Genomic DNA, 72,089 nt, shown 5'->3' on the forward strand with positions numbered 1-72,089 from the left:
AACAGACACTGAACTAAACCCACATTTAGGTTGTAACACCACATGCTGGGCAGAAACTGACCAAGTGAAGCAAAAGTGATATTCTGGGTTATTTGCATTAACAATAAGTAGGGTTTAATATGACATGAATACCTAAATGAATGCAAAGCCTGTCATATACGTACTGCAGAAAGTATTCAAACACTGTTAATCCTTTATGCAAAGATAAAGTAAACGTGCCAAGGTCAGGGTCAGCATGGGTGGTCTGGGATGTAATTGCCCCTTGCACAAGCTACCAGCAGTATGTCTTTATGAACAGTGTCTAGTGGTGCTTCCCCCCGATTTTTTTTCTCTCCATCTTTTCGGGAGCGTGGTGTTTCACTACCGATCAGAGGCGAACACAGAAACGCCAGCCCAGCTCCTCATCCGAGCTGCACCGAACCCAGGAGGTCCGAAATGCAGCATGTTGCGGGCTGTGCCGTGAGGGAGCTCCGGGGAGGCAATGTCAGCCCCTTGCACTCACAGGCAATGGCTTCATTTCATTCCAGCTAAGGATGGGCGACTGTTGCATTAAATGAGGCAGGAGAAACGCGCTCTCCTTCCCTTCGTGCACCAAAGGGCGCCACGGCCCCCTCCCTAGCGTTAGGCAGGGGCAAAAACCCGGGGGCCGCCCAGAAGGGCCGCTCCATCCCGGTGGGACCGTGGGCGGGTGGCGCAGAGCCGCCCCGGGGAACCGGGCGGGACGGCAGCGCCGCGGGGGCGGGGAGGGGAGGGGAAATCCCCAGGATCCCCCGGCCCCCGTGCCGGGAGACACCGCGTTAGTCACCGGGTCCCTCCCCCTGGTGCCGGCGCTCGGCTCCGCCGTGTCAGCCTGGTGGCAGCGCCGCTGCTCGCTCCCGCACAGCGCGGCCGCGCCGCCGACGGGACGCGGTGCCTCCGTGAGGGGATGGAGGGGTACGGGCTGGCCCTGGCGGGGCTCTGCGCCGCCGCCGCCCTCCCCCGGGCCGGCGGGGCGGGCTGCCCGCGGGCGGCGTGAGGCTGCCGAGTCGCCCCGGGTGCCCCCCGCCCCGCGCGGGGAATGAGAGGCGGCGCCGCGGGGCTGCCGGAGCCCTCCGGGACCCACCATGCGGGAGCTGGCGATCGAGATCGGCATACGAGTCGTGCTCTTCGGGGTCTTCGTGTGAGTACCCGCCGGGCAGCGGGAGGGCGAGGGCGGCGGTGGAGACAACTCCTGCCGGAACGGCACCAGCGGGTACCTCGGTACCTCCGGGACTGCCTCAACTTTCCTCCTTCGCCCGGGGCCGCTCTTGCGCCTGAGTCCTTCCCGTCCACCCGGGCGCGGTGCCGGATCTCCAAGCCAGGGGAGTGCGGGGTGGGGATGCGGGGCTGGGATGCGGGGCTGTCCGCCCCTCGGCGCGGGCTGACGGCCGTCAGCCGCCCCGCAGCCCCTGCGGGAGAGGCGCCCAGCGTTGACAAGCCGGACCCCTCTGCGGGGGAACCCCCCAGGCTGCCGCTGGCCCCATCGGGAGCCCTGAGCGAGGGGTCGCTGCCGCCGTTCCGGGGTGCGGGGAAGAATTTTTCCCCGGGGTGAGTGGTTACGGGAGCAGCGGGGAGCCCTCTCTGCCTTGGGATTTTGCAGAAGACCTGCGGGATTTTTGTTTTGTTGGAGAAACTACTGTTTGTGAGAGAAGTGTGCAAAACCCAGCTAAACAACAACAACAAAAACCCCCTGTTATTTTCTTGTGGACGATTATAGTTTTTGCTGCGAGGTCTCATCTGCCAGGGCTGTAAATACACATCAGGAGGTGGTGGCAGCAGCGGGAGCCCGCAGTGGGCGAGCTCGGGGCAGGGAGAGCGGCAGCGCTGCTGCTCCCAGCTGAGGGGGAACCTGGGGCTGAACGGGAGCGCTGATGGAGCTGGGGATGCACATCCACACACTGGCATGTAGGAAGGAAAGTCACGAAAATCTGGTTGCTGAAAGATGCGCAGCCATCACTGTGGGAGCACTCTTTGCCTTCTTTAGGAGAAAACAGTTACATATACCATATACTTTAGGCAGGCTTACCCCTTTCTTAGGGCTTTACCTGTTTCTTTTTTCTGGCAGATTGTGTTCTCCATTCGTTTGAACAGTCAAAAGTTATGCTCTTAATGGAAGTTTGCGTTTCAGTTGCCTAATGTTTAAAGATGAGTATTAACATCTTTGTGATCTCAAAAGTATCACAGAAACTAGATCAGGTTCTGCTACTGTTCACTTGTTTGTGTGCTTAACGATGGATTCTGTTCACAGGTGCAGGCAGGAATAGTTCAGGGCATCTGCCAACTGGTGATACTGACTTACAGCTGGTGATTCCAGAATGCTTCGATGTGATTTTGTTCTGAACCTCTCATGGTTAATGAATAACATGCCTAATTTACTAGGATTTGAGTTTTTCCTTTGTGCTCATTTCTCTTGAATATTGATGCAAATCTTTTGATTTGCAACATGCTTTGTAAGTGTCATCCTCTTCCTTTTAGGATAAACTTTGATGCCTTCAAAAACCTGTAAGGCACCTGTGATATATTTCAGTGCAGTTACACCTTACTTTGAAAACAGACCCGTTCCTTTCAATAGAACTCTTTTCTAGAATACATGGAATTACAGGCTGAGCAGAAACAATTCCAGGTGTAATACATTACTTAAACCGTCCAGTAAGACATCTCTTCATGCAACTTATTACCATGATATGTAGATCATACTCCATTATAAGTTGTAATCTCTAGGTTATCCTTCTGTGCTCATTTCCTCTCTAAAACATTCTGTCATTTTCACTATTCTTGATGCTGTGGGTCTAAAATCAGCTGAGGGGTGGCTGCAGGTAGAGCCACTGTAGTGCCAAATGGCTACACAAGCACTTTCCACATTTTCACATAGCTCAGCTTTTTTCTTCTTGGAATTCTGGGGAATAATTCTGATATTGTAAGAGGTCACTTGGAACATTCATTGACATCTAAAAGTACCAAATACGGAGTATTCAGAATTCACATCCAGGTTGGTGTTTTTGGAAGAACTGCACTTTGTATTGGCTGCAAAAATGTAATCTCCAGCTTTTATATTCAGATAGTCTTAACACCAAAGTAATAATTTGTTATTGAAATATTATTCAGTATTTCTCTGTCCTTCCAGAGAGGCAGTTACTCATATTCTGGAACTTTTGTGATATAGAAGTTTAAATACTGTATTTTCTATGGTTTTGTAAAAAGCCAGGGCAAGGATTTTTATGGAGTGTTGAGTTCATTGAAATATCTCTTCAAGTATGACCAATTACTGGTGAATTTGGAAGCCCTGGGACTGAGGCAGCAGGAATGTGAGCTCCACTGCAGAAGCTGTTTCTAGGAATGAAAAGGCTTGTAATGCTCCCACCTTGCTTGGAAAGGAATGTCATTAACATCAATGAGTTGAAGCAAAGTCTGGGATCATCTCTGTTGTGAATGCCAGATGTGACATAGATATTTGTACACCAGGACCTGGGTCTAAGAGAATTAGTTCATTCTGAAAAGGTTTTGATGACTTTGGGCCACAACCAACCTTTGTAGTGTTAGAAATCTCACCTTGAAGATAATAGTTTCATAGTTATTTGCCAATTGTGAACCATCTGTGCCTCCCAGATGTCTTCTTAGCTTCAACCTACTGATTAGTATAACTCAGAGTAATATACTGGCATATTTTGTACCATAAAATGCAAAACAAAAAAGATTCATATTCCATGTTGTAGTTTTGCTTGGTGATAAATGTCATTTCATAAAAATGAAGGTGTGAAAACTTATGTTGATTGCTAAAATTGAATTTATTGTCAATTTGAATGTATTTTACAGCAACAACAACCATATTCTCTATACTTAGGACTGGCAGCTTTTTTTCCCCCACGTGCCATAATTATCAACTTTAGTCATTTCACCGAAGGCAAAAGTCTATACTTGTTTTAAGTTCTCTGCTGTCATGAAAACATGCACCATTCAAGTAATACACGTTTTTGCTGGTTGTATATTGGTTTGGGTGAATTTGGCAGACAGTCAGTGAAGATAATGGTAAGAGCTGACTCAGTTCTCCATGTTGTGTTCTTAGCAATTGCTAGGTGTTCACTTAGCAATTAAAGACGGGTTTAGGGATTGAAATTAAGCAACTCAAGCTTCTGTGTGTTTATGAAGATCTCTGCTGCAGGGCAGTTTAACCCCTGGGATTTACTCCAATTGAAAGAAGGATTAATTAGGAGAGATTTATTAGAAGAACTTCAGCTGCCGGAAATTCAGAAGCAGGAGTTGAAAACAAACAAACAAAAAACCCAAACAAAACTCACCCGAAACCAAACAACCAAACCAAAACCCACACGCAGCTGATTGCAGTCAAACCCATGCTTGGTGCACACTCTACTTGGAAGGTAAATAGAAGTTCTTTGAGTACCTTCAGCAATAGCTCTCAAACCACAACTTACAAACTGTAGGGATAATAGTGATATTTCTTTTCTGCCCTACAGTTTTCCCCAGTTCCTTAACATTGGCAAACTGATTTTTAGTTTTTACAGCTTTTGATTGAGCTGAACTGATCCTAATGGGCATAGATCATTTCCTACAGCAGGCAGGAAAAGAAAATTCTCGCACTATAATTTGTCCATTACATTTTTAATATGTTATGCAGTTTCAAATATTTTTCAATTAAAGTTGACTTAAATAAACTCTCACTATATTTTTTTGTTTGTGTAGTTTGTTGTTTTTTATTTATTTATTTATTTATTAAGAAATATCTGTGAGCACAGAACTGGATTTTTTTCATGAGAGGTCTCAGAAGTAGAAACCATCTGTTGTTTAATATCACAACTTTGATTTGAGTACGTACTTAGTTTATAGAAAAAAATCAGACACTAATTTGATGATTGATTGAAGGAGGGACTCACATCTTACTTTTCTTCATTTTGTACTGATTTCTGTGACCTGGAGCATCTTAAGATGCCTGATTAATGCTAAACCAGGTTAAATATGGCTGGTCTTTCATCTGCTCCGTGTAGACAATGGCATTTGTGACTGACTGAATGCTTGATGAAAGTGAACTGTTTTGAGTGACTTGGTTTTATGCAGGTTGGGAAACTGTAAAAGGATTTGTGAGCAAGTCTGATATTTTACACAGGAATGATGCCTTCAAAACAATGTTCTTCATCTGTCCTAAAAAGAATTCACAGAGTTGCGGCTCAGGGTGAGCCTGTAATTGCCAACAGGGACGTCCTAGTTTCTTAGCAAAATAAATGTTGTTCTATTTCAGATATCTCCTACAAGGAGAACTTTTTCATCAATTTCAGAAGTTTTAGAAGATCACATCATTGTATCGGTAGGAAGATAGAAGAATTCGCATGTGTTGTAGTATATTTAGCCCAATGACTTGTCAACAGCATATCGCTGATGTTTCTAGAGCTGTCTAACTGATTACAAAGACAGTCTTTCAAGGATTGCTTCATCAAACCTCGAGCTCTTCAGTGAGTGTGATGTGATTAAAATATAAATGTCATTCAGAGTAAACGGGTATCTTCCCTACAGCACAGTCTCATTAGCAGCCTCCCTTGGGTATAAATGTTTGTCTGCAGACTAACATATGTATATACAACATACACGTGAGTGTGCAGTATTCACTAGTGCTTACATCTGTATGTGTGTGTGTGTGCCATGTTCAGACTCTGGTTTAAGTAAATAAAAGCTGATTCTGTGAATGTTGGGTTTCTTACGAGTTTACAATATTAAGATTTTAATCAAGCTATAAATATACATTAAATGACTTAGTGTGGAAAGCTCTTTCAAGTAGCTTTCATCGTCATGGGTGGCAATCTTCTGGATACTCTGTATATGTTGCCTTCATAAGTGATACTATGTATTGTGTTGTTAACACAGACAGAAAATCAATTAGCTGAGGAAATTCCACAATGCTGAAGTTCTGCTCTACTCTTTTCTCACAGTTCGCACTTGCCTTTTCTCTGTCATATCTACTGGATTTTTGGAAGATAGACTGAGCTGAGAGTCACGAGCAGTCAGAGATCTGTAGGTAATATAAGCAAAATTATACCGAGAAGAAATCACTAGTCTGAGGCATAAAGATTTATTTCTCCATGCTGACAAAAATGCTGCCAAATTACACAAGTCAGTTAGACCAAGATTTCAATACACCTTTTCAGCCAGGCTCTCTAGCTGATTTTTTCAGCTATTTGGCCACATGAGCTTCTTAATCTTTTCATGACCTACATTCTGGATTTGAATATGTCAGAATTCTAACTTTGTTTGGAACCTGATGTTTGGCTTCTGGTCATCTTAAAAGTCTTGAACTTCATTTCTCTGTATCCTAATTTCTCATCAAGAAAGGGAGAGTAATACTTCTTTTTCTTGCCATTTGTTCATGTAATTGACAAATTCTTTGTTATGGTGTTTGGACAGTAGCCAAACCCATTGAACATGGAATGTGTTTTGAGCTTTTTTCAGTGTTACTTGCACTGATAGTAATGATAATAGAAAGTGAGAACCTCAACATGCTTGATGACTAACCTGTTTAAAAAATAGGAACTGTATTGTAAGCTGTAATTTAGACAATACTATTATAAAATGGGGGAAAGATTTAGTTTTGTGGCCCAGGCTGAAGTGTAGTTCACTGAGTAGGGTTAATGAACAGTTAAGGGAAAGATGTGTTATAAAAAAGACCTGAGCCTTTCTGGTGCCCAGGATCTGAGAACAGATATCAAAGGTTGCATATTGAGCTCCGGTTGCAAGCGACAGACTTGTTCAGTGCTCAGCGGAGTCTGGGATACCTTTGAAGTGATGGAAGAATTAGAATGCCACAGAGCTCCTGTAACGCACTGAATGCAGCCGATATATCACAAAGTAACCTGAATTTTAACTTTTCTCAGCTCGACATCCTTGAGAGGTTACTGTAAAAACAGAAGGCCATAAATACCTATTATTTCTAGTGTAATGTGAAGCGCAGAACAAAATGACCGTGTGCCCATCCTAATATCTATGAAATATCACCAAGGTAACGGAGACACTTGGTACTTAGTGTTCCACTGAGCTGAAGCTTCTGTTTCCATTGTTTTCTTATTTATTGAAACTAGGGTACGATTTTACTGACTTTGATAACTGCTATTCAGGAGAAAGCATACCTGTGTTTTTAGTGCAGACTTTGGTCCGTGTGAAAGATAGACTGTTTTACAGACTATTGTAGCAATACTTTTAGATTGTGCATCAAAGGTTATTTCATTTGTCTTCCCTGAGTCTCAAGGGATGGGAAAAGAAAAGTGGGATTTAACCATAGGAATTCTAATTGTCCTGTTAATAGGATGGGATTTACAGTTGATGTCCATGGCTAAACTTGCAGCCAAATACATGCTAAAAAAGGATGTTGTTGTAAATGCCAAAGCATCAGCTCCAGATTTTTGAGGACTAAATGGTCACTTTGTGTCTCCTCTTGTTGAACCCTATTTACTCACTGACTTGGGCACTTTCTATTTATTTGCTCCCAGCCCTGATTGAGGATGTTTTATAGTGAGAATGCTACTAAGACTGATGGAGTTTCTGTAACAGAAAATTTCTGTTTCAAAAATTGATTTGTATACTTTGGTCTAAGCACAGTCTTGCTGTGGCACAACTATGTTTCTCATGGCAAAGTCTTTAATAAAAGGTACAGTCTTCTTGCTGAGAATGCACTCATACCTGACACAGTAAACCAAGATCTTTACAGCTTCACAGCCTGTTGGTGACTTTGAAAAGCGGGTACTTAGAAATAATTGGCAGAACTGTTGATGCTAAAAGTGGATTAAGGATTACATTTAGTGCGTATTGTCACTTTTTGCTGTAGTAAGCACTGTATTGATACTGAACAGGGGATGTTCGAGTGCTTTATCTATGTTGGCAAGTATTAGTGGACAAAGAGAGAAAGCTAAAGATGAATACATATGTCCCTCATTAAAGTATTGGTTGTAATTCAGTAATGAACATCAGGGACATACATGATTAAGGGACTTGAATGATTAAGGACAGCTCCACTGGTTTCTGAATCAGAATAACTGCTTTACAGACAATTCAATTAGATTGTCTTCATAGAAGAGACAAACTTGTCATCAGATGTGGTACTTAAAATAAGCTTTTCGTAACTACATGGGTTTTAAGGTACTTTCCACTCATGATTTTCCCTTGCCTTGTAAATGGTAAATTTGTAATCGCTGGACCATGAGTTATTGCTATGCAAGAAACTCTGTGACTGATCAATATGATTCTGCAAAAAAACTAGATTAGGAATGTTTATTTGTTGTAAATTGAATTGCTACAGTCACTGCGTGCTGTATGTTTTTGTTTCTCTGCATTAAAAAAGCACTTTTAGCTTTTACTGTCAAATGGCTAAATACTTTCCTTGTTAAAATACCGCTGAATTTTAATTAAAATTGCATATAAAAAATGCAATCTGTGGGAATGGTTTTACTGTAGGCTAGAGTGACAGGGTTTACAACAGGTGTTTTCGTAGTAAGTGGCAGATTAAGATTACATGTGTGGGTGAACTTCAGAGAACAGGGGAGAAGTGAGAAAGATGGTAAGAGGACTATAGAAAACGACTTTTCTGAGAAAAGGGGGAATAATTGAGCTGTTTAATCTAGAAGTCTGAGGAGACATGGCAGTGATCTTCACGTGTAAGCAGCTGCTGTAAAGATGTATGAACACCACAAACTGCTCTTCATGTCCTTCAGGAATTGCACAGAAATAAAATGTTTTTAAACTTGTATGTAGCAAGGGAATCTCACTCTGAGTGTGGGGAAATGCAGCTTGATTGTAAGTACGTTTGAGCGCCGTGATTGCCTGGGGCATGTGTAGAATCTCCACCAATGGAAATTTTAAAAAGCAAGTTACAGTGAAGTATCTTGGGAGTATTTTACATCAAGTTTTGCTTTGCTGTGTGGTTCCAAGGGGACAGACTAGGTGGCTTTGTAAGCTGGCATGAACCAACTTTGTGGACTGAGGTTTATGCTGCCTGAGAGTGTTCCAGTGTGAGGGGAAAAGTTGAAAGACATTAAAGTAAAATTGCTTGTAAGGGATTTTTGGTTCATGTGGATGGGCAGAAAAGGAGATGGTGTCACCAATTTGAAGTCACTTGGAGAATACTTTAGTAAAGACTGAGCAGGAGCTGATGATCCATTCTGGTTGGAGGGCAGTGCCGTGTCAGATACCGTGTTCTAAATACTCTGCGTTGACAAGATTGTGGGGAAAATGAAATCCTGGATTAGGCGAAATGTTTCACTCTGAAGTCTTGTAGTTCATTTTTACTCTACTTTGAGTGAAAAGTTTTACCCCTTCAAGAGAATTGATAATGGGAGTGTAAATGTCAGCTCAGAAATCCTTTAACTTTGAAGGATTTGTGGCACCCTGCCAAGTGTTGTTAAGCCTTGCAAATGGAAAACAACTGAGGAGAGTATCATTTGATACAAAGTGTTATATTTTCATTAGCTGCCAATTTGCACTAATGGGAGAAGAGATCTAATAGCCTGACTGTGCTCTCATAGCCCGCAGAGAGGCCATTAATAATTTCATTCATCCAGTGTCCGAGGTGTTTACAGGAGCGTAACTATTGCTGTTGGACTTAAGTGTGTGCCACAAAATGCTAACAGTGATGTTCCTGTTCCCCATTACTGCATCTTTATTATTTTTTTTAATCATTATTAATGCTCTGGAACATGTAGTTATTCACACAAGTATTTTTGGATTGAGTGATTTTGATCTAGTTGGATTTGATTGTGAATATCATTAGGCAGGACTCTTTTTTCCCAGAGAATAATGAAGTCATTGCATGCAGCAACTGCGGAGGAAAAACTGGAACAAAGTAACTTGCAAATTTGTATGTGATTTAGTAAATAACTTGGCCAAAATAGTGTTTCTTCATCAATACTGAAGTGTTTTATTTTAAAATCTGCATTTTAAAATTGCTTTTTTAAATTTTAAAATATACATTTCAAATTCATTTTTAATTTAAATGAGTTTAATGGACGACTAAAAATATTTCATTTCATTTTGGGTTAAAATGATATGTTCCCGCTTGACCAAAAATTAATGTTTTAATTTTACATAAAGAAACTCTCGATCGAGCATTCTAGATTGGCCCATAGTATTTCTCTCCTCCCTCACTTCCTTACCAGCTCCTGAGTTTTTGGTCTGAACAAACATTCTTAGAATGTGTTTTGGCACTTTGCTCTAGCTGGGGGCAATTTGTTTGCTACTACTTCATCCTCACTTTTGTTCAGCCTGTACCTCTCAGGTACAGCATTATATAGGCATAGATTTCGCTGCCATCCAGGTCCTCTGTCAAGGTCACATCTCTGTCCATCATATGTTTAAAGAGCATAGTGGTGCATAGCGAATGGGATACAAGTAATAAACGTTCACATAAGAAACATATTCCAGACTAAAAATAAAGCTTTGGTCACTAAGAGAAATGAAGCATCTTTCTGAGTCGAAGCCCTGACTTTCATTTCAGCAACAAACCTATAGTCAACAGCAGTGTAGCACACAGGTATGAAAACAGAAGAAACTTCATCAGAATACTCAACTCTTATCAAATTGCTATGAAGTTAGGGTAGTTGTCCAAGGAATTGTTGAGAGTTATTTGTCTGAAACAGTTTGAGATATAATAAAACCAAGCATTAAAAAACAATAGAAGCTAAATTTTGACTGTCTGTAGTGTGTTTCGGTTCATTATTCAGACGTGTCCTTAGGTGATTTAAGCCTGTAGTTTTAATTCTGTTTTTCACTTCAGAATAATGTACAACATCAGTGCTCATATACTGATGATTTCCTTACACACAGACACAGAGACACACACAGAGAAATGGCTTTCATGAAATAGCTTATATTTAATACGGTATATTTAATAAAACAGAGCATAGAGGCAACAATTAATACCATAACTCATGCTTTTTATTAACTAAAATGAGAGATAACACAGTGAATACAAAGAAAGCAGATGGAATAGCTTCCATTTTTTGGTGTGTATTATTTTTGAAAGAGAACCACCGTTATGCTCTCTGTTACAGCAGCGCAGCTGGACCGGGTTGCCTGCAGTGTTGTACATCGGCATAACAAGCAGCAGCTCTGACCTGTTTGCTTTGTGCTCCAAGTGCTTCGCCAGCGCCCCGTGTGAGCAGGGATCGCAAGAACTGAACGGCCTTTTCACCTCCGGAGCAGCTAAATGCCAAAACAAATATGTTTTTCATTCAAAACAGTTTATTTTATATTCCGCTGACCAGAAAGCAGAAGATGCAAAGATCAATTTCAATATTAGGTCAAAGAAAGTTTACAAAATATAAAAACTCAGCCAAAAACTCAGTCAAATTGACTCATTTGTGCGGTGTTTTTTTTTCCTGGTTCGGTATAACCACCCTTGTCTCCTGCTCTTCTGTTCAAAGCTGCAATGCAGCATGACTGACTGTTCCTTTTTCCTTCCTCTCAGTTTGCTCATTTTGAAGTATTCCACTTCTGTAAAGAAGAAATGATGGCGAAAAGATTGTATCTAAGCAAATCAAGTAGTTTAATTCCTAGATACCCATTTTTATTCCCATTAAATGGGAGTTTTCTAGATTCAGTCACTTCATACTGGCAATAACGATACTCAGTGATATTTAGTGCTACTTGCATTTGAAGTGCTTAGCCCATGGACAAGTAGAATGGATGGATTGGAAGCTCTTGGATTCTTTCAGGCGCACAAGAACAACTGGCTGGCTGTGTTAATTGCTTGTTCTTGTGCTGTTCATGCATGTTCAGATAATCCTTTCCCTTTCGTCTTAGCTTTAGTATGACTGAAATAATGTCACAGGAAGGAAATCTTTTATCCAGAGAGCTTTCAAATGCCAGGGATTGAGAAAGCAGTAGAGGTATAATTGAAGTACTAAGGAAATTAACATTAGGTTCTAAAACTCCAGGTTCTTCTCTTTTTTTTTTTTTTTTTTTTTTTTTTTTTCAGCATTGCAAAAAGATTGCTGGTTCACTATATCATATTAGGTATTCTAAGACCATTTATGTATTATTTTATAAGCTGCAGGACTTCTGTTGTGAATCTATATTGTTAGTTCAATATAGACTTTAACAGAGCCCAGACTCCCCAGCTGTTGCCTCCTTGCTGATTCATTTAATTCATATTGTTTCTTGAATTTGAACCAAACAAGAAAGAGAAAATTTGAGCAGAGGGGTTGGGTCTGGTTTTAACCTGTTTCTGTTCATATGTATATTCAGTGTGGGTACACGTGCCTCAAGTCATGGGTTGGAGCAGACTTGAGCCTAGTTTGGGCATAGCTGATTATGTCTTTATATAATAAATACAGCCCCAGATGCTGTATCAGAGAAGGGTCCAGTGCCTCAATAATCAGAGCCACTGACTGGCACAGACTCCATCATCTAGTTAGACACATTCTGGTTGAAGAACCTGTCCTGGTATCATGGTTGGCTTTGTTGGCCCAGTAACAGTACAGGTCACTCTGACCGGGGTGCAATTCCAGCTGCAAGGCTGAGAGTAAAGAGGGTGGTTGTTCGTCTTTGGAAGAAGTCCTGCGCAGATATAGATCTGTTAAATCAGTGTATAAATGAGGCAAATCTGGGAAACCTGCTAGTAAGACTGAAGAAATATACTGGAAACTCTCATCCTTCAGCATATCTGGGAAATGTGACAGCCATGATAATATGTATATTTTTAAAACTACATCAGAATTTATCTTCAAACCCTTCTTAATCAAAATGAGTTCTCATATATCTGAGGGGCTAATGTGGGCATATGTGCTAATTCAATATAGCACTGCAATTGCTAGGTAATATAAAATATCCAGAAATCTTTTATATCAAGTGATATTGACTCATCTGAAGAGAAACTTTCCCCTGACAACCAGTTTTCTACTTGCCAGGAACATCAAGTAAAAACCAACAATATTCCCCTCACCCTTTGCCCTTATCAGTCCCGGGATATAATTCCATTGGCTTTTGGCTGCTCCCTACATAAAGCTTCACCCACAGAATTAAAAGTGGAGAAAGCTGTATACATTCAGATTAGAAAATCAAATGTTATCAGGAAAGTGGTATGAAGGCTTTTATTTCTAGCTTCTCAAACATACAGAAATTCCCAGGGGTGTGTTGGGCACTGAATAGGGACTGAATGAAAGAAGCCTATTGCAACATTTTTCTTTACCATTTACTTTCTGCCAGCCCTCCTCTCAGTCTTGGTAAATACTTGCCTACAAATAAGGTTATTGCAAATGAAGAGAGGCATCAGATCTTCTCATTTCTGTAGCAATAAAAGCAGCTTCTGAATTTTCTTTGTAGAGTGTTCCTGATGAATATTAACTACCCTGTATCCCTCAGGACACTCAAACCCAATAAATCTCTATATTAGGATTATAGGTTGTTAATCAGAAGCAGTAGGTGTATACACTGCATGGCCTTGTATTGTGAAATAAAAGTTTTTAGCTGTTAAAAAGGTAGAGGTAATATATTGATACAGATGCCTCTATCTCTGAGTGTGAATGTAAATTACTTAATGAACTGGTTTTAGTGCAGTTACCAGATGATGGTTATAACAATGCATTTCCATCAAAGCCTATGAAGAACCAATGAAACACTAGTTTCTCTTCTCATCCATGTGCTTCTTACGCAATCAATATCTACTGCAATATAAATTCTAATGTATTTTAGAGTTTAACTCTTTACTTTTGATTTCATGGAGAAGCTAAAGCTGTTGCTTTCCTACATCAATGCCTGTCAGCAGTAACTGCACAAGGCACAGCATTAGGAGTCTTGCTTTGACACTGATGTTGACACTGCTGGCTGGAATGATTTACCCTACCTTGCCTTGTAGACAGTGGCAGAAAACATCAAATCTCTTGATACATAGTGTTGTGCCTTAACGATAGGGAAGGTTTCTCTTTCTATCAAAACTAGAGCATTGGGATTATATTTTTAATTCATGTCAGCTTCTTCCTCTGTGAAATTGCAGTTCATCATTAATAATTGGGCGTGAGTCATATTTTTTGTACCTCAATACATAGTTCTTTTCTTGATAGCTGAGTAGCCGTGGATTTCCCAATGCACTATCGAAATTACCTGGCTCAGATCTCGTTCCTTATGCTAACCTCTGAGCAATCTCATCACAATAATATGCATAGACAGCAGCATTTCAGAAACTTAACTGCTCCAACATTCATGTAGTGAACAGAATGACAGTGATAAACCACAGGCATTGTTTCTTATCTCACCTCATCACTATCCTGTCTGCTTCAGTCTGTTAATTTTGCATTCCAGTCACACTATTTCAAGCTTTTCATATTTTGCCTGTCTTTGCAGGATTTCCTAAAATAACCAGTAAAATTTACTTTTGTTTGTTTATTTGTTTGTTTCCTTAATATTACCTATAGGGAATAAACAAGACTAGGTTTTCTCATGGCATGGTAATAAGTTATTCTATCCAGTTATATCAAATAATGTGATGTGAATGCTTTTCCCACTATTAGTATATTTCAGAATGGATAAGTTAAATCTTGGATTCAAACGTGAGCAAAGGCGATGTGAATAAGCTGTGCCCAGTGCAATGGGCCCAGCCAAGGTAAACACTGGGCTCCTCTCTTTAGCACAGGTCACTTGTTGGAAACCCCTAAAGCAAATTCTGTCGTTTGGAATATAATTTTCTTACCTTCACAGCTGTTGTGCCCTATGATATGTTCTACTTTATGGCTCTTCATTCATAATGTTGGGGCTGCAAACTGAGCATGTGAGAACTTCTCACTGAGTTATGTATTGTGCATATACCCTGTAATTAGGCCAACTTACACAGAGCCCTACCAGCTTCAGGCTCATCGATGCTGCTCACGACTATACAGTTTTAGTGTCAGGACAACTGATTGCACAATTTAACATGGCAAGTACACTATAAAAGCTTTTGCTACTAGATTTGAGACCTGGCTTGGGGAATACTCAAGGAATTATCCATATAAGAAGGTGCAGAATGGAGTTCCTATAGCACAGTCACAGCTGATCCACGTCTGTGGGAGAGGCAGCAGTGAGTTCACTCTTGCAGAGTTTTGCAGTCAGGGAAAGGTAGTCAGAGCCAAACTTTTTATTGCACAAGCCTTCAGAAGTGATTTCTAAGAGAGGTTCATGAATATCTGTGGCTTTGCTGTTGTTTCTTCATTACTTGTTCAAATGAGGAATTGCATATGAAGCCATTTTAGGATTAGATTTGCTTATCAACAGATGATGCTTAGGAAGAAGGAGTGTTGGGCATTAGGTATGTAAGACTGAGTATCACGATCACCAGTTCATGTCCATTCTCATCTGGTGCTTTGTCATGCCATATGTACCTATCTGTCCTCTCCTTTTTCAGTTATTGTCACTTGTTGCTTGGGACGACACTTACCTGCATCTATGAAGAGGAGTGATTCTTCAAACACAAGGCAGAAGGAAAAAACCCGACCCTCCCAAAAAACCCCAGATGAAACCCCTTTGTACATCCTTTAGTTGATGCTCAAACCAGGAAGCAATCCCTAACCTTCCAATGTGCTATGGACACTCATGGAGCAGATACCTGTGTCCCCAGGTTTGCCAGGACAAAAGCCCCCCATGTCTTGTCCGGTGTGATTTCCTATTGTTACTCTCTGCAAATGGAGCTGTTGGCCAGCAGCCAGCCTTGTAATGCTTATAGGTGTTCTAAGGTGGATGCTCGTCATGATTTCCTTGCTGGTAGTTTGTATCTTGTGCTAACAGGACGCAACAATACAATCCTAATGTTAGGCCCATCTAGCCTATTCCTGTCCTGGTCTTGTTGCTAGATTGGGAACATACTTTGCTACTCTAAAACTTACAGATTTCTGCCTTACCGGCTTTGCAGTGTTTGAAACAAAAAGGTGAGGTGCTAAATGATTTCCTGCTCTTATGGGAGGTGAAGACCATAGTGGAAGTGCAGGTCAAAGACTCTGTGAGGACACTTATGCAATGTTGGATTCACTCGCTACTAGTGAATGGTTTCATTAACAATGTTATTAGTCCATATTATTACAAAACTACTGTGTACTTTTACCTTGATCAGTCTGTGATGTGGTGCTTGCATAGAAATTACCTTAAAGGGCTATATTCTGTTAAATGGTAATGAAGTTGTAACTTGGAAATGCTTTGCCCTTGGAAATGAACAACATTTTTATTTTGTGTAGTGTTCTAGGCAGTAATGTTGGGATGTCCAATGCAACCTCTGGCATTTGGGTACCTGTTCTTCACTGGTGGTTTTTTTTGGAATTAGGGCTCCTCTTTCCCTTAGGTTGCTTTGAAAGTCACAGTTAAACCTCTTGAAGTTAATGCAAGGCCTTTTATGCCTTAAATATATGTTATCAGCCTGAAGTGCTCAAAATCTTGCTTCTTAAACTGTTAAAAATGATGGATGAATATGTAAACATGCAGAAAATCTGAGGCCAAAAAGGCAATACTAAATTTTCATGTACTAATAGAATGTAAGCTTCCTAAGTTGCCCACCTGCTACCAGGGGACATTAGATGATTAAGCTGTATTTTCAGCCATAACAGAAGATGTCTAGAAACCCGTTTTCTTTATCCAAGGATTACATTAATTTCTAATAACATCTAGTCATTTAAACAAGCTTGTGCTGGCTTATGAATAGTAATAGACTGTACTTTTGGTTAGGACGAAGAAAGTGTCAGGCAGCTTAGAAACCAGTATTTCCTCATGATTGTTTAATAGAGTACAAAGGGAATTGCCTTCAAGCTAGTTAAATCTCATACCCAGTCGCCCATTGGTGATGCTTCAAAAAAGAAGAGAATTGTTCTCTTATGAGTCTTGGCATAAAAATTTAATTAGCAGCTGAGCTCTTTCTGAAGATGAAAAAAAAAAAGTGATTTCTTTTATATAGTCACTTTCGTTTAACTGTTTACTTTGTGTTTCTGAATTGTTCACACAGAAAGGATCTGCTGCTTTCTACATCTGCTTTTTTTCCCTTCAGTAGCGATTTAGAAATTATTTTACACAGCTTCAGCAATTTTTTTCATTAAGTTTCAGCATATTTGAATGCTGTTCTTGGCAGAACACAAGTCAGAGGAAATGTATACATAATCAGATTTAATATTTAGTGTATAAAAACCTGCTGTTATTAAATAAAATAATAATTAGAATATTTATTACCATCATTGATGACTTTGTTGAAATGAATCTTTCTTTAGAAGAGTACAAAGATAGTGAGTATATTCTAACCAGAAAATCAGTCCTCAATTGGAATCAGATACTATTTATGTTATCATAGCTCCACATCTTTAGCATATGTGTTATATTACTTTTAAAGGATTCAATCTAATGATTTAGTGTGTATTTGCAGTGTCATAATATGATTCTTGTGAGAGCTATGAATTTCATTTTTCTTTACTTTCTCAGATTTAAACAACTATACTTCAATCTTAGTTTTCTTACTTTACAATGAGAGGGGAAAGAAAAGAACAAGAAGAGCCCCAAACCTTTAATTCTCATGGCCTCTGCTCATGTCAAATTAATTTAATCTCTGGTCTAATGTGACACATTTTCCAAAAGTGCACAGATATACTGAGTTGACCTTGAAGCAGAAATGTTTGTGTGTTTGGGGTTTTTTTTCCAGTTAGTAGAAATGCTTCAAGACGTAGATATGTTGAAGAACACTTCTTTGCTTCAAGGCATTCCTTGGCACATCCATCAGTCCCACCAGTGCTTTGAGAGCTTCTCAAAACAGTACCCAAACCAGCAGATACCCGGGGGAGCATGTCAGAAATGATGTGACTGCCGGAGAGATGTATTAATAGTCATTGAAACTCAGCTGGTGTTTTTAACTTCTTGTATGCCCGGAGGTGCATGTACTTATCTATTTGTTCATGTTTAGATGACAACAGTGAAGTACGTCCTGGCCATGGATCTTGTATAAATCTTCATAACAAATGTGAAGTCTTGGACAATATAGCTGTGAACTCTGCTGTTCAGCTCTCTCAGGTGACACATGTTGGATGCCATACCCAGGCCTGTGACTTTACTTGGCAATGGAACCATTTCAACCAGCAGTTAATTGCTTCTGGCTGCCATCAATATCTTTAAACACTGAAAATAAATATAATATACTTTATGACTCTCAGATGAAGTTTGGAAATTTGCGTTGTCTGGAAATCAACCTTTATTTTTCTAGTTGAGAAGAAAAAATTGTAAGATGATTTCTTCATATGAGAGATTTTATTTCCTCGAAATGGTCTTGTTTGGAAATGTTTCCCTCTTTCAAGTCTTGCACAAACCATTGTTTTTTTAAACTTAAAAAGTTGTATGTTTTTGTTTTGAAAACACCAAAACAAAGTGTTTTGACACTTCTGAAATTCACCTTGCACCTTCTTTGAAGAGAAGGGTCAGGCTGGATGTGAAGAAGCTGAGTACAGTAGCAAATATTCTCTATGCAATACCAGACTCTTTGAAGTTTCCAGAAGAACCTAGTTGTCCATGGAGGTCAGTAAGGAAAACATAACTATCAGCACAAGTGACAAGACTGTGTTTGGCTTGTTTGGTCCTCAGATTTTGTTGTTTTTCTTTAGGCTCTTTGGAGCAGCCAAGGAGTTTTGTACCTTCTGTCTAGTGGGAGTCCAAGTGTGCTAAGCTAAAGGGGGGCAATAGCTGTGGGTACTGGGGACGTGGGAGAGTGTAGCTGATGCACAGATCATAGACTATGGTGAGAAAATAAAGAACAGCTGGTCAGTCCTCAGGAGGGATGAAAAGAAGGATTTCCTAGGAACCAGAAGACTTGCTGTTGTTCAGGAAATTGCTGACTTGGCTGGATTTGAGGACTCATCTTCACGGGGAAGAGTTGCATATGTATAGTTTAATTTTACTCTGCTTTAGAAGTTACTTTGAACTTTTTCTATTTACAAAGGCAATTGTTGTAGCTGTTATTTGTATAAAACCTGGGTTTGGAGAGGTTTAAAGCCTTTGGCTTTGGGAAATTTATGGTAAAAAAAGCGTTGGGCCACTACACCTCTGCTCCATGGGCAGAAAACTGGTCCCTGTGTCTTGTCTCAGAAGCTGTTCTGTCAGTCCCAGCAAACCAGCCCCGAAATGGGTAATGTAAATGCAAAACTTCCCAGGAAATCTGATATGACTTCAGAGTTAAAGGACAGTGAAGGACTGTGGAAAAAAGGAGTATGGTTTAAATGAAGGAAGACAATTTATGTAATCCTAAAAAGCCTTTGAAACTTACACAATTCTTGCTTCAGTGCTGGACAAAAGAATCACAGAATCACAGAATGTCAGGGAATGGAAGGGACCTGGAAAGCTCATCCAGTGCAATCCCCCCATGGAGCAGGAACACCCAGATGAGGTTACACAGGAAGGTGTCCAGGCGGGTTGGAATGTCTGCACAGAAGGAGACTCCACAACCCCCCTGGGCAGCCTGGTCCAGTGTCTGTCACCCTTACTGAGAAGAAGTTTCTTCTCAAATTTAAGTGGAACCTCTTGTGTTCCAGTTTGAACCCATTACCCATTGTCCTATCATTGGTTGTCACCGAGAAGAGCCTGGCTCCATTCTTGTGACACTTACCCTTTATGTATTTGTAAACATTAATGAGGTCACCCCTCAGTCTCCTCTTCTCCAAGCTCCAGAGCCCCAGCTCCCTCAGCCTTTCCTCACACGGGAGATGCTCCACTCCCTTCAGCATCTTTGTTGCCCTACGCTGGACTCTCTCCAGCAGTTCCCTGTCCTGCTGGAACTGAGGGGCCCGGAACTGGACACAATATTCCAGGTGTGGTCTCACCAGGGCAGAGTAGAGGGGCAGGAGAACCTCTCTCGACCTACTGACCACCCCCTTTCTAATACACCCCAGGATGCCATTGGCCTTCCTGGCCGCAAGGGCCCAGTGCTGGCTCATGGTCATCCTGCTGTCCACCAGGACCCCCAGGTCCCTTTCCCCTATGCTGCAAAGATACACACGCTAATAGTTTACTTTGTGACAATGTAACCTCAACATCTTATTTGATGCTCTTCATTTAAAAATAACATAATTACAAAATTGTAGGTGTTTGTTGGTTGGTTTGTTGTTCTATTTTTTTTTGTTTGGCTGTTTTTTTAAGAGAGCTAAATGACATGAGAATGAAATTAAAGCAGTCAGTTTTGGTTCTGGTAGAATGCAAAATTTCTGGTAGAACTATATGCTTCTTAAGCTTGACAGCCAAATCACAATACTAGCAATCTGAAATTAAAAAAAAAAAAAAAGTTTCTATGAGCCCATCCTGTTTTAAGAGTAAGTCTCTTTTGGAGATATTCTCTAAAGTTATCTGTTCTTTCTATCAGTAGAATGAATCGTTTGGGCTGCTTCTTTCTCTCTGCTTTCTGATCCTGCAAATACAACTGTGATACTTCAAAGTCTGCATCTTGACACTTGACAGACACATTTTGTATTTGATATCTGGTATATAACTTCTTCAGTATAAAACATCTGCTGCGTGATTTTTCTAATCCTGCAACATTCTTTGCACACTTTTCCCACAAAATATAAAATTACAATGTATTCTACACAGAGAAGTTTATGGAGCTTTTATAAAGTTGTAGAATATATAAATTTAAAATAATTTTCCTAAGGGGGTATTTATGAAGGTTGTATTACTAAAAAGCAGTGAGGTACAATAGCAATGCATTACAAGGGTAATTCATGGATGCTATACCATATTTAATTTTAGGGGAAGCTTTAAATCAGCAGGACTCTTCTGGATTTTATTATCATCATGTTAAACTGTGAAAACAATTTATTTTTAATTGTTATTTTCAGTTTTACCGAATTTTTGGATCCATTCCAGCGGGTTATCCAGCCTGAAGAGATTTGGCTGTATAAAAATCCTTTGGTGCAGTCAGACAACATACCTACGCGTCTTATGTTTGTAAGTACTAAAGGTTTATTGGTCATTTGAAGGCTGTAAACTAAGTACACTTTCATTTGATAAGCAGTAGGAAAGTGTAGGATGTTCCTTTAATTCTAATGACAATTGTTTTCCAAACCAGGGGTGTCCAAAACAGCAAAATGTAGGAAATCATGGGGAGTTTCTAAAAAGCAGCATTACCATGTGACTGAATTTATGAATGTTGATTTTACAGTTTAAGAGTTAAGCTAGTGTTAACTTAGAGGCATGCTAGAGAAGCGATTAGAGAAGCTTTTTGAATTAGCTGGTTGGGTGACCTGACAAAACCTTGCCATGCTCTTATTAGATTAAGTGCTTAAATTTTGAAATCCAATTTGTTTTGAGTATGTTAGGCACTGAGATATTTGCTTCTAAATACTTTTCTTTCCATGTAGACAAAACCTTTGTTTTAGCTTCTGCCAACAAGCATACTAAATATACCATAGAGCTTTTCTGCTGTCGCTGTTCTTGTGGCTCTCCCCAGCACAACTCACGTTCACAAACAGACTGGCTGTTGGATTTTAGTGGTTTATCTGGTTACCAAAATTCATGGTTTTTATAGCCAACACTAGCAACAATTAACAATTGTAATAATCTACATATAAAATGATAAGAGTTCAGTAAGACAGACCACTACAGAAATGCTAAGAAAAAATATGGGTATAGCTCAGGCTATTAAAACAAGTAAATAATTTTTTGCAAAAGCTTCCATCAGTCCGAGTGGTGATTTTGCAGGAATGGGCATGGCAGATGAGGTCAGATCCTAGTACCCTTATGTGAAAGCATCTTTTTCTGTATCTTCAGTGAAGTCAGGATTTTACGTTTTAGAGTAAGATTTGAATTCAGAATAAATGGCAATTATCTATGTAATTTGTGGTTGTTTGTTTGTTTAATAAAGGCTCAGGCCTTCAGTTACGGAAACTTGAAAAATAAGTAAGGAACAACTTCAAAGAAGGTGCTTCCTATTTATGAGATGATAATATATCCTAGCCTTCTAGACAGAGGCTGAAGGCCTAGTTTTACATTCACCAACATATTGTATTTTGCATTAAGAAGTAGGTCTGTTAAGGACTTTTTCAGCCTGAATGAGTGAAAATATAGGTTTTTCCTGAAATGGAAGACAGCTGTGTTAAAAATGAACCAAACCAAACCAACCAACCAACCAAAAACCCAACACACAGTAAAAACCCAAACTCCCAAACAAAACCACCACCAAAACTAAACAAAACCAACCAACCGAAACTACCAACAACAAAAACTCACAGAACCAAACATTAAATTGTTGTGCTAGGAAAGACTCTGAGTTTAACTCTGCCATTTTTCCTATGTTGAGCATTATGCTGCTACATGATTTCTCTGATCTGTGTTTGTAAGAGTTCAAGAACCAAGAGTGAATCATTGTACAGGGGTTTGCTATTCACCAATAGTGAATCATTGTAAGGGGGTTTGCTGCAGTGGAAAAGCCATTTTTGAACCTATTTTCATTCTCTGGCTTTGACCATTGGCATCTCAGTAACTCAGTGAACAGCTTCTAAAATTAGATAATTTCTAAATATATTTTCTTATTTCTTTAATTAAAAAGAAGACAAATCCCACTCTAGCATTGATCACAAGCTTTCATTATGTAAAGAATATCTTGCCACTAGTGCTGTACTCTGATATTGAAACATATAGGCCAAGGCTTAACAGAAAGCAGAGTTTGAGCTACTGGATAATTTTATATGCTGAGAGCTCTGAATTCAAGAGAAATGTTTTGAATACTCCAGATCCACATCCAAACTAGACAAAGCTGACCTCTGCATGTGTAGCAAGCAAACCATAAAGGGCTGAAAACATCTGAGCCTTGTTCTGTGTATCTGTCAGTGCCTATTCCTTGTCTTGGAAATTGTAAGGTACCGTCAACTTCTCTTGAATGCATATGAGGGAGTCCCTGTAACTTTAGCATATCTCTGGCTTGCCAGGATGAATAATGAATGAGAGAGATTTTGTCCATGTTTCACAAAAGCAAAGCAATGTTGGTTTATTTCACTGCTGAAAAGGAAAACATTACTGAGGTGCATCTGAGGAGAGTGTTGCTCATTAGGCCGTTGCCAAATCCGTTATGGATACGAGCCATACAGAATCTTTTTGCAAAATAAAGAAAAAGGAGTCTTTAGCAAGCCAAACTTTCTTTATATGTTCATTTTGCTGCAGAATAAAGAGCTAATGCTTTTGTGTAGGAACAGCAATGTACTGCAAACACAAATAGCTCTTCATCTCTCTCAAAAATCCATAAGCTTGTGAAATATGAAGAAATCTGCCATTTTACCAGATTTCTGAAGATTGATTGTGAAGTTGTTTGGAACAAGCTGCTACTTGAATTCTGTTCTTTGTTGATATTTTCTGCTGCTCCTGCTTGTTCAAAAGATTTCTAACTCCATTAAACCACCGCTATAAGCCTGTCAGCCTGGCTATATTTCCACAGGTTCTTCCACAATGGAATGCAGATATCTTTCTTCTTTTCTTTCCTGGTGGCAGTCCTTACTTTGCAGAATGAAACCAATAGTTCTAGGTTTTGCTTTAACTGGTTTTATTTCACTTTTTGTCTCTGAAAGCAGAAATTAAACTATTGCTGAGGATAGAGAGAAGGGAGCATTTCTAGAGCAGTAACACAGCACTGGCATCCTAACTTAAAACTTGCATTTGTCTACAGTGTGTGTGAGATTCAAGTGGAAATGATGCACCTTTTTGCACAAGACCTGGTGCCTGCCTTTCTAAATGTAAAAAAGGGCAGCAGAGTCCAGACTGTGTTTTAATCTTTTGCAGATGCAGCTGAGGGGAATCTGGTCCAAGATGCACTACCAAAATAAGACATACAGTGCATTTTGCTGTTGTTACCTACTTAGATATTCCAAAAGCATAACATGAGGACTAAGATTAATATGCGTTATAAAAAGTAGAGAGTCACACGTCTTTTGTTATCACACTTCTGTCCTGAACCGCTGTGTCTCTTTCTTATTTCGGTGGGGCTGTTTAAGAGGTAAGTCCCTAGTCAGCCTCAGTGAAGAAAGACAGCATAATCTTACTTAAGCCCTGGTGCCCCTTGTGCCATATAGAGTTTCATTTTTGCCTTGTTCAAAAAAAGCCATTTTCACTTTTCTTCAGGAGAATAGATGCTTTTGAAATGTGATTGTGAAGAGGTTTGTAGACTCCAAAAAGGAATTAATTAACTTAAACTGGAACCAGCAAGAAGCATAAATGGACTACCTTGCCTACAAGTTGCCTTTTCCCTCTGCAATTGAAGGTCTGAGACAGAAGGGACCATTTGGGAACAAAAATCAGAGTTTCCACAGCAAACTACTAGCGAAAAACTCCCTGGTGTTGTGCTTAGGAGAAACTGATGGGTCTGTCTGGAGAAAGATAATAAATAGCTGATCTGGAAGGACAGACTGCTGTAAATGAACACTGCATGAAGTAGGATGCTTTTCAGGTAACCGGTATATTTCCAGTGAATCGTTAACCAATATCCTAATTGCTCTATGATAATGGAGATGCTGTTCATGGGAATCAAGTATGTGCATTGATGTGCAGATCCCATTTCAGGTTCCTTGTAGGAGGAATCTGGTCCTACAGCACTGGCAATTAAAGAATATGGTTCTGCCAAATACATGAGTAGACTCATAGGTTTTCAGGTGGTGTTTCAAGCAGTTGATTCCACATCCAAACACTTGTAAATGAAAGAATCATAAAGACATGATCTTCTCAATGCATTCAGGAATGACAGTTAAAAAAGAAAACAAAAATAAACGAGCATTTTAAAATGTTGGGAAGTGGGTGCTGGAGTCTGTTATGTTGAATAGGATCTTACTGAGAGCGCAGCCTGGGTGAGCTGCCTCCTGGAGCAATGCTGAGTGTGGAAAAATGTACACGATCTGTATGCATCAGTGTATGAATTTTGTGGACCTTATAGACCGTTGCTTTTTCATTTATGAAGCTGACATTTTAAATATAGCTCCAGGCAAATACAAATCAATTATAACCCACAGTTATATTACGGTTTAAATGTATTCGTTGCCCTGTAGCTGCAGAAACAAGTCATCCTACTTTGCGTAAGGTCAGGAGTTTGATAAAGATCATTCAGCCTTCTAGTTTAAATGGAGCTAACTGTAGCTAATTATTAATCAGTTGGACTGAAAAGGAATTGATGCTCTCACACATGATATTTGTTATCTCTTACAGGCAATTTCATTCCTTACACCACTAGCAGTCATTTTTGTGGTGAAAATAATCCGGCGAACAGACAAGACTGAAATTAAAGAGGCTTTCTTAGGTAAAGTATGTCATACTTCAAGATGGAAAACATGTGATAGCTCTCAGAGATTGATTCCAATTGCAGTCTAAGCCTTGAAGAAAACCTGACTCTGTTACAGTCCATTACAGTAGTTTTCAGTGCAGTTATAGTTGCAAGCAATCTCACAAAAGCCTTTGCTTTTATGAATGTTTCTAGATGTACAAATTATGTGCCTTAATTCCACAATCTAGCTAGCAAGGGCCAGTATTGATCAGTGAGGACAAGACCATCTGAGTGACTGTTCAGGTGTGTATTTTTCCGTTACAGTCCATCTGTTACTTACCTCATATTTTTGTACCTGCAGTTATTCTAAATCAAGGGTTTGACTGGCAAGTCCTGTGAGATTCAGCTGCTTAGTGTAGGAAATTTCTCCTCTTATGGCTTTCTCTGACCTTCTCCTGCAGTTTACTGCTTCCCATTGCAAAATCCGTGCTCGTGGCTCAGCTTTTCTGATCACAGGCTGATGTTTCATCTTAAACTGCCAGTGGGGTTAAATGTGCACTTAATCCTGGACTGTGAACTGCTATGGCTGTGTTATGGGTGAGGTCTAATTGCAGATGTAGGCAGCAACTTTAAGCAGAGGAGGAGGTAGGCAATGGGGGTGGTAAGTCTTAAACTGTTCCAGCTAACCTATGCCTATCTTTTGAAATCTTTTAGTGATATATACCCAGATCATGCCAGAGACCAAAACGGACTAAAGAACTTTCACTGGCAGAGGATGCTTTGAAGGACTAAGAACTGCAAATGTTGTTGTTGGCAGTCTGCTTGAAATAGACCTAATTCTGAAATTCTGTTTTACTGGCTAATTTACACTTTAATTTACTGGCCCTTAGATTGTAAGGTCAAACTGATACTCAATCTTGCCTTAGCTGGACAGGATGCCAATGGCAGTATTTATCTGCATTTGAATTTATTTTTTTAAGACAAAGCTGGGTTTCCATAGCTTCGTCTTTCTCCTGTTGCTCTGACACAAGTGTGAAAAGATCCTAGTTTTGTTTTGGCTGCTGCCGGTCATTTGTAGTAAGTTCTGGAATTTCTTTTAGTGATATTTTACTGACAAGTCCGTTCAGTAGAAATAACTCTGATTCATAAAATACTTACAGTCACAGTTCTGAGATTCACTTTTTGTTGTTTAGGAAGGAAAGGAGCTTTGGATTAGCTTCGCCATCACTTATTCTCAACTTTTTGTTCTAAAGAGACATTCATTTGCTTTGCTCTTCTTGCCTTCTGTTATGATTCCCTCTGTAAGGTCCAGGAGAAAACTTTAAAGTTAAAGAAAAGTAGATTGTACAACACACATATTTTCATGATCTGTAGTATCCTGACGCAAAGATTTTATGGAGTCAGGATGGGTGCTGCTGAAGTGCAGCATCTGGGGCACCAGTTCAAGGAGAAAATAGCTCACGTAGCTGTTGTAATCAAATGTTATATTACTGTAGCTGTTCTGCTGCAAATCAGACATTTGCTTGATATTTTTTTTTTTTTCTGATGAGAAATAAAGTTCAGTGTACCAGTGTATCAGTTTATTGTACCAGGGAGCTAAGTTGTAGTTTGCAACATTAAATCAGTTTTAATCTAAAAGGACTGTATACACGGGATCCAAGTACCACTGAAATCAAGGCAGAGATCTTCACAGCCTTTTGATAAGGTTCTTTGAAAAGTCTAGGGACTCAGTATGCAATAAAAGAGATGATTCAGTCATACCTAGTATGACAGTTCCTGTTTATTACACCAATTTTATTAGGAAAACTCGTTAATCCTTGGAGCAAATGTAAGGGGAAAGTGTCAAGATTTTTAGTCGAAACATTCACATCCTTTTGAAAGAAAAATAAAAGAATTATCCGATTGTAGTGTTAGTCAAAAGAAAATTGTTTAGCCTGGAAGTGGACTGTTTAATTGCCTCATACATATGTATACGTACATATATACACAGGTGTATGTATATCTGATGTGTCTATTCTATACAGGAATTCTCCTTGACCCAAAGAGTGTAAGATTTTCCTTTGGTAAATTGCAAAACTAATAAACACAGTACTTGATTCTCTAATAATTGTTTCCGTTTGATAATTTATGCCTGTGCAAAGGTCTTGATAGGAAAACGGGCTTTGCATGAGGAAATAAGATTTCTCAAGAGTAAAAGCAGAACGAAGTGATGTGATTATTTTGGTGCCCTGGGGTTTGTCCTTAGTCTGGGCAATAAGGAAAAATAATAGGTTGCAAAGATCATTCAGTTTTCAGTCCAGTAAAGGTTTCAGTCTATAAATCAAATAGTGTAATGCTGCAATTTATAGCTTGGTATTTAGGTTATTATTGTTCTGTTTGTTCATTCTGTTTTGTAGCTGTTTCCTTGGCTCTAGCTCTGAATGGCGTCTGCACAAATACTATTAAATTAATAGTGGGAAGGTAAGTCTTGTCATGTTATAAATGATTGCTTTAATTGTTAGGAGAAATGGAGGCAGACTGATAAATAAAATACAACTTAATAAAAAGAGAACTGCTGCTCCAAAGCACGTTGAATTAGAATGGGCCCCTGTGAAGCTGTCCTTTCCTTGGTGCAGGTGTCGTACAACTTCATTATGTGACATCCAACTGTGGTAGGAACCTGTGCCCTTGCATTTTGTTGTTTGTTTGACTAGTTGATGGATCCAGATAAACGAGGAGTTTGAAAGGAAAGTTGTGAGGTAAAATCAGTCCATTAAATTGGCAACACAGAAAGGAAGAGTCACAGCATGTGGGAGTTTAAGATGCCAGTGCCACTACTCTGATTAAATAAGAATCAGTTGAGTCTCTATATAATCCACTGCCTGCATTTTGTGGGAAGCCTATTACTGAATCTGGTATTTCAAGGTAACACTAAGATCCATGGCAGGACAAATTCTGGAGCCAAGCAATAAGTGGAATCCTAGGTAGGCCATTTTTTTAAGGAAGCATAAATTTGAATCAAGGGCTCAGACAAATCCTAGCAAACACAAGTCTTTGGAAAATATTTTTTTTCAGGTATTTTTTGGCTATTAATCAAAATTTTAAATAATTTCAGCTGAAAAATATATATTTGCCTTGAATTAATACTCTTTATAATAGAGTTCAATGCTGCTTTTGTTGTTTTGCAGCATCGTGGAAGCTGTATTTGTGCTTGGTTTCTGATGAGCTCTTTGTGCTACAGTACTGATGCCCTGACAATAATGGTACTTGGCACTTCTAAGAGTGCTTCTGAAATATAATTAAGAAAGTCTGTGCCATCTTCTTCAGGCAGACATGAGCTCATTTTGTCTGCACTCCAACCCAACTAGTTGCTCTGTCAGCTTGTCTCTGAATCTGTGGTTGTTTGCCTTGCTTCTCTACCTGGTTTATTAGCTCAGGATCAGGATGACACCAGTCAAACCCACGTGCTCTCATTCAGCTCAGAGCAGGGTCAGAAGAAACTCGGAGGTTTGTTCAGTGCAGTTAGAGAGTCAGCATCAAGGTTGGGTTTAGAATGTGGTGGTTTTGGTGCCAATCTTGTAGCCTTAGTTGTGGTCCTGTTCTCAGCTAGATGTGTTGGCAAGACTTGTGCAATTTTGTGGAGTTGCTACGCCACGTTGCTCTGTCACTGGAGGTGCTGTGCGAGATTGATTGCTCTGGGCAAGAGTAACCCTGCGTGTTTGTTTCCTGAGACAACTCCCACTTGCTTGCAGCTCTTGAAACTTCTCTGAAAGAGCCTACCTGCAAAAAAAGTGACCTTGAATTAAGGGAATTTAGCGGTGGACTTCACAGTGTTAGATTTACTGTTGGACTATATGATCTGAAGGGTATTTTCCAACCTAAATAATTCCATATTTTCTGTTGCTGTGTTAAGGCAAGAGGGGATGAACTCTGTAATAACCAGTGAATGTAATAATCACTTTGAGGTTTTTTTGTTACTACAGCTTTTATATTTTTGATATCCATGGTGTTTTTTGTAGACCGCGTCCCGATTTCTTTTACCGCTGCTTTCCAGATGGAGTAATGAACTCTGAAATGCACTGCACAGGTGATCCAGATCTGGTGTCTGAAGGCAGAAAAAGCTTCCCGAGTATCCACTCTTCCTGTAAGTTCATTTAAATGCAGTGCCTCTTTTCTAAAAAGCTGTCCTGTCTGTGTTTCAGAATTGCTCTTTTTTTTTGCTAGATCATGAACCTGTTTTTTGCTGGAGGGGCCATAGCAGGACTATCAGTAGAGTGAAGCACTATTTAAAGCTAAAGAAAACAGTCTGGTGCTGAGGGGGAGTCTGTTCCCTAATGCAGACCTCTGTATGCAACCTTTGTCCCTATAGTAAATATTTATTTTATCATATTGCATTGAAGTATGAAATGTGACAAGGCATGTTTGACCTGCAGAGTTTTCACAAAATCTATTTAATGTCTTTCAAGTACTAGATGCATTAAACCAGAGTTCAAGTCACAAAGACAGTTCAACCTCTTTTATCATTAAGATTTCTTCACGGGAGGTTGTATGCTTGAAGATGGAAGGGGTGGAAAAGAATACGCAGAGATCATGGTGCATCATTTGGGTGCTGTTCATCCTAATTAATGGGGTACAAAGGTTCAAGAATTCTCTGTGGCACTAGAAGCTGTCAGTAGAAGGATGATTCTTTCAGTCCCTGTTTTCTTACAGTATGCACTGCTGCCTGTGGCTAAAGAAGGGATGCTCTTGATTCTGAGGGGTTCTTATACTTTCATGTTCAGATGTTGTCAAGGGTTTTGATTGCGGGGTGAAAATAAAACCCTGGCAGATGTATTGTTAACCTCCTCTCCTCCCTGCCTTCCCCCTTTTGCCCCTCCCTCTCCCCCCTTCCCACTCAGGACAGGCGATTGGGAGGGAAAGAAGGACAGAGAGAAGAGAGTTGGAAAATTAAAAATGTTTTACTAATGCTACTAATAAGAATAGAAAAAATAATACAAAATATACAAAACCAATCTTGAAAGTCTCAGCAACTGCAGAGCCGGCACCCGAAGTCCTGGATTGGACTCCGCAGCCAACCGGAGCTGGATTCAGTCTCTCACTAGGCCTCAGTTCGCAGGAATGACTAGCAAGGTCCTCTCCTAATGTTGGCCATAAGCAAAAGGGAAAAGGAAAAGGGACGAATAAGAGACGAGATCCTCGTGATCTCCCACTTTTGTATGAAGTGTTCATGTGAATGGAATGTTATACACAGTTGATCGGTTTCTTGGTCACCTGTTTCTCATTGCCCCTCTTGCGAGATGTCCATCCATGCTTATCAATAACTTCGCATTCCATTGCTATGTTTACCAAAACATGTATCTGGTTCTCCAGGAAAATGCAGCTAATATGAAGGCTTTAGCTGACAAGCAAATTCACTAAAAGAGAAAATTGTTTTTTTAACAAAACCAGGACAGATGTTTACTACCACTGGACTGCTTTGCCTGGACACAGGCAGGAATAAATGGCAGCTCTGTTCCCAGCTCATGCAGGCGGAGGAGAATAGGCAGAATGTCCTGACTTTTCTGTCAGCCTGGCAGCGCAGAGGTAGCGTGTGATGGGGAAAAGGTCTATCGATAGTACCTTATTTAGAGGAGCAGGTGGGCAGGGAACAGAGGTAAATTGGGCACAGTTTGGAGTTTCTGTGGTTTCTTGTCTGCTCCTAAGAGAGCACGGGCACTTGTCACTTCACTTGGCTTTGGGGGGGTCTGATAGTTTGATCAGTTCCTCCTCGCTTGTGCTGTGTCCTGACAGAGGTTTGGGTGGCTTTATGAAAACCCACATGTCTGATTTAATTAGTTGTGCTAACTCAGGTGTTTAAAAAGGTTCCTTCCTGACTTCTAGGGTGTTTTATGTCAAGTGTCTAATAAAACCTCTTTTCAGCTGTAAAATAACTTGATTACTGTAAACATTTCTTTCATGTCCAGTATTGTTTGTTGCCTTGTGCTGTTCTGTTTCTAAAAACTGTCAACTGAGTACCAGTATGTCATATATCTGGAATTTGTTTTTCTGATCTTTTTGAGAAGCACCAACTTCAGATTGTCTAATCATGCCAAATTATATATTGCAAACAAGTTGTATAACGAGGTGAATGAAGTTTTAAGGCGATTGTGATACCTTTTTCTTGTTTGAGTCCCAGAAACAGATAAAGGAGTAGTAGATATTTGTGGATATAAGCTTCATAGTCCTAAACGACAAACCAACTTAGATGTCTCAAGTTTTGTCTGTAAGCTTCAATTACATTAAAGAGACAATAGCAGAACACATTGTATGCTGTTTAGAACAAATCGTATTTATTGCTATTTCTAGTTTGTCTTCATATCTGGCTGTCACACTTAACTGCAATCCTCCTGGTTAAGTATTTTGTCAATATATCACAACAAAGGCTTAAAATAAGTGCATGTATAAGTTAATGTACTAGAATTTACAGACCAGCCCTCAGCAAGTGTTGTATTTGGTCACTTTCCTTTACTAAAATGAAAGTTTACTCCAAGGCTGCAAAGTGTGACTTGCAGAAGACACCCAATGTGCTTTCGGATTTGCACAGATTAGAAACACTGTGCATGTGGCTGAGTGAGCTGTATTTTCCACTACAAAGCCTTTTATTACAATGTGATAAGAATGAAAAGATATTGTACAAGTGGTAATTTTTATGTGTTGGTGTGTGCTACAGTGAGGCAATTCTAAAGATGCTTGAAGTACTTAACTTTCTAAGTCTCTGACAAGACTGTATGTTTTGTAGCCTTAAAATCCATACATATTTAGTCTTATAATGGAGAAGAAAATAATTTTAATTTGATAATATTGCAATGCTAACCTCTGCTCCTTCTTTGTAGCAAAATTATTTAGCTAACCAGGATTGTTCATATTATTTTATCAAGAATAGTTTATAGTTGTGATAATAAATTTAGTTTCTTGCTATTATTTCATCCCCCACTTGACTGAGGAGTGAAAAGCAAAAAATATTATGGGAAACACAGCATTATACTATCCTCCCAGACATAGGAAGCAATGAGGATGTTGATATAATAATTCACATTTGGAAAATTTGCTATAATTCTATGTTTTCAGTACTTTGTTTTGTGTAGTGTGTGAGCTGCAACTCCTTGACCTCCCACTCCCTGTGAAAAATAATTCACTTAATCTCAGCTTTTAAAAGCTGTCCTTCACAACTTTTTAACATGTAGGTAGTTGTAAACTTTCCTTCCATAAACTTAGTCCAAGATATTTTCTTGCCTCCTTTCTCCATCCTTTCAACATAAAATTGTGAATAGGTAAAAGGAGTTCAGTTTTTCAGATTTCTGTCATCCTTTCTCTGTTTGTTGTGGCATTTGTGAAGCGGCACCACAAAAAGGTTATTTGTTTCTGTTACTGTTTGTGGGGTTTTTTTTTTCAGTTTTCATAGCTGTGGAAATGGGGAGGATGAGAGTTGAAAATAAACCCCTTACAAGTAGCCTACTACAGCTTGGTATTTCCTGCTTCACTTGAACACATGAAGAAAATAAAACACAGTAAAAGCTGCCAGGCAGCTCATAAAGAGAGGTGAGAAGCTTCAGTCAAGAGCCATTCTCATCTTCAAAACAGTTTTTCCTAGAGCATTCCTTGGACTGCCTGTCAATCAAAAGCTTTGTTATAGCAGGATCTAAAACCTCATCCATGCAAAACGAGGCCTTTAACAAGAAAGTCTGCGGTGCTGTGAATGTTGTGCTGTAAGAATGTGGTGCAGGGATGGATAACGAGTGACAGTACTGACACCCCCAGATGGTCTGGCCTGACCTTGTGTACTCGATAAAAATGATGTGAACTACCTGTGTCCCACTTTTAGAGTCAACTTCTGCCCTGAAGGAGTGTGCGTTCTCCTTATTAGAGAACAGATGATGTTCTTGGCTTAAATTACCATGTCTTTCATCTCTCTGTGCAAAGGAGTGCGTGTAATACAAATAAGAACATTGTATGGAGCACAAACAGTTTTGTAAAACCAAAGAGTGACTTGCTGGTAGATGCAGGCTATAGTTGCCTGGAACAAGTGAGGCATTTTGTACCAAATCAGAACAGGAGGTTGACCCACATGAAGACAGCAGTGTTGTTACTGCCTTCTCTGAATGAGGAGCAGAACTCTACCTGTAGTGGCTGCTGGAAATGTACTTGGAGCTGGCATATCCCATGCAAAGCTGCTGTCTCCCAGCTCTATCTTGTGCCCTCCTTTTCTGGAAGGGCTGTTGAAGTTAGGTGACTCTTGATAACTTTTAATAACAGCAACAGTTTAGAATCTACATGAGCACAACCCAACATTCAATGACTCCATTGAATTCACACAGTAGGGATTAGAGAAGTCCCTGGACCATCTGGGTTGTTTGGAGCATTTTTTGCCTCTTTTCCAGTAGAACTGCCAGTATGTCTTGTTGGAGAGAACCAACATTTTGGGGTAGGGAGTCAAGATTCCTGCCTGGTTCCACTAGTTCAGAGATGTTGCTGAGTCCCAGGTTTGTATGCTGCTGTTCTGACCAAAATGTAAGTCTATTTTTCCATATTTCATTTTTCCGTGGTTTTAAAATCAGTTGGCAGTTTTATGCTATTTAAACCTACTATCTGTGAAGATACCATGCAGCTTCTCTATGCACCTACTTCACTGAAAGAATGTCGTTCATGAAGATCATAAATGCAGCATTTCTTCCTCTTTCCTGTGTCCTTTGTGTGCATCTTCTGTGGAGTTACCTTGCAGAGAGTTTTCAGGCATCCTGCCTTGGAGATACCTCATGGCATCCTTACCTCTCAAGATATGTGGAGTAAACACACATACTCTTCAGAGTTTGTTCTGGATGTACCTTGCAAGCTTGTTTTCCAAATAGTAAGCAAGTGTCTCTCAAATGTGGCCCTGAGAAGAGTGGGAGTTTCTAAACATCTGAAAGCCAGTTACACCATCTAAAAGTGCTGACCATAGTAAGGAGTGGAGGAATTCGGCCATTCTTGTGGTGAGCTTCTGAAGAAACCTCTTCTTGTGTTTGAAATATGATGGGAACTGTATTTTTTTATTTTGCGGGGGCATAGTTTCCACACAACCTCCTGATGTGCAGCAGAAGTGGGAGTCGGGTTCATGTCTTGCAGCTTACATTTGTTGCAAAGGAAGAAGGGACAATAATGTCCAGGGACCTCTAAAGAGTCCTGGGAGAGGTGCAGAGGGACAATACCAGATGTAGGTGTTCTCCCTAAATCAGTCATACATTATACCTTTCAGAGACGAAAGTCCAAATTTCAGTTCCACACCAGTCAAAAATCAGTTCTTTTCCTAAGCACAGGGAAATGTTTTAAAATACATGAAGTGATTAAAATGCCTATTCCTTCATTATATAGGAGATTAAACCTTTACTTTCCAGGAGTGGGAGATATAAAAAGTTAATTGTATTTGTTGGCTGTCTCTGGTAAGATAGTAAACTATCTTCCAGATCCTTGGTGGATGTCTATCACAAGGCTGCTGGGGTGGCTGGAATATGCACAGTGAGCCACCCATCACAGTTGATTAGAACTTCCATTCACAAAGAGCGATGACTTGTTTGAACCACACTAGTGCTTTGTTAGCTGATGCTGACTTTGGTTTTAAAACCCCCTGTTCTTACTCCATTAATTGAAGCAGTGGTAGATGCATGTTCAAATCCAGCAGTTTCACAAGCAGCATGAATGAACTGCAGCAATCTGTAGCTGATACACTACAATTCTGCTGCTAGAAGAAGTGGGGGTCATGACAGAGAGGCAGAGGAGAAGAAAAGAATATGACCAGTAAGGTAGCTGTGATGTTGTTGTATCACCAGTCAGGTGGCTGTAAGTGGGGCAAGAACTAGAGTCAAATTCTCTTTTCAATTTATGCTCCTGATAGTGTCAGAAATATAAACTAGTTCTATCAAATACTGCAGGTTTTTCCCTCCTTCTCACTCCCCATTTTGAACAGTGGAGCTCAGTTAAACCCTTGAAACCTTAAAATGCAAAAAAAGTTCAGTTTGTATATGAAGTTTGGGAATGTCTGCTATCCTCTATCTGCTTTGGAAGCCATGTACACTGAAATCTTGCAGAGCTCAGTATGGAAACAGACCTCATCTTTCAGGTCCACACATAGATTCATAGACATTGAAGACGGAAAAGCCTTCTTGTATGATTTACAGTAAATCAGTTCATTACTATATACAGATGATTCCTGACAAATTAAAAAAAGTTCTTATATTAATTTTAAGCATCATACACAGTAGGATTTTCCTGCAGCTTAAAATTAGGCTGGTTATTACATGGTTTGAGAGTTCACTCTAGAATAAATACCTCTCTGGGGTCTAATCTTGAGACACCTAATTGGACATCTCTTTTCTGAGCTTGCTGCCTCATTTCAAATTGCTCTGAATTCATCATGTCAGTGTGATTCTCCTCTATTAAGCTAGAGTTTAATATTATAGCTTACCATGTGTTCTATTAATCTGCTGCATTTTTTTTTTCCTGCCACGCTAACCTTATTTTCTATAGTTGTGTATATAATTGGTAGCACATTTGCTTGTTTTTCTCACCAAATGTGCTAATAAGCAGTTCAGGAGATAATTCTTTGGGCTATTGCACTGTGGAACTCTCCAAGTATCAAAAACATTGGATAACGTCTGGTCATATCTGAAAGAATTGCATGGTAGAACTAGATAAGACGAGGAGGAGGAGGGAGGGATGCATGATGTGCTAGAATGAACTGCAGCAGGTGAGAAGTTCAAGTCTCCCTTGGTCCTTACACTATTTGTGGGGACTGGTGCAAAGAGACCTGACCGTCAGTTGATACAAAGACTAAGATGGTGCTTTAGGAGCTGTCAGAATACCACTGATATTCTCTTTTAAAGCATATTTTTACATTTCTTGGTGATACAGAGTGATCATCAGTGCATGTTGTACTTGTACAGGCTGTAAGTTGCCCATGTTAGGGTAAGCTTAGATGTTGGGTTCCCATCCGATAGTATCACTTGTGGAACAGTCTATGTAGAACAAGTGTTTGAAGACAGATTCTCTATAAAATAGATGCCATCACAATATATGCTCTAGTCTTCTGAAAATCCCATAAGGAGCTGTATGATGCGAAGCAAGGAAATTAATTTTAAGGATGCATTTAAAATCTGGCAATTTGAGAACTGGAGCAAAGGAACTGAGGCAGATTTCCATGCTTTAGGTCTGAAATCTTTGCAAGGCTGGCCTTAGTATCTGGTAGAGTTTTACTTTTTCTTATTTATTTAAAAGAAGAGACTGTCACTTACAAATAGCTTAATTACTACTGCCAAAAAATGATTTTAGGTCAGATCTTTTGAAGGATCTTTATGGAAAAAGCTGCAGTTGTGCAGTGCATGGACAGTCTTTGACCAAATCAGGTTACAGTCAAAGAATGAACACCTGTCTACTTTACTGGATATTTTTAGACTCTTTGTATGCTGCCTGGTAATTGAGTTAAAGCACGATTTCCCAGGACTGCAGATAGATTTCTGCAGGTGGAGAAAGAGTTGAACATAGTTTGTGTGTGTGATGAAGGGAGACTAATAGGCAGTTTATGGAATGAAGAGGTAGAAACTGAGGGATATTCCAAAGATAGGAAAAACAGCTATCAAGAAAAGCATGTTTTAGAAGCACCAATTAATGGAAAATCCAAGTCTTGTTCTAGTTACTGCCTGAAATTAATTTCCCTAAGCTTTTAGCTGTGAAGATTTTGGCTTAAAAGTATGAATCCAGATTGTCATAAGAAAAAATATATATATTTTTTATTATTAAACTACTGAAGTAATGTCCAAAGCCATATTGTGTACAGGAAAAGGGTGTGTCCAGAGACCTATTTCATATCTCAGCTCAACAAGCGATAGATCGTTCTGATGTAAATACAACTTTGCAACAGCAGCAAAACCCATTGTGTTGTATTCTGATCTGCTTACTATGTAAATGATTTCTGAATGATTTATCTGCTGAAGCTTTCTTATAAAAAATAGCAATTCAACAATGCAGACTTGCTTCAAATATTGTTCAGTAAAATATGTTGTTTAGGTAAAAAAAGAAATATCCTAGACAGTCAGATATCTTACATGCTGATATGATTGTAGTAATAAAGTCCTTGTTGATGCAAATATGGGTAAATAATAGTAGCACAACACATTGTATTTAGAAACACCAAAAAACCTGTGTAAATGAAATGCCAAATTTTTGACCCTGTTTGCTTTCTTAGAGGAAGTGATTAATTCATCATGATAGAACTCCCTCTAGGCTCTTATTCTACTCAAAGCATTTGCAAGCAGATTGCAGTTGCCAGAGTTTTGGCCTCAGCTTTATTTTGTGACTATTTTTAAATGTGTTATTTCTGAATTGATCAGAACTATTTAAGATGTGTTTATCAGGCAAGGAATGCAGTCAGAGATTTGAGGAAGTTGCATGAAGCTGGTTTTGGTACCTTTGTGCTGAAGGAAAAAAAGAATGGCTTGGTGAGAAGTTAATTTTATCTCCTTGCAGCTGTACTTAGTACTGGTAGGTAGTGGCAGATCGATTCCATGATTGTCATGAATACCCACATATGCATCTTGAAGTTGATGTGTCTGCTACGAATAAATGAATAATCACTTGCTAATTTCACACAGAATCACAGAATCGACTGGGTTGGAAAAGACCTCAGAGATCATCAAGTCCAACCCTTGGTCCAACTCCAGTCCACTTACTAGATCATGGCACTAAGTGCCATGTCCAATCTCAGTTTAAAAACCTCCAGGGACGGTGAGTCCAGCACCTCCCTGGGCAGCCATTCCAATGCCTGACCACTCTCTCTGGAAAGAATTTATTTCTAATATCCAGCCTAAATTTCCCCTGGCAGAGTTGAAGCCCATGCCCCCTTGTCCTATTGCTGACTGCCTGGGAGAAGAGACCAATCCCCACCTGGCTAGAACTTCCCTTCAGGTAGTTCTAGAGAGTGATGAGGTCACCTCTAGGCCTCCTCTTCTCCAGACTAAACAAGCCCAGCTCCCTCAGCCTCTCCCCATAGGTCTTGTGTTCAAGTCCCTTCACCAGTCTTGTTCATATCAGCTTCTAGTTTGATTCACAGAGTTATTAGGTTGAAGGCACCTCTGGAAAGTCCCAACCTGCTGCTCAAAGCCGGGTCAGTGGGATGAGGTTCCTCAGGGTGGTCTCCAGTTGAGTTTTGCATGCAACTGAATATGAAGATTCCACAACCTTTTTCTTGGTCAACTGACCACCTGCACAGTGAAAATGTTGTTTCTTATGTTTAAATGCAATTGCCTGTACTTCAGTTTGTCCTTCCGAATTTCACATCAACTGACTGAAAAGCAAACTTGATAAAAATTAGTCAATTCAATAACACAGTGGCTGCAAAGATAATTAAACTTACAATTTCATGTTGAATTAGATAGATTAATGAGAATAAAATCAATAAAATCCACATTTTCTGGATAAAAGTGCTGTCCTAGCAGAAAATGAATAAAATACTTAAGGTATTTTTATATCTGCAATTTAGTTGCTTAAATAAGTTTGAAAAGTTGACTTTGGGCTAAATTGTGCCATTGATTTTTTTTTTTTTTAATAGAATTTTTTATTGATTCCAGAGGTTCTTTTTTGCAAGGAAAAAATCAAGGTTTGAGGAAATGATTTAGTGGTAATATCTCAATTTGATTTGTATAACTTCCAGAGTGAAAGTTAGCACAGTGCTGTACAAAAACTCTTATTTCTCCTTTGTGTGCTGGTTGTGTTGTTGTTGTGTAGGGTTTGTGTTTTGTTTTGTTTCATTGTATTATATTGGCTGAAAGAGAGTTGTAGCGATTACTGTTGAATACAGGTGAACAAGTCAGAGCATTTCATCAGAAATCTGAAATGAAGCATGTAATCAGAGTATTGGGCTGGGGAGACAATAACTGATTTTATTGTCATATGTTTTTTAATTACCTCCTTTATGAATGAAGGGGTCTCAATATGTTTCAGAGAAGTGAAGAAGAAAATTATTTGCCTTTCAAGCTATAGCATACACTTACCTCACAGTATTTGTAGACAAGATGATAAAATATATTTAAACACTCAACTTTTATGTATTGGTTGACCCCATTTTTATCAGGAATTAATGCTTTTAAAAGAAACAGTTCCTTTCACTCTATATTTTTAATAAAATGCACTTGAAATAAAAATATGACCTAGGTAGTAATATTAATTATTATTAATGTAACCAACATTAATGTAACCAACGTTAGCAGTGGCCAGACTTGCAAATTTGTAACCATTTGCAACATCATGAAGAATTGATTTTTCACAGTTTTGTTTCTCAGGATGAGCCTTTGCAGGTCTAAACTCATCACAAATCAGGGTAAACATCCATTTGCAGCCCAGGGCTTAATCTTATTCAGGTTAAAAACAATGCCAGAACCGAGTTGCCTGGAGAATTCTTATCTATTAATAGTCATCATTACTGCACTGGAGAAGTAATCAGCAAACGGGGTTAATGGGAGCAGTGATCAAGGAATTAGGACCTTAATACCTACTGTGCACATTAATACAGCTTTAAGAAAACATTGCCAGTGGACGATGTTACACATGGTAGATTCTGTTTATGTTAAAGGTAGGGTATGCACATTATGAGACTACTGGATATGAGGTAATCTGTATTTATTTGTTGGAGAAAGAACAGTGTCTCCAAAAAAGGAAGTACAAACAGCAATAGGAAAAATGTAATTGGTTTTCCTTTTCTACTGGCATGATAAATGAGATTACATCTTCAGACCAGTCCTGAATAGTAATTGACTATTTTAAGTAGCCAGATTCCATTATGAATGACACCAGTAATTGCTCATTCTGTTGTGACAAGTTTAAGAATATATAAGAAAAATTCTTCTGTAGAGGTGCCTCAGCCCTGTCTTCCAATAAAGAGAGAGGAATCCCAGCTGGCTTTTGTCATGGCAATACCATTCCTTCCTTTGTGAGCAAGGTCAGCCCCCACATCCTACAGATATTAGGAATACACCTGCCTTTCCCTCCAGCATATCTTCCAGAAGTGGAGTACACCTCTGAGCTTAGCTGCTGGGAAAACTTGTTTATTCAAAGCTATTGCTGCTTCTTGATTATTATAGTTCTTCAATTTGCTTTTGTTTGTGTAGGGAAGAAGCTTAATTACCTTGCAGTCTGATTGTCCCTTTCCTCTTGCCTAACTTTAACTTTCCAGGTAAAAAAGCTAAGGTTAAGGTAGATGCTGAATGTCACAGCTTGCCAAAGACTTTGCTGTGGTGTTGTAGACTTTAGCTCTATGTAAAACTAAGACCATTGTTCTTCTGACTGACCTTTTCAGTTAAAAGGATTCTGAGTTACACCAGAAATTTAAAGATCAATTTTCATCTGTAAACCTCAGTGACAGCTCTTCTCTGGAACAGAATGGGTCAGAAAGCTCCAGACAAATTTGAAAATGGATGGCTAAGTACTCACCTCAGACAGAGGAGGTGGGCACATCAGTTTCCAACTATCTTTAAGACAGAAATCTCATTATGGCACTAGCAAATATTGAGATCCCTTGAAATTGCCATTGAAGTCTGGTTCTGATGTTACACTCTGAAATCCACCCAGTATGGTTTTGTATAGCACTTCTGTGTAAGAACAAACCAAATGTAGAGATGATGTTGTTATCTCTTCCTTAGTAATAAATCCTTCAGTGTGGAGCTTTCTTTAACATAGGTAAGCTCAACAGTGAATAGCCCATGCAAAACTGTGGCTTGGTTGCATGTCCATTGTGTTCACTGCATAAATGTATTTCTTTGCTCTCTTCTCACTTTATTTTCAGGTCAAACACTGGCCTCATGAGGGATATTCCTTCATCTTCCTTTGCAAAGAGGAAAATAGAGAATCAAATGTAATCAGAATTTCTGTTTTGAGACCTAGAAGCTGATATTTATATGTGAATATGCCCCCAAGACCATCAGCTGTGAAGCATTTTGCTCAGGTTTGATCAGGAACCACTGCTAGAAGCAGTCATTGCCCCTAATCTTGATAGGGTAATTTTCTATGTCTGTAGAGACTAAGGGTGAGACTTTCTGTGGCTGCATTTTCATTCTGGTCAGATATACACTGTTGAAGTCCCTCCTTGTACACTGTGCTTCACATTATGTGTGGTCTTGGAGCCCAGAATAAGAGTAAACCAGAATATGTATGAGAGTGTTCTGCTTAGACTAAAGCTACTTGGAATTAAAAGCAACCATCCTGGTTGACTCAGAACCCTTTTGAGCAGGAAGGGTGATAGAACTGACTCATGTAAGTGCGTGTTCTGATAATACAAACAACCCTGAGTCAATTCAGACTTTTTTCAATAAAAACAAGAGTATCAACTGCAGTTCTGCTGTAAGCAAAAGAAAAATAAATCAATAACACCCTTGAAATTGAATTATAAATTTAAAATGCAAGACACCTTTCTTCAGAGCTGGCTGTCGGATTTACCAAATTGCAGGAATATCAGTCATAAAGATTTCTGAAACCATTAATTTAGGTCTCTGGAAAACAAGGAGATATTAAAAGTCTCTTGAGGAAAGCCATGAGATAAATGTGGGAAATCAAGCATAATACTTATACCACAAAAAGAAAAGCACAGAATGTCTGCAGAAAGCCTCGTTCGGATTTTGCTGGTACTGTCAGTTCTACCTAGAAAGCACCAACTATTATGGATAAGTAGGTAATTTTTTTCCCTCCCTTCTGCAGAGGACTGAGGAAATAATGAAGTCAATGTTTCATCTAACGAAACCTACACAAAGAAATGTTTATGCAAAACTAATACTGCTTTGTTGCAATCAGCTTATTTCTCTGGTGATTTTTCTCTTGAGAGTTTTAGTTTTCGCTTGGCTCAATGTGAACCAAGTGTTTTTAGAACTCTCTCAGACTGGGATTCCTGTGTTCTCTTCAAACAAACAGAAACTTTTGGAAAATTATTATGTCGGAAGGCAGTGTAAGTTGGACTCATGAATGAAACCAGTGAGTAATAGCATAGCATGTCTTTTAAAAATACTTTTCTTGTGGGCAAGGAGTGGGGAAGGAGAAATCTGTGGATGATTTTACTGAGGGAATTAATCAGAAAATAGAAATCTGAATCGTTGACTAGATATATCATAGCATTTCCACAGATACTTAAGACGAACCATGATTTGAGTTGGTGAGTGACGCTCAGTGATGTCAGAAATTCTCCATCATAAAATTAGCGATTTTATCCTTCATTGCGTTAGCCTCGTCTTCTCTGTCTTCCCTGCTCTGGCTTTCTTTCCCTTGTTTCCCTTGAAATCAGTTTGTGTGGATAAACACAACAACATCCTGTCTAGAAAAATGGAACTACCTATTGCTATAGATAACAAAAAAAGTCTAAAGGCAAGAATTAATTATATTTATGTTCTCAAGGAACAGAATAGGGTATAAGTTTCTGGTATTGTGTAGGATGGCAAGGAGACTGGAGTCTGGATGAAGAACAGACTGTCACTGTATCCACAGAATTCCTCCTGCGCTTGGGTGGGTAATGGTGGGAGTTAAATCTGAGGACCAGCACTATAATTTGGATGTTCCTACCCTAGGAATGCCTGTTTAGATCTAGAAATTATAGTCTTGATAGCGGGTTCACATACCAGTGTCTGCATTTGTTTGGATGTGTCCCATTCCTCCTGGCTAAGCTGCTTATTTGGGCAGCACCTTTGCTGTTGACTGGTGGATTGGTTAGTATTTCATTTTCTCTTTTATCTCCACAATTAACTGTTCCACTCAGTGTTACTGTATTCTGCATTACTGTTCTGTGACCCCCGAGGAATTACCTTTTCTGATGATATCAGAGCTGATTATGTAGTTCATGCTTCCACCAGATTTGCTTGATGAAGCACTAATTAAATTAATGTAGTATTTGCGGTCTGTCTTGCTGAGTCACTAAAAAGGAAAAAGGTGACTGGAAAACTTTGTCTTTAGAGTGAAAGGACAGCTAATGCCTCTTCTCCCTTTTCACTAAATAATTGTCATTAGTCAGTTGTAAAAATGAGAATATTTTTACATTTTAAAAGCCATCCATTTGAAAAATTCAAATTATTTATGTGCTTCCAAGTTTTAAAAAATTACTGAATTTCAGTAGAATTGTTTGCTATCTTGTAATAATTTATATAAAATATTACTGGAGGACATGTAATTATACTTGGGTATCTAAATTTGAACTGTTAATTATCTTTAGCTAGCAATTTCATGGAGGATAATCATATTTCCTTCAGTTGAAAGTGAACATTTTAAGTAACAGATGAGCTACAAGCCACAGGTTTTTGGCAGTAATTGCTGTACTCCCTTATTTTCAAGATAAATCTCTTAATTAACAGCTGTATGGCAGTGTCTCTCTGAAATATTTCATCCCCTTACAGAAGAATCCAGGGAGATACGGAATGGATTTCTTAGATACGCAATGAAAATAAAAACTCCTGTGGGGTTTATTGACTTCTTAATTCAAACTGTAAGTATAGTCTGGAATAGTTGTGTTTAATGCTTTTACCTCTTGTCTGACACATTTACCTCTTAGTGCTTAATAGCAGAGGCTGTTTGAATTCATGAGGGGCTTGTGAGATGAACTTCTAGAGTTTACTTTTCCAGCTCTAGTAATAAATCAACTCCTGCTAGTCTGTTTGAGGTTCAGATTATGTATATGTCTCAAACATACCTGATGATCTAAAGCTTGTAGCTAGATACTGTATTTATGCTAGGTCTAGCAGAAAGAGAAATTTATTCTCTGGTTATAGATAATTGGCAGGGTAGTAGCTGTTTAATGAGTACTAGCCTGTTTGAATTAACGTAGCAACTCTTATCTCAGTTTTTTTCTGTTTAAAAAGTAGAGGTATAGTATCAGGATTTTATTTCATAAAGGGATGCACATCTGATCTAACAAAATAAAACCAAACCAAGCAAAACACAAAAAATCCTCCACAAAACAAACAAACCCACCCAGTCAACATTTGGTGTGAGCCAAGGACCACACTAGAGCAGCACCATCATGGGTGCATTCAGGGACCAGTTGCATCCCGATATCATTCTCTCCTAGGTTTAAATCTGATACAAGTTCATTAGTTGGACTTAATATCACCATGTGTAATTGAGAAGCATGGAGATCTTGGCAGTGAGTAGACTAAAAACCATATCTTGTGGAGAAAGATGTTTTTCTAGTCTGATAGAGTTGTATGATTGGGGCTGAGTTTACAAGACAATCTCTTGTAGCTCATATTAATGCCAAGGCTGCTTTGATTAGTGCATGAGTGCTGACCTCCTCTCTTCAAGATAATTCAAGAATCTGAGCCCTTTTAGGCTTGTCTTTGCTGTGTTCTCAGAGAAAGGGGGCTTGTTCAAGGTTTCCATCAACAGAAATGGAAAAGCAAGCTATGGAAAAGGTTCGCTTTTAGGACTTTTTGTAAATGGCATCATTAACTGGACAAATCAGAGCTTAGTTCTCATTTTTTGGTAGCAGTGAGGTGCACCCTGAGACTGCTTCACATATTTCAGGTGTAAAGAGGTGCATGAAAAGAAGATATGTCAGAAAATAAACCAAAAAAGGTTCCTGAGAATTCACTGTGACAGTCCTGCAAAAACAAATTAATGACTCATACTCCAGTTACTTGCTTTTCAGATAATGTAGGTCTGGTTTTGTTCTACATGTCTCTGTCTTCGATATCTCCTTTGTTTCCCAAGTCCCCGCATACATTTATAATTTGTGATGTGCTTTTCATGTTGCTTGTGCTGAACTCTATTTGTTTGTGAAACGAAATTAATAAAGCTAAACCAAAGGGAAGGTGATTGACTGTCCCACTTGGAGAAAAAAAAAGTTGTCTGTGACAATAAGCTCAAAACATTCTCTGGGAATTGTACTTCTATAAATTCCTACTTGAATTTCAGCATTAAAATTGATTCAGCCGTTTGGTATCATACTTTTTCCTTCAGGAAAGATAAATATTTCAGTCTTTGAACAGTGTGAAACTGAAAACATTCACTAGTAGCCCCAGCTAAAATTGCAGTAGGCTGCTGTGCCATTCCAGTGATGAATAATATGTGTTTGCATTTGGAAAAATATACAGTAATCACTGCAAGTATAAAGCATTACAGACAAAGAGATGGATTATTTTCTCTGATTGCTACATAGACTATTTGAATGGTTGTTTTGCAGTTTCATAATTTGTTGCCACTTAAATAAGTTGAGGATTTTTACTTCAGTTCAAAATCTTCGTAGTGTAAAGAAGACATGTATTGTGTGCTTCGCAAAACATCCATTAAAACTTGAGAAGCTGAAGGTCCTCATTGGGGAAGTTTAATTTCCAGAAAGCACCCACAAAAGCAATGACATCTTTAATGAATAATTTATTCGGGGTGCTTTAGATCAGTTTCTTTTTCACAGTTTCTCAGTTCATGCATTTCAACTTGGTAATCGGTTGGGTCTGTACAGATGGGTTTTCAAACTCATCTGGATCACTGGTTTGGAGAGAATCGTATGTCAGGATGGGGTCTGCAGTGTCTCCAGAGGCTGTCATCATCTTTATTGCAGTTTTATTTATTTCAATAATGATAACGCCCAAGAGGAAGCTGTTTTTTGACACACTTCAAGTACCATGATTGTATGGTTTTAAAACATGCCTTCCAATAGTGGTCACAAGGTGAAAGGCACACTCTTAACTTGATAATTCCTCAACCATTAGGATGTAAAGGTGAAAACAATAGTTACTTGTCCTCACACAGAAGTCCACAGCTATCTAGTAAGTTCTGAAAACCCATTCATCTGGGGTTTTTTGACTCTTCCATTTTTATTTTTGTGCTCTCCTGGTTGCTTATTTGTCAGTTCTGCAAGGCTTGGACCTGGTACCTTTACAAGACTGCAACCCTGGTTCCCCGAAAATAAGGCAGGGCCTTATATTAGTTTTTGCTCCAAAAGATTTTACTTTTTTACATGTATTGCTGCCTGTACTGTAACTAGGGCTTATTTTTGGAGTAGGGCTTATATTTCAAGCATCCTCAAAAATCCTGGAGAATCATGCTAGGGGGCTTGTTTTCAGGGTAGGTCTTATTTTTGGAGAAACAGGGAATTATCCCTTTCAAGGTTTTCTGTAGTGTCATGGTTCAATCCAATTGCAGGATGAGGTCTTAGTACATGAAATCCTTGGGCAGAAGATGTGCCAGGCTTTTGTTTTTTTCTATGAAGTATTTTGCTCATGTCATTGCTGTACCAGTAAATAAACATACTTAGGTACTTCCTTTTGCTTCTACGTCAACACGCGCTTGTAGCAGAGTGTTTGCATCAATTCTCCGTGTACTTGATTATTTTGAAATGGGAGCAGCACATCTTGTAGGAAGGCTGTTGGAAAACATTACTCATTTTTTGTCTACATAGCAGTGTTTATATTTCTCTTCCTATTGTGTTTTCCTGAATCAGGTCCTCAGATGAGGATGGCCCATGACAATGGTGGTTTACCATCCATCGTGATTTTATCAGTAAGAACTTTACCAGGTGCTGGTGTTACAAATCTTGCATGTGAGATAATTCTCCTCCTCTATCTTCAGATTATTTCTGTAAAAACAATACTTTATTCAAACTGACATTATGGTGCTCACTGGATCATATCTAGTGGTGTGATGTACAGGAGGTCAGATGAAAAGATCAGCTCGTCCCTTCTGGCTGCCAGCTCTGAACTTTTGAACGATCCATATTCAGCAAGTAAAATAAGCAGTGTTATCTGCAGAGAAAAACCCCAGGACACTTTGTGAACGCAACCAGCTTAAAGTGGTGACTTCAAGTTGATTGATCCCGTATATAACTGGTTTTCCAAAGTCTCATGCTGAGAATGGGAATAGGGGATTCATTTTGAGGAGCAGTGAGAGACAACGTGCTTGCACTCTGCCACTCGCTGGCTTGGATCCTATGACAGAATGTGCAGTGAGTCTCTGGATGGTTTATAGTCATGCTGCAAACAAAACCTTTGACTGGCAGGTCTACATATCAAGTAGCATTACAAAAAAGCAAAACAACTAGGACAAGTGTAAAAAGGAATGGAAATTGATTTAATTTTTCACAAACAAATGTTTATCCATAAATGAGAGACTACGTAGGTACCATTAATATTATCTGGAGAGTGCATCTGCATTATTAAAGATTCTCTGTAGATAGTAGTTTGAAATAAAACCGTATAAATATAGCAAAAACATAATACATGTGAATTCCAGTGATTCCTTTAAAGGAACTAAAAACATGAGTAACATGCACTATTAATCTCAACTGCCTTCAAGATCTGCTTAGAAATGTACAAAGATTTGCAAACCCAGGATTTTTACTGGTGTTCAAATAGCCCCGTTAGCCCTAAACCGATTATCTGATGCTATTAGCAGTTTAGGCAATGGAAGTAAACAGTAAGGGGACAAATCAAATGTTGCTTAATGTGTTTTCCTCTCATTTCAAGTCTTTTAGCCCCTCCCGCTCTTCACACTTCACCTCCTTTGCCTTTGTATCTCTAGGTGCTGAACTTTGGGACACTGTCCTCAGTGTGTTTGCATTGCACTTAGAATAATGGTAACCTTGTCGCAGCTGAGATCTTTCAGAGCTGCTACAATGCAAATATTCAATTTTCTATCTTTCAATACATTTCTGTAGCATTTTATCAATCCCTGACACAACACATGGCTTGTCTCAGGAGACGTTTTCCTGTGTTCAGCAACTTGTAGCGTCAGGACTTTAATTTGAGTTAGCAACAGAGATTGTTTAAAATACCTCATTTCTTTATACCATGTCTTTGATTAATACCTTTCTGCTCTTCCAGCACTTAAAATCAATTAAATATTTCTGTCTGGAATTTGCATCTTGAGTTAACTTAGTTTTAACTAAATCAGTCTGATTTAGTTAATTTTCATTTGTGTCAATGTCTCCAAAAAGGGCTGGTTGGTATTTTATGTTGCTCTTGCCTTCTTTATATAAACAACGTATTAATTTCTCATGATCTGGGAAAAAACCACCTTAGCAGAAGTATTTGTGTAGATGAGTGTTGCTTTGCAGATTCTTTGAAATCTGCCTTCTTACGCAGAATGATAATTTTTATTATAATACTAGCCAGTATGTAATATGTTAGGGCACATGATGTGTGTATGTGTGTGTTTGCATTTTCTTTGTGACTCTAACTGGTGCAGAAAAAAATGCTCAAATATATTCTATTGATTGACCAATTCTTCAATGTAAATATCACCTATAGGCCCAGGATTCTTGAGGAGTGAATTGTTTTTCTTCACGTTGTTGACAGACAACATCTTCAAAATACAGTAATCAAGCAAAGTTGCGTACACAGAGCACACAGCAAGCGAGTGTTCTTGGAATATATAGCTGCCTTTATAATGGGTATTTCCAACTCCCAGAGTGTTTTGCTGTTAATTCCGTTTTCTTTGGTGCTGACTCTGCACATGCTGAGACTATTGGGTCAAGCAGCTCTTTCTGGATGCACATGCTTCAGGGTAAGGGAAGTCAATCTTACAATATTGCAAAGTAAAGCTGCTCTGCAGAATATTAGTTTCATAGCCACAAGCTAGGGCATCATTATATTAGTTTTTCATCTTACATTAGGCATAAGTTCCCCTGCAGGAGTGGTTTTGAGTCTCTTTTCTTCATGGCCTTAAGTTTAGAGGAATACATCCAACATGCCTTTGTGTTGAGTGCAAGTATAGATCCTGCTGAATTTCCATATTCATTTGTGAACAACTCCTTCTGGAAATGTGGCAGATCCTGAAAAAAACACATTCTGGGGAAATAATTCCTTTAAAAAATATCACACAGTTTGCTCCAGAGCCCATTTAGCTAAATCTGCTGCCACTGTCCACCACACTGACAATTGCTAGTAAAATTGCCTGGGAAATGCTAGTGATCCTGAATATGAGCTGGTGAGAACTGAACACCTATGGTATAGTTTGGGCTATATTTCTTTAAGCCCTCTGAATTGCTAGGCATTGTAGATTGCCTGAAAATGAAGCCACAACACACTTGATGTCTTCTATCTGGAAACACTGTCTTCAGATTTCAGTTAATTTTCTTCTAAAGATCTAATTAATAATAACCCAGAATGGCAAATGGAAATATGAAAACAAAACTAAATTTTGAGAGGAAGTATTTGAAAGCATTCATTCCAGGCTTGCACTTGATATTGAATATCCACAATAGATTTAGTTTTGCTTACTCTGGTTACTCAACTGGAAGATGGAATGAAGCAGATGATCCTGTCCTTGCAGAATGGACAACCCTGTCACGCAGGTGCCGATATGTGTTATTAGCCATTTAAAAAACCCCAACAAAATAAAAAACAACTATAAAGAGCTGCAGATCTTTGACACAAAATACAATGCTACAAAAATTATCAAGTGCAACAGCAAGAGCACAAGAGAGCAATGGTGATGTTGTCTTTTCTCATATTCCAGTGGCCAACCTAGCAAATGTGAGAAGAAGAAGAGAAAGTGGACACTGAAAGAAGAAGGAATGTTTATTTTTGTTTTAAGTGTGTCAGTCTATACTGAGTGCTAAGAGTTGGAGAGGATGGTTGAAAAGGGAGAGGGGATATTCCAGTTTTCTGAGAAATGTTGTCAGGATCATAGCATTTTTTCTTTCCATAGTGGCTATAGCCTGGTGCTCTGACTATGCATCTGACACCCCATTTGTGTAAGACATGCTACTTTTAGGAAAACACATTCATTTCAACAATACCGTGATACAGAAGTGTTGGAATATATTATTTCTTCCTGTCCAATATATAGTCTGAAAGGCAAAACAAATTTATATGACTTTCAAAGGTCTGTACACAAGAAGGTAACGCAGTCTTCAATAAATATTTATTCAGGATTGTTATATTTTTAAAGTTTGCCTCCCACTGTCTTCTGACAAGTATGGCATCAGCACTGGTTGAAAAAGTTTATAGGAAACAATATATTTGGTGTAGTGTTTAGAAGACTAATCATCATTCTGTCTTGGTCTGCAACAGCAAGTCTAAAGAAGTGATTTATTTGTGTGTTTGAAGATGAAATGCAAATCTTCAGTAATTGCATTCAAATGGCTGTGTAGTAGAAACTTATGAAACCTCTCCATTGTACTGTCAGCTAAAATTGACCATCCCATAGATTCATCAGCAGAACACAAAGTAATTACTTTGTCACATCTAGTTTTGGGGAACGTGAGGAGAATGGCGTTTGAAAAGCCCTAGCAGGAGATTAGAAAAAAGCTGCACGTCTCACCCAGCGCTGACGGTGATTTTACCATTAAATTGACTGATAGCAGAATTAGAACAGAATGTTGTTTTATCAGCGTGACCTATTATCTCCTATACAGGTTCTTAGATATTGCAAAGATAAAAGCATAAGGGTAGTTAGAAAATGGGTTTCAAATGCTTGGATAAAGATTTATAATTTTGCTACCTGTGGTTTATGTGCTATTTTGATCTCTGCAGTCAAGTAGCAAAATTGAGTATGATGTTTGTGGAGAAAATAGAAGATGTGTTTCACAGAGCTACCTGTTCAGCCACAACACTAATTTTTCTACAGGAAAAAAATAAGTTCAAATTAAAACAAAAAGGCATATTAAAAACAGCAACAACACACAAAACAAACTAAAAATACAAACTAACCAACCAACCATCCGGTATCTCTCTGGAAGGTGACCAGCTACAAGAGTAAAAGAAGTTCAGTACAGAAACATGATGACTGAGTTCTGTCATCACTGCCAGTAATGCATGTTCTGTAAAAACAGGTTAATGGAACCTAAAAATCTCATTTAAATGTAATTCAGTTGCAGCACAAACTAACTGAATCTTTTTCTCCTTTGGAACTTAACTTTTTAGAACAGGTTCTAAAATTAGGAGAGACGTGCTGAAGGTTAAGCATGAAATAGCTTTTGTGACTCAAGTTAAAAAATTGCCTAAATGTTTAATTTAATGTGCAAATAAAATGTGAGATTCTATCCATGGCTGATGTTTCTCCCAGAGGAAAAAGATAAATTGCTAAAGGAAAAAAAGTTCAATTACTATTGGGTAGATGAATGTCTAGAGGTACCACAGTATTTGCAGACATGGCAGATCATGTGAAAGCTGAACATCTATGAGAAGAAAGTTGATTTGCTCACTTGCCTTATTGCTTGCATTGCTCCATAGGCAACACCAATGCTGTGGAGAGCACACATACGCCAAAGAACTGTGTTTTATTAAAGTTTGTAAGACCATGATTTCTTTATTAAAAAACCAAACCAAACCAAGAAAACTCTCTACCTAGGCAGTTTGCTACATCCCTTTAAAATACAAAGTTATAACAACATCATTTATTTGGTTACATAGGAATCACCATTCAAATTATGAAACGTCTTCAGTGTTTTGCAGGTTGATCTTCTCAACTTACCTTAGCTCCTAATATCACCCTAGAAAGTCCAAGTCTTCTCTGCGGTAGAAGGATCCTGCTACCAGATCTCAGAGGATCTTAAGGGATCATACCGCCCAGTGTTAATGACAAAATACTGTAACTCTGTGTTTTTCTTTATCAGTTGCATTTTCAGGCCTTGGCTTTACCACCTTCTACTTAGCTGGAAAGTTACACTGCTTCACGGAGAATGGCCGGGGGAAGAGCTGGCGGCTTTGTGCAGCAATTCTCCCACTCTACTGTGCCATGATGATTGCCCTGTCACGGATGTGTGATTACAAACATCACTGGCAAGGTGAGCCATGGAGATACCTTTTTTCTATTTTATTTTTCTTCATTAAATCACATGAGTTACAACATGGTAGTGTGCTATAGACTTTCCTTGCTCCTGGATTGATGATGGGCGTTTCAATGTCTGAAAATGCTGAAGGGGCCTTTTACAATTCTATATTTATATATATATGAAATACATCGTCATATTTATATACAAATCTACATCAGTGGGTTTTCTACGCCATCATTTTTTGCAAATGTACATTGACACCATAGCTGTTTTCGATGAATCCAGCTGTAGGCTGGATCTGGCCCATCAGATCTGTCGTGTGGCTTAGTCCTTGCCTACTGCTTTTCTGGGTACCTGTTGGGTGAGTGCTAAAATGTGTTTGTATGTGCTTTAGACTAAACTGAAGCATCTGTTTGTAGCTGGTAATTGCAAGAATGCACTCAGTTATTTGTCTACATTCTTGTCATTTGATGCACATGATGTAATACAATGTTTTTCATTCAAATGAAAGTATATTGAGCATGAGGTGGGTTCATGGCCCCTGCTTGAGTAGTATACAAACATTGCATACCAAGTTACAGCACAGGTTGTAACAGATTCTGCCCATACTGAAAACCTTGCTGCAAAGTTCAATGTTTTCTGCTTTCTTCATTTTTTTTGGCTAAGGCTGTAATTGCTTTCAAGGTGTCACTTCAACACTTTGCAAAGTCAGGTCCTACTTAAGGAAGAGAAATATTTCATCTTCTTGTTACATCCTATTAAAATGATTTTCTCTAGTTTAAGGCTGCAGTTACGAACCTGCTGCTCAATGTGTGATACTTGGCTGGTTTGAACTCTCTGTTAAAGACAGAGAAGGAGGAGTGTGAATGGGAGTGAACAGGTTTACTCTGGAGCTTTGAATGCATGTTTACATCGTGTATTGTCTCTTGCCAAGAGCAAAAATTATTTATGTACTGAAACATGTGCTATGAAGCAGATTATTATGGCATATTTTATATATGATAGAAGAAAACTACCCACAAGGGGTTGTGACTGTGTCCATTACAGCTGCCAACATTTTTGTCTTTGAAGTTAAAGGAGATGGAGCTGAAAAATGGGTTCTTCCCAAGCTAAGAAGAGGGTTGGCAGACATTATTCTGCCTATGACCTATGCTTTTACCTGAAAGAACCGTATTCTCAAGGGACAGACTAGCTCACTCTGTAATTTACAGCGCAGAAGCTCAGGCCTCATCTTTTATGCTCAGCAGAGTCAACCAATTGTGTTAAATTATTTATGGTGGCTTCATGATAGAGCCTTAACTATGCTGTGGGGAATGAACAAGGACCATCAATATGATGTCCAAGACTTAGCACACTGTAGTTGAAAGATGGAGTGGAGTACCCTTGCATTAAAAAGCCATTGAGTAGGCTCAGAATGTTAATATTATGAGTACTTTATGAGCTCCAGTTTGGCTAGAAGATCTTAGTGGTGGTATTCGTGAATATTAAGGTATTTCATTATGAATTGTGAATGTATTAACTGCTTTTAAGTCCCAAGATCTCTGAAAATGTTAATTTACTCCTGAAATAAAAAAAGTAGAAAAATACGGAGACTGAAAGAATTAGATTAGGTTTATAGAAAATGAATCTTGTCACAATAACTAAGTATTTTACAAGTTGATACTGTAGTGGTACACTATAGTAAAAGTTCATGTCCTTGGTACTTTATGTACCATGAGAATTTGACAGACAGTCCAAATGGTACAAAATCAGTCAGCTTCCAGTATGGGTAGGATAAGCTTCTGTCTGCTTGCAAATACTGTGTAGGCACAATCACCTTTTAAAATCTCACTTGGGTCTCTGTTACATTTGTTTGTAATACATTTGTTATGTCCTTTTGTGTGTAGAAGAGAACATAAGATTAGAAGGAATCTCCTAGGTCATTCGGTCTAGTTTTCTTCCTCAACAGACAACCGTGACTTACAATCACATCCCTTAATTTTATCCATCTCAATCTTAAATTTTTCAGGCTTTCTTGCTCTAGCTCTTCCTGTGAAAATGCTCTTCAGAATCTCACTGCTCTGATGATTACAAGCCATTTATTATCCACTTAAAAGTGAACAACATGCCTTTGTCCTAATATATACTACAGTGACAAACTAGGGCATTTACTCCATATTTAATTATTTTAGACATTTGCATTGATTAACCCTTATTTGTCAGTAACCTCAATGATCCATTATTTTTATTACACTGTGATTTCTTTGTAATTGAAAATAAAATACAGAAACACAGGTACAGACAAATGATATGGTGCTTAGTAAGCCTTGTTAAAATAAAACATGACGTAAAGTCATATTCTAGCGAGTACATTCTGCCTCACTTTCATTACTGTGTTCAAATCCGATGCTTTCAAAGTCACTGTGTGTTTCCAGTGGAGTTTTGCTCTGGTTGCTTGAAAATGAAATGTAAGATCAGGCAAGTATATTAGCAAGAAGCAGGGAGAACCTGAGAACAGAACAAATCCTCTTACCCTTCAGGTGCTGTGCAGTTCCCATGGAAAACTTGAAGTTGCCCATGTGTGAGAGCTGCAAATATCACATTCAATAGTCTCATTTTATTTTTCTCTTATTTTATTTTCTGGTAGGAGTATGGGATAGTAAATAGCATCAAAGAAAGATATTCAAAAGGTGTTAAATCAGTTATTGTTCATAAATAAAAAACTTGGTGGTCATTGTAGATCATGGTGACTTAAAGAAAATGTGTGGGTTCTCTACCCTTAAGGGCTGGTCAATGGTGAGCTGGAACATCATGAATGTTGAACGCCCCATGGAAACCCTTCTATTTCCCTCGTTCATATCTTGAAACTTAGCCAACCATCTACATTTGGGGTATACAAAATGTTGGAGACATCTCCAAAAAGTACTGATTTTATGTGTTCTGCATGATTCAGCTCCAAACTCATTATGAAAATTTGAGGTTTACATTTTCTGGATTAACGACTTCCAGATTAGCCAAAGGTCTTTTATTTATTACAGTTGTCACTACTGGCTGTTCTTTCCATGATAACATACTTCTGGTTTTGTTGCTTTTCTTATCTAGATGCTTTTGTTGGAGGGATCATCGGCCTCATTTTTGCTTATATTTGCTACAGACAACACTACCCTCCTTTGGGTAATACAGCTTGTCATAAATCTTATGTCAGCCTGCTAGATCAGAACTCTGTGAAGAAAGAAGAGATACCTACAGCAGATAATGCTACTGGTCTGCCTCTGGAGGGAATTACTGAAGGTCCTGTATGACTTTGAGAAATGTGCAGAATGAACTTTTAGCTTTCTCACGTTTCCTCCAAACTGGTCTCTTAACACAGTGGTTCTTACTGTATGTGTTTTTTATTTTGTTTCTTTCCTTTTTATAAAGAAAAATGAAATATTTTATTTTTAATGCCACAATGTTATCATACTTCTAAATTTTCAGTTCACAGTGACTTACTGAATTATCTGTTTTCAGCCTACTGCAAACAGACAGACTACTTGAGGGAAGGGGAAAGAACATTAATAAAAACAATCCCATGAGGAGAACGGTTAAGAGAGTGATTTTAAGATGATGTGGTTGAGGATATGGTAGGTCTGGAAACAGATTTTCTGAAGTACTGAGTGTCTCCTAGAAAGTTCTCGTCATCTTCAGCACTCATTGATTTTGATGGGTGATGAGTACACGCAGCACTTTTCATCAGATGTTCACCATCTGTTGTGGCCAGCCATTTCTTTATATGATTTGATAAGTTGGGCATCATCCATATGTTTATCTTGTTACCTTCTAACATAAAAATCTCAACATGCTGGTAGAACTTTGTATTAATTGTCAAGTTTTGACAAGGTCATTCTGAGCTACTAGTGATCAAGCAACTGAAGGGTAGGAATGGTTCGGTGTTTGTAAGAGCAAAGCCTCATGCATTGGTAGTTCTACAGGATGATGCTGATATTCAAGGCATTCCACACTGTTAAAATTATCAGCCTGCAATAACAAATATGTTTATAGGTTGGATCAGAATCTTGGGATTACATCATTAGCAATTTTTGAGAGCTCTCATAGTAATTACCATTGCAGCAAGAAGAAAGAAAAGAACACCTGTGATATTCAATAAGCTGACGTCTTTAAAACAATTTTTAAAAAATCCTAAAACTGTGAGGATAAAGAAACACAATATTTTCTGTGAATCTTGGTGTGCCGTGTTCATTCTTGTGTAGTGACTCGCTGCAGCGCTGGTGATCTGAAGAAGTGCAAAGATTTTCATTTGTGACTTTGGGCTCACAGCCGTAATGCTCGTGGTGGTCTCCAGCACTGTAACATTTCCAGGGGAATTGCTGGAGACAGTTCTCCACTAGACCCATTCCTCATTTTCAGCTCATGTTCTTGAGCATGGTGTTTGCAAAGGTTGACTTGGTACCTGAATTGAAACTCACCTGAATCAAAACAGTGTTGGTATGGAGAAGATGACTAAATCTATGACTCTACTATTTATTATCGGTAAGATCCTGTTTTGTTACATATGTACTATGCAGTATACATCACATTCCTGTGCAATGATGTACCTTTGGATGGCAGAATGTCAGATTCCAGATTTCTTTTTCTTAGATATCCTGTGAAAATGCAGGCAAATGTTCCAGACCACATCTTGGCAGCTGAACGTTTCTTACCTGCAGCTGCTGGTTAAAGGGATCAAGATAGTGTTGATTAATGACCGTTATTATGGTGCTTTAGACTGGAGGAGACTGCTGCCATAATTATAATTTATGTGTTCCTGTTGGAATATGTATTGGCCTTTTAGGCATTTCATGATTCAAACAGCTCAATGTCTTTACGTAAGGCTTGTCGTTTACTTTTCTCAAAGGTAAGCTTTGCAGATTTTTTGAGAAGAGCTGCTTCCTGATTGGCAACGCTCAAATTTTTACAGAAATCAACTAAATTAGAATTCCTTTAAAAATAAATTGTGTACAAGAGAATGCAACCATACTATGTATAAAGTTATATGATATTTGGAAATAATTATAAATAGGAAATTACATTATGGAGCAGGATGTAATAAGCATAAACCCAGGAGGGTTCTGTAGAAATTAAGCCTGATCTACTGGTAAAGCTGATACCAGTTTGACTGTGTCAGAGATAGGAGTTTTTACTGACAGTTAAGAGTATACTGAGCTCTGGAATAGAGACAGTTACCCAAACACAACTGTGGTTTTGATGATGCTTATGCGCTAGTTCACAAAACTAGCATCAGCAAAGCAAAATTATTCTGGCATTGCATTTGCATTGGATTTGGCAGAACACTTCCCTAGTGCAATTGAGGTCTTATGCTAGAAATCTACACAGTTTAGTGGAGGTTTAATCTTTCTGTGAAGTTTTTACACCATCCTACAAAATTCAGTAACAGGGATATCATTTTCTATTTCTTCATATGGGAGGATTAATGAAAGCCCTAGAGTAAGGGTATCGTGTCTTTACATTGTATAGGGCTCAGCCATTAGTTTTTTCTTTCAGCAGGAACCCTAGTCTTCCAGGTTATATGCAAATGTTAAAAAATAAAATCTTAAATCAAAATTAGAAGTTTAATACTGATGCATAGAGCATTTTGCATGTTTTTATATAGATCTGGCTTATTCTCGAAAATGAGTGGGGCCTCCTAACTGTGCTGTACACATTCCCAGTATTTTAATGGCTTTTGATACAAACAAGTGATCTTATTTGGGATGGGGAAGCTTATATGGCCCTCAAATGAGTAGTAACTGTTAAAAGATTGGAATATGAAGTGTAATGCAGCATAAATACTTCCATTGCAAGAGTAATTGGTGAATTTGCAAAGCAGTAAAGAATAACATATTTTAATGGGAATAATTAAATTGAAAGTCATAAAATAGACAATGTAAAAGCTTTGATTAAAATGTAATTAAAATTATGAAAGAGTTAATGAAGTGAAACTTGTGGAGGGTTCTGTAGGTGCTGTAATTACCAGTGCAAAGTTGGTGTAGGGAAGGCATTTTTGTGGATCAATGTATTTTAATCTCATGCATTCTCAATGTGAAGGAAATTTAATGTTGTAACGCACCAATAAAACAACACATGAATGTGGGTTTGTACATCTGTGTGTTATTATGTTTTTCGAGAAAAATAAAAGTTACCAAGTTATTTTCATTAATAAACCACATGGAGTATTAGAAAACCACAAATCCTAACATGACTGTGTTATTGATAAACAACAGTTCCAAAAGTTATTACAGATACCACTAAACTGGAACCACCTTCCTCCTTTAACCAAAAGATGCTCTCCAACTTTCGTGTAGGAAAATGTAGAGTGTAAGTCTGCAAGACTGAAATTTTGAAATTATTAAACTACAACAGGTTCCATTTATCTCTCAAGTTCTGTATCATGAACAATATTAAAAGTGCCATATTGAATAAAAAAATATGGTTAGACTGGAAAAGGATAACAAAATCTAGTCAAACCCAGCAGGAATATACTGAAACCAAGAGAAGCATGAGGTTGCAAAACAGTCAGCAAAATGCTGGTTTGTTCTCAGATTTTGTTGTGTGCAGCAAATTCTTCCTGTTTAATGTACTTTCTATTTAACTCTACTATGTATTTTTTCTTTTTTTTTAAGCCCTAGTTTTATTTTATAGTACTAAAATTCCATTTACTTCAGTAGAACTACTCTGGACCACTAGTCACATCACATCTGTTAGGTGGAATAAAAACCTCTCTCCCATCTTCACAAGGTATATGATCTCATCTACTACATTAAAGTACACTCCATACTCATCTGTTAAGCAGAATTTTTACATTGGTTTCCTAAGAGGCTGAAACTAAATTAAAAGTTTCCAGTAGGATACAGTCTGTTTCATGCGGCTCATTATACAAGATCTCACCGCTCTACAGGTGTGCAAATCATTCCGTGCTCGGGAACATGCTCTGAACAGAGAAAACATTATTTTGCCATTAAGTTACGGCTTGCTCAAGATGTGTAAAATGTATACAATTAAATTGACAGGACTGGGTGGATAATTCCTGATACGCTGAATTGAACTGAGATTCATTTTACAAATCCCCAGCACATTGGCTGAGTGCTACGGGATTTTTGCTTGAAGTTGCAGAGATAGCCAAGAAATCATTATTCTCACCATTCAAGCCGGATTTGGATCTTGTTTGGTAGGGGATAATGATACTAAAGGCATCTGAGCTGCAATAAGTGGATGCTGAAGTTACAGAAGTAAAGATCTGCCCATTATTATTTTGCCATCAGATTCTGAGAAAACTTTCTAAAGGGAAAACCAAGAGGCACTTGGGGATAGCACATGTTGTGCAATCTGTTTGGCAAGGTATGAATGGGGCATGGAATAGAAAATCCTTGCTCACTGCTTTGACTTGATAAAAACAACAGTGTAATACATTGGCAAATTAATGAGTATTGCAGAATGTCAAGCACGGAACACAATTCAACTGGCTCTGTAAACCTTAAACCTTTGGACTGAGTTTTTCTGTTAATTTTCAAAAAAAAAAGCTCTTAATTTCACTGGCAGCTTTATGGTTCTCATCCATTATTATGTCAATCTACTAGAGTTTAACATTTGATATGAAGACTCAATTCACATGGTCTGGGCACAAGGAGGCTCTGTTTTATATTCCAATATTTATATATAGTTTGTTTTTATTTGGCAAGTTGTTCACAAGTATAACTGTGCTTTTTAATGACTCCCCATGTCCTCTGAGCCCCTTCACATCCCTTGTTCACCTGCAGGGCACAGAGCAGCCACTCAACTGATTAAGGGAATGGGAGGAAAAGTATATCCTGACATCTACAGATACCTTCTCCTGAATGGTGTCCATCTCCCTCCTCTCCTTCCATCCTCCCTACATTAATTATAGGATTTTAAAGTGGGTTGCTCTGTTGTTTTGCTGTATATTCTCATGTTCCTGTTTGAAAACTGTTGTGGTGTTGGTTGTGTGGTTGTTGTTGTTGTTGTGTTTTGGTTTGTTTTGGGTTTTTTTTGGTTGTTTTTTGGATATTTTTTGTTGTTTTTTTTTTTCCCCCTGATGTCATAGCTTTTGTCAGCTTGATATGCATGACAGACACACACTCCAACCCCTTGACTTTGGAGCACTGATTTAGACTGGAACAGTCTGACATAACATTTGCAACTCTCATTTCCACACTGAGGGAAAGCAGCCAGCACTTACTTTGGGATCAGTGGTTCGGGTTAACTTTCACTCTTTGATGTAAATGAAATAAATAGGCTGACACTGCAGATGTAGATTGATACTCATGGGATCATAAATGCTGCAACTCCAAAGACTCTGCCCTGCACTTCCCTGCCCCTCCGGGGTGAAGTGATGCAGTTCTGTTCTCCAGGTGCAATGGAAATATCTGCCCAAGATGCATGGAACCTGTTCCACACCTGCTCTGTGAGTGGGAAAGCAAAGTCTCTCTCCCTCACCAGCCCCTGCTGCAGCTGCTTTAAGGAAACCCAAATGAGGAAACACTATATTTAAATCTGCACATTGGAAGGTCTCAGGAAGGGAAAAGTCTGGAATACTTACACTTCATATGAATAACAAATGGAGAAATTGAGACCTCTGAGTAACAGTAGTGATACTGTGGCTAAACAGAAATCAATAACAGGAAGCCACCAAAACAAAATAGCTTGGAGTATTAAGAATGAAGGATATAATAACCCCGCCTCCCCCAGCTTAATCCCTTACACAAACACTTATCCCAGAGAGGCAGCTTTTGTTTTTTCAATTAACAGAAGCTTCAATATCTATAAGCTTCCAAGTCTAATTAATGCACTGACATAATGTAAACAACATTTACCCATAACACAGAATGTAACTCCTAAGGGACTAGAAATCAGTACAAAACTGCCCAACTGAATCAAAACAAGCTCCAGCAGGAGGACTCAGGTTGCCATTGTCTGATACACAAAAACTCTCACTCTGAAGTCACAGGGCACTTCTAAGAAGTGGCTTTTACAAATCTTAGCGTTGCAGTGAGAAAGGGTAAAAAATAAGTGTCCAAATGCACTTTTGCTCTCAAGTTCAAGGGAATTCTTATCCTGATCCACAGACGGAGGAGAAACAGATTCCTCTTCTTTGCATTCTTGATGTTACAGGTTGAGCAAATACACATCTGATCTGCAAGATGCTACGAGTGACTTTTACAAGTGTGGTTTGGGGACAAGGATTCAGGAAAATTCTCACTTGCTCCACAATGCCTTCAGAAGAGAGCCCACCAACACAGTTACACTCACAGCAGGTGAATGTTTTGCTTTAAAGACCTTTCTGAGATTAAAAAAATCTTAGTCTGTTCTGTCATTAAACATCCTCAGCTTGGCATAGGTATTGGTTTATTATCCATTTAAGAAAGCATGAATCCTGATGGGGCTGCTTCAAGAGGAGATGCAGCATACTGGATAAAGCTGCTCTTCTTCAGACCACTGTCTAATGAAACTATGTTGTTAGCATCATTCAGCGAAATACAAAACTTTGTAAAATAATTTGTTCTGATTCCCCTTATTCCCTGTTTCTAGCACTGCGGCATTACTGCCATTAGAAGCCTGTTTCTATCCTCAGGCTTTTTGACCTGTGGTCACTGCAGCAGAGTTGAAACAATCTGTGAAATAATGACGACAAAAGTCTGCTGTTGTGGGAACCATTGGTATGAAAACCACAGCTAAAGCCAATTTTGCCACTGTGCTAGTTAGCATCGCTCTCTCCAAGTGACTTTCTGACACCAGGCGGAAGATTAAGAGCAAAGAGATGCTATTTAAGATACATGCCCTTTCTGTAATTCCTGGAAGAGATGTAAACAGGGGAATGTTTGATTTATTAGTCTCAAGAGCTTTGCCCATTGCCCCTTGCTGGACATACAGAGTAGATGATTCTCACTGACGGCTCCCGGGAGTCATATTATTGTCAAAGTTCTCCTTGAGCTTTGTATTCAATTCCTTGTATCAGGGTCATTAGGAGAAAGGAGTCCCCACTTTACTGAGGGCAATGTTTACAAATCATTTATTGTTACTCAAGAGACTGTTGAAAAACTCTCCTTTACCAGGCAGGCTGAATATACAGCACTACTGTGTTAGTCTGTATTCTGTGCACATCATTTCTTATCAGCATTACAGAGCATTTGTGTATACAGAACTGCATTTCATCTTCCTTTCCTGTCCAACGGATTGAAGCCACAATAAAAGATTCAGATGTGAGTTCTTATTGAAACCAATATAACACTGTAAAAAAAAAAAAAAAAAAAAAAGGAAAAGAACATTATGGCAATGTCACAATGTCACTCTTTAATCTAAGAGGTGTAAGCCTGTCTGTGGAGTGAATGTGTTGGAATTCATATCTGCAGCATTGTCTGACAAAGATAAAACAACTGAAAACATCCTCTGTAGGGTGTGTATGTGAAAAAGAATGGAGCTGACTCCTTCAGACAAATAATTTCATGAAACAGCTAGAAATCATGTTTCCAAAGCTTACTTGGAAACAGGAATTCCATTTCACAAGCATATGATGGATTAGAAAACAGTCTTAATTCCATATGTTAATAAAATACAGAATTTTAGGAATATTTTAATGGAAAAAGCTGATGAACTCTCTTTACAGCTCAGTGTATAAAGCCCTCTGCCAGCATACGGAGAGAATGATTTCCACCCTTGCTCTTCTGAGGCTTCCAACCCACTCATGTCAAGCAAATGCCCATAGTAGCAGAGTTATTCTTGAGCAGGTGATTTGTTCCTTCCTAATTTGTTCCTTTCCTAATTCTTTCCTGGGCTGAGAAACCTTCCATAAAATGTCAGTGCAACTCCTCTGTTTCTGTGAATTGTTCTGATAGGAAAACGTTTTCATTTGAATTCTGGACCAGTTTGTTTTTAGCATCAGCTGGTGTGCCCTCTATTTTAATACTAAAAGAAAACTCCTGTGCTACTCACCCCCAGCGAGATGAGCACAGGTGATCTGAGTATCAGTTTAGGCGCAACCACAGACAAACCCAGCCTACTGCAGCAATGTTTTAAGAGCTGGAAAGCTCCGGGAAGGGACAGGTTTATAGTACAAGAAGATATGCTGCAGGAGTGCATGGCTAGTAAGTGGCTTTACATTTTTCTCTGATGAGATGAAAACAGCCTGTATTCTGTTGGAGAATTCCAAGGTAAATGCAATTGAATCAGTTATGAGTACATTTCAGCTGGGAATGTGTGAAGTTTAAATGCTGTATGGTTTAATGCAGTGAAACTGCAGAACAGCTTTGTGTTGTGGGTAAAGGAGGGGGTAGAAAAATGGACCTTGTTTCTTGATGGCCCTTGGTTCATGGAGCGTTTCTGTGGCAGAAAGAATGGGAGTTGATAGCTTATTGAACTTTTACAGCTTCATACTGTTTTCCTAACTCTTAATGAACGGAGAAGCTCCAGGGTTTGTATTCTGAAGTGTTTTCCTATCTGCCATTAAATAAAGGCCAGCTTCTACCTTGAAGTGTGCAAATCAAGACTATCAATCTCTTCCAGCTCTACTTTTATGGAACAATTTTTCTGAAGAAGTCAACTAGTTTTCTGAACCTTTTTAATATGTATAACAGTTTCTAAGGAGTTACATAGAACTGTTAGGCAAGTAAGTACATATTTTGCCATTATGTTGTCCTCACTAAAAATAAGGTGAAAACTTGCACTCCTCCTTAATTTCCTGTACAACTATAGTCATGACAAGATGGTTTATTGAGTTTAATGGCACTGGTAATGTCTATTCAATAAGAAGCATTTGTGCTGTAATTAATGCAGCTGTGAAGTAAGGTGCTCGTAAGTCAAATCACAGGAAGACTGCCTCGTTATGTTGTGATAACCTAAATAACTAAAGTCACTGCTGTAATTAGTACTGATGTTCAGAATTGTATGTGAGGTTTAACATCCTCAGAACATAGTGAACTAAATTCTCCATCAAGAACACCACCACTTTGCTGGTGGTGTTGCTGACATTCACTGAGGCACATCAAGATTGTGAAGAATTTGTTTAAATGCATGAACTAATAGGCGATATACGATCTGAAACAATCCTGTGACCTGAATGTCAATGGCTTTGCTAGGAGAGTCTGGGACACAAATACATCTTGTTGTCAGCTGAACTCTACTAAAAGCTTTTCTGTCATTTCCCCATCACACTGAATTGTCACTTAGTTTCAAAGGAGGGCAAGAGGTATAATTTACTCCTCACAGTGTGTTAAAGGAATGAAGGTTAAGTTAAAGGGGGAAGCTAATCATACAATGTTCAGGCAAGTCAGGGAAGATTCACAGGTACTTTTCTCACCCTGTTCTCAGTTGATATTTTATGATCCAGTAATGTGTTTTCAAAAAACATGCCATGTCTATCCTCAGGCTAATTTGCATGTTTATATTTTGGGTCATTTTGAAATGCTTACATTAGTACTTCGACTAGTTTTTGTAAGCTAATGCTGCTACACAGGCAAAAGACAGATAGAAACTGAGGTTTTAGGTGTGTGGGTTTTTTTTAACGGGATCTCCATATCTTTTGTGTACAGTGATTGCTCACTATTATTAAACAGTGATTCCCAAGTGTGTTTATTTAATAAAGTGAGACTAATCTGCAAAGCACTGGCTTTTAGTATTTCAGTGAAATGAGGGTTTTTCTTTGCTTTCAGGGTACACAGCTGAGCAGTTCAGGTTTTATTTGGAGAGGCTGGAACTGGCCCACATAAGTGGGCTCTGAGCCAGGCTTCACCTCCTTAAACGACTCTTAGTGGCTCTGAGCTGTCTCTATAGCCAACAGACCATTCTGTACTTAGGCTGCTCTAAAGGAGGTTTTAAACCCCCAGCTGCAAGTGAATTCCTGACTCTGTTTAGGACGAATACAGACATGTGTCTACGTACCTGATAAAGAAAAGTTTATACCAAAATTCATGTAATTACTGGCCATTAAGAAATAGAACTTCCTTGGACTGGTGAAATCAATGGAGGCCATTGTTGGGGAATGCTAGCATTAAATGATGTATTATTTTCTCTATATTTGTCTGTGATAAGATGAGCTGGCAGGCATGCTTATGCTCTTAGACAAGTCATCATTATCTCATGAGAAGAACTCATTTGAGTTTAACTTCCCTGAAATCTAAAAGTGGGTCAGTCAAACTGTTCCATTTCAACAAAAATTCATGTTAGTTATTCACACTGATATTTGAGCTCTGATACAAGCTTGTGCTCTTGTCTGCTACACAGCAAAGCAGAGAGGGGGATGGGTAGTTTTCTGGGGCACACATGGGCTGAATCACTTCTAATCACCTCTAAAGCTTTTTTTTCTATTGTTTCTGGTAACATCCAGTGAAAGACTTGAAAGAGCTTGAGGGATAAAAGTAGCTCTCATCTTTCCTTTTGCTCTTCTGCCTGTAAACTCCACTAGACAGGAGTTGCTTTCCCCTTCATCCTTTGTTCAGTGCTTGTTACAACAAAGGTCTTTGATGCTCAGCAGCAAGTTGCCACCTTGGTACCCTGGTGTCCCCATGGCTCTGTAACAGCTGAGCCTCAGCTCTTCATCTGCAGCAGTGTAATTGCTGAAGCAAAAGAATCTCACAAGTTAACCCTTTCCAGAGTCGCAGTAACCAAATGTCAGAACACTCATTAAAAATCTAATGTTAAAGTTATTGATTTGCAGGTTTTTTTTGTTTTGTTTTGTTTTTTCCCAATGAAATGTAAACCAGATTTGATATAAGGAGGCTTGTGTTCTTAGACAATTCTTTTTAGAGTTCATCACCAAAACTTATTCTCCTTCGGTCTGGCAGAAACTGTTTCTCATGTTTAGGGCTGTTCATCCCTGCAAAAGCGGTGTCCTAGGAGGAATTGAATAGACGATGCTTTTTTTTTCCTTATTTCTTTATGGCTAAATGAGTCTAATGAAAATGCTTTGTTCCTTCACGTGGTGTGTCCCTAAGGAAACTATGCTTGTCATGCTGGATCCATGATAATATTTCAGATAATACTTAGTTACATCAATACCATCAGCTTGAAGAGTCACTGAATTTATTTGCACTGAGCATATTAGCACCCTGTTATTCTATGGGAAAAGCCTGAAAGAACACAACTCAGCATCACCTCCCTTCCCGATGTACCACTTTCATGTCTGGTGTTTCTTGCTGGAGCCTTATTTACTGTGGTGTCTCATTATTATCCCTTCCTCACATTGAATAGAAAACTTGCTATATGACCATATTTTCTAAGAACATGTAGTTCTGATACCTTTTTCCTAAAGCTTCAGCATGGATTTCATCCTTCTGGTACTGACAGTTATTAATTCCCCCCAAAATTCACCCACTTTGTAAGTCTGTAGCTGCTGCCCATGATCAAGATTTGCCTCTTCTGTGGGGGAATGTGGTTGAAGTGCCCCTTTCAGAACATCCCCAGGGTGTGTTTTTGTTGGTAGCCAAGCTAGTCACTACTTCAACAGGGCAAATGAATGCAAAGAGTAAACTTAAAGACATTTTAACACTACCACATCAGCCAAAATTCCATTGAAGCCTTGGAAAGCTGTGGAATTTGTTATTTGTAAGAGCCCTGTATTCATATATGCAATAGGTCTGGAATATTTCAAGTAACTATTAATGTTTAGTTCTGGTTAGAATAATCCAAATATTTATTAAGTTCTAGATATTAAATAAACCTTCCTTTCAGGTACTTAAATAGGCTAATGTATGTATAGCTTGTATATTAAATTTTATAAAACACAGCATGTTCCATTTCTCCAGTTAACCCTCCCAGTTAATGTCAATAGTACTTTGAACATGTCAATCAGAACAGTCCATTTTAAAGAGAATGTTCTTCATAAAACCAAAATCAGTTGTTCAAAGAGAGACAATCATGTGGCAGCAAATTTTGTAGCTTGCTTATGCAAGTTCCAATATTCAGTGAAAGCCTTAATTACACTATTAAAACAGACCATTCCCATGTCTCTGGAGAAGGAAGGAAGTGCATGGATCCTCAAACTTCTGGAACAGAATTTCAGTATTTAAACTCAACTTCCTGAGTTGACTGAATACTGTTAAAACAGCAGGTGCCTCAAAACAGATACTGTCAGAAGCAAGTTGTCTTCTTGCTTGATTTGTTAGCATCTGTAGCTCATAGGTGCAGGGTACTTACATCTTCTGCTACATCATCCTCTTTCCTTCCGTTGTTCTGAGGCTTCAACTACCATCCTGCTACTTCTATCTTCTACTCAAGGTGTTTTTTTTAATTTGCTTTGTTTCTGCTAGCTGTTATTTGGGAATCACTGAAGGACAGTGACAGAAGATTCCATGCTAAAAGTGTGCATTCCGGCTGCTGGGATGGGATGAGGTACACAAGGAGCTCTGCATAAGGCACTTGCTGTTTCTAACTCTCTTGTTTGTCAAGGTGGTTCTTGAGAACAACCAGGGTTTTTAGCCTGATGATTGACTGACTTATCTCATTATCAGTAGAAAGATAAAGGCTTATATGAAGCCCTATAAAACAATTCTTATGTGGACATCATGCCTCAGAGAACTCCACTCCAGCAAGAGATAATTTAGTCCTTTACTAGAGTCCTATCTCTTTCTGATTAATACTGACTTGAGGTTGCTAATTGTCTCAGAAAATATATGTACTGCAGTGATAGTGTGCTTGGCTTTTCTGACTGCATCCAGCTGCAAGAATATGTTTGTATTACCTGGCTGAGTGAAGTTTAATAGCTATCATTACTGTGCCAGTCAATAAAGAAATGAGCAGAAAGGCTTAGTGCAAATCATGTATTTCAGGAGAGTCAACTCATTAATCTGATTATCTACAGGCTCCCTAAAAAGGCCTTATTGACTGTGGCTGTTGGAGCATCAACTCAAATATGAGGAATTGCACAGCGCTGAGCTGGCAGAAACCTGCTCCGTTCAGGCAGCGCCGCCCTGTTGCAAATTCCATTTGCATTGCTAACCAGGGCTGAGCAAAGGGGACGTGTGTGAACAGAACAGCAGTTCACAGTAACGTGTTTCTGATGCAGACAATGAGTGGTAACTGGGTAAAGAAAGCATCCACCCCAAAGAGAAGTTATCTTGGTTTAACAGTCTGGATGCAAAACATTTGCTGATATCATTAGCTTAGTCCAATGAATTGTGAAGCCCACACTGACTATCAAGAAATGTGTGTGTGGCTTTATCTCACTACAATGTAAAATACCAAGTAAGAAAGCAAATACATGGGATTTATTCCACTTCATAGTGATAAAAACTTGGATGGGGCAAGCCTAGGGCCCATTAGCCAAGCCTTTGGGCTTTTAAACTACAATATTTTCTGTGTACCAGGGTCCCTCCACAGTTTTTTGGAGTAGTAACAGTGTCTCTTGAGGCAGAGGAGTGAGTGACTTTGAAGATGAAGGCTGGAGAAGCTCCTCAGCCAAAGCAGACACCAGACAGCATTTGATTTAAATCCTGCCAAGCTTGATAAAAACACGTGACAATTTTGGCTGTAGGTCCATTTGTAGCTGAGGAAGAGTGGCAGCCCAGACCTCTGTGGGAGGTGTGTTGGGTTTACTGGCAAATGGTCTGGTTGCTCAGCCCTAGGGAGGTTCCTTTAATGCAAGTTTTGCTGATGCTTTCAGTGCCAGTACGGCTCAATAACGAGTTGTCACAGAACAGACCAATAAAGCAGGAACCCGTGTGAAAAGATGAGCTTTCAATATTAGGATTTAAAAGTAACCTCAATAAGAATGGGTATTTCTTCCTTCTAGAGAAGAAAGAACGCAAATGGTTATTAACTTATCAGGAACTTAATAAAAGGTACTAAACACAGATGAACATGGAATTAAAATTTTATATAAATGCACAGGATAATTAGTTATATACTGGTTTAATTAGAAAAAATCCTTTCCCCTTGCCAATAATGCTAATTATAAAGACCTTGATGCTTTAGTACATATTCTTGATAAGGAGAAGTTGGACTTAAGGAATATTAACTATTGTCATAAAATGAGGAAACAACTGTATGGGGAAAATGGTGTTAGGGAGAGCCCTAAACCATCATCACATAGTTCACTGAAGTGGTATTAAGTGAGCTATGATGATTTGCCCTGCAAGTCCAAGAGTGTCTCAAGCTAATATGCTTAGCCTGAAATAAACACAGGCATCTTTAATACTCTACAAGAACATATTTAAAATCAGAAAAGGGAAATGACAAAGTGTTGACAGCCAGTTTCATAATGGAACTTTAAAAATGCACCTCAAGTTCTCAGGAGTGTGTTATTTAAGCCCTTGTAACCCTCTGCTTACATGTTCTGAAGGGATAATTTTGCTTCTAAATGACATGCTTACATTCAAACAGACAGTTAAATCCTTCTCAGCTCTTTCAGACTTGCAGATAGGGACTCTAGTATAAAACAAAGAGATGAACCTTCAATTTTCAGGCTATGGAAATATTGAACTTACTTTAAGTGTTTTCACCTCCTATTTCTTTCACTCTGTAAAAGGTCTGCATTAAACAATTAACTTTTTCCATCCTGCTAACAGAACAAATACTGTACTATTTTTCCTTAGGAATGTTTTCCAATCTGAGAGACATCAGAATGAGGAGTATTTTCTAATATTTTATTTGAAATTTACTATTTTACAATTTCTCCAGGTTTTAGTCTCATGTAGTGTCTTGTTTATTTCAGATCTCAGTTCTAATTCTTTTGCTGTCTTGGATATATATAAATCTAAAAATGTTCTGTTCTCTCTCTTATTATCTAAGAAAGATGTAGTTCTTGTATAGTTAAATCTAATATTATTTTTTAATCCACCATTTAGGAAGGCAAAACTATTTAATGTCATCAGTTATGTGATGTAAATTACTGTAGTTTGATGTAAACAGATTTAACATCTTCTATAGTTTGTCTCATATGGCCTTATCCTAATAACCTAGGTAATACACAGCTGTGCACATTGAGCTTTTTACTGCCTTTTTAATAAGGTTCTAATCAGAATCTGATACGGTTCAAAGCCTTACACCTATAAATTTATTTTTAAAGTAGTGATGATGAACAACCAAATCCTGGAACTGCTATCGAAGCTGATAGAAAATTTGGAATGGCTTGGAGTATCTTCAGTGGGTTTTGGATTTGTGTTGCAAATACAGATTTGATCTTCATCTGTGTTGAAAGTCTGAACCAATTTTACCTTCTGTCATCTTAAAATAAGCTGTAGCTTTGTATTGGGTAATTTAATTAAAATTTTAAAACCCATGAGATGGACAAAAGGTTATTTACAAAACCAAGTTCGGTGGTATGAATAGTACATTCACCGGCACATTTGAAATGAAATGAGATATCTGGAATTTACTCAAACACTTCAATAAGTCCACAAATGAGGGTATCATTGTGATTTTATTTTGTTTTCCCAACCTGCAGCGGCTGTGCTACTTCTGTGTAAGGGAGATAAGAGAAATTTGCAGAGATTTAATCCAGACACCAACACTGTCCCTATAACCAGATCAGACCCTGTTATTTTTCCACGTTCTTGTACCTTTCTGAAGTATAAAAGGTTGTGGGTATGAACAACTGCAGTAGAGTCAGAGTGCAGATCTGAAGTAATGTATTTTCTTCTTTCCTTCTTCAAGGACATGCGCACCCTGGTCCAAACACGGCAGTTAGATCTGTGTGTGCTGCCAGATCCATTGCTAAAGGCAGCAAGGCTTGATGCCCACTGGAGTTCTTAATTTGCAAGATCTGGGCTGTCCTAAAAGACAGACCACAAGCACAAGTTCAAGATCAGGGTCTGATGTCCAGGGCTTATATCCAAACTACCTTGAGCTTTTCAGAATTGTTTGGGCTTATGTGTCCATCCAGCCCACAGCAGTTCTACAGGTCTATCAATATTCTCCAGCTCCAACATGAACTTACTTGGTAAACATGTTACTTGAAACTAGAATAAAAAAATGGAGTTGTAGGTAGTTAACACTCTAAATTCATGTGAGAAACTGAGGACTGTCATAGCTGGGTAACACAGTGTTGACCACAGGTCCAGTTTTGTCACCCCTGCAAGGCTGATGGGAACATCCCTGGCCTGGTCCTTCTGCCAAGGTTAAGTTTTTGCAGCAAATGTCCCCACATAAACACTTCCTATCGCTGAAAGACACTCGGGCACACAGGCATGCTTGTCTGCATACTAGTACTTCTTTCTAAAAACACAGATATAATCTCTTTCCAATTGATTTGTAAAGGGTGCATTTCTTTCTCGCCAGTAAATCACACAAAGTCACTTAGCAGCAGTTTTGTATCGCAGAAGATTAATGAAAGGGAAAATGGAAAGCGCTCAGATAATAGCCCATCTTTTTGTTCAGAAAGAGCTTCTCTTTATACTGTCATTATCTTTGTCTTTAAACAGACTAAGAAAAAAACAAACATTAAAACAAGTTTATAGAGCAGGAAGCTAACCAGTGAATTGGAAATGGTTGTTATGAATATTTATATGATGTGTAATAAAGGCCACACACAAGAAAGGACTTCATTGATTTAGACTGGGGAGAGAAGGACCTTTTGTTAATCATTTAATAATTTACTAATTTGATGAGATAAAGGCTGAAATTTAGGTACAGTGGACAGACTCAGTTGAGACCATGCTAAATGTGGAATACAGCCCCCAGCTCCTCAGCCTGCAGGTGCCTTGTGCTCTATAAAGGATCCCCACAGACAGAAACACTCAGCAAGTTCACAGGTGGTTACATGCTCCAGGCTGGGATTACTCAGATCATTTACATCCATCACTTGCAATTTGCTGCACTAATTCCACCAGCTCAGCACAAAACCTTGAGATTGATCACAGAATTATTGCTCTTGTTCGTCTCATGATGTCTCTGGTCAGGGCTGCCACCAACTTAATTGAACTATAAGGAGCTGCTGATGGAAAATAACAATCTGCAGAGAAGGGACAAGTAAAAGCCAAAACTTTGAGTAATTTCATTTTGTATAAATATCACGAAGTCTAATTGATGTGAAACCTCTTGAGTCTGAACAGCTGCAAGGCAATAGAAACAAATGATCCTCAATCTCTGGTTGGTTTAGCTTTGATGTTGTGGTTTTTGGAGTGGCTTTGTTTGTTTTTATTTTGTGATTTTTTCGTTTGTTTTCTTTGTTTGTTTGTTTGTTTGGCG

At 38.7% G+C, this 72,089-nt stretch overlaps 1 protein-coding gene across 1 annotated transcript; it reads left to right on the forward strand.

Annotated features, from left to right (window-relative positions):
- The first annotated feature begins 1,036 nt into the window (after positions 1–1,036).
- On the forward strand, positions 1,037–58,088 carry PLPP4 (phospholipid phosphatase 4). The gene is made up of 7 exons (XM_082053785.1): positions 1,037–1,159; positions 20,820–20,928; positions 25,165–25,255; positions 27,616–27,679; positions 29,218–29,342; positions 51,783–51,953; positions 55,023–58,088. Exons 1-7 carry the CDS (start codon positions 1,104–1,106, stop codon positions 55,220–55,222), a joined length of 816 nt encoding a protein of 271 aa, XP_081909911.1. The 5' UTR covers positions 1,037–1,103; the 3' UTR covers positions 55,223–58,088.
- Positions 58,089–72,089: the final 14,001 nt, after the last annotated feature.

Source organism: Streptopelia decaocto (genome assembly GCF_964273445.1).
Source record: "Streptopelia decaocto genome assembly, chromosome: 5".
NCBI classification, from domain to species: domain Eukaryota; kingdom Metazoa; phylum Chordata; class Aves; order Columbiformes; family Columbidae; genus Streptopelia; species Streptopelia decaocto.

Coding starts and splice junctions, on each gene's coding strand:
- PLPP4 (XM_082053785.1), top strand. CDS start 1,104: ATGCGGGAGCTGGCGATCGAGATCGGCATACGAGTCGTGCTCTTCGGG. Junction 1,160..20,819: donor GTGCTCTTCGGGGTCTTCGT/GTGAGTACCCGC, acceptor TGTTATTTTCAG/TTTTACCGAATTTTTGGATC. Junction 51,954..55,022: donor TTACAAACATCACTGGCAAG/GTGAGCCATGGA, acceptor TTTCTTATCTAG/ATGCTTTTGTTGGAGGGATC.